Source organism: Coloeus monedula, assembly GCF_965178545.1.
Source record: "Coloeus monedula genome assembly, chromosome: 17".
Lineage (NCBI taxonomy): Eukaryota > Metazoa > Chordata > Aves > Passeriformes > Corvidae > Coloeus > Coloeus monedula.
In genome coordinates this window covers 8,366,540-8,437,668 of record NC_138797.1, presented here as the reverse complement: position 1 = coordinate 8,437,668, position 71,129 = coordinate 8,366,540, and the positions used below count along the sequence as shown (strand labels likewise).

The 71,129-nt window shown below is 47.7% G+C and overlaps 2 protein-coding genes across 2 annotated transcripts in view; both read right to left on the bottom strand.

Moving 5' to 3' along the window:
- PCMTD2 (protein-L-isoaspartate (D-aspartate) O-methyltransferase domain containing 2) overlaps positions 1-4,121 on the bottom strand; it is a 10,978-nt gene extending 6,857 nt beyond the window's left edge. The window contains exons 1-2 of the mRNA XM_082292695.1: positions 3,831-4,121; positions 1,122-1,450 (exon numbers count right to left, since the gene is read on the bottom strand). Coding sequence (XP_082148821.1) covers positions 1,122-1,428 — 307 coding nt within the window. The 5' untranslated portion in view covers positions 1,429-1,450; positions 3,831-4,121. The remainder of the gene's footprint in view (positions 1-1,121; positions 1,451-3,830) is intronic.
- Positions 4,122-17,574: 13,453 nt separating this feature from the next.
- On the bottom strand, positions 17,575-57,188 carry MYT1 (myelin transcription factor 1; the record flags this gene model as incomplete). The annotated part of the gene is made up of 22 exons (XM_082293063.1): positions 57,093-57,188; positions 49,994-50,048; positions 48,076-48,106; positions 44,817-44,879; positions 43,857-44,104; positions 42,088-42,984; positions 41,323-41,457; positions 39,858-39,948; positions 39,252-39,365; positions 37,581-37,795; positions 34,883-35,088; positions 33,702-33,971; positions 32,807-32,961; positions 30,814-30,876; positions 30,538-30,606; positions 26,429-26,491; positions 25,762-25,845; positions 21,333-21,554; positions 20,506-20,597; positions 19,549-19,652; positions 19,317-19,460; positions 17,575-17,715 (listed from the first exon to the last, which is right to left on the bottom strand). The coding sequence occupies exons 2-22, from the start codon at positions 50,046-50,048 to the stop codon at positions 17,575-17,577; spliced, it is 3,462 nt and encodes a 1,153-aa protein (XP_082149189.1). The 5' UTR covers positions 57,093-57,188.
- Positions 57,189-71,129: the final 13,941 nt, after the last annotated feature.

The window sequence follows — 71,129 nt, the reverse complement described above, 5'->3', positions numbered from 1 at the left end:
ATTGCAATCCTATACCTGCAATTTCTGGCAGCAAATGAGCCTCTTCTGCACAATTGATTCTGAATCATTTGCTCTTAACTATGCAGGAAACTTCTCTATAGGAGGGAAACACTGATGCCATTGCTGTGAAAGTGACCACCTGGAAAAAAATTCCAATGGCCTGCATGTTTTAGCACATCCACGTTATTTTTATAACCCCTTGCTGATATGCTAAAAATCTCTCCAATAAATCAGGAACAGTCATCATACATTGTACCTCAACTAACAGCAAAAACTAATTGGAAAATATAGAAGTTGTTCAATAGTCATGCTTTTTATTCAGAACTGACAGGGTAACTTTTGCAAAACAGAATATAAAAGTCCTGGAGCTACATATTGGTATCCTAAGTAATGCCAACAAACCTAGAAGAAAATCACAAATGGGAAATGAGAGTGAGACTTCACCCTGAGAATAAACATCCCAGCAGTTAAAATTCCGGACACTCCCACAAAATTGAAGAAAGGACCCTACAGCCATTTGCTGTATCTATCCTGGCAGCACAACTCTGACTGAAACACTGCAGGGGGAATTTAAATTGTCCAATTACACTTTGATGATTTGCTTTGTGCCACTGCAGATGTGGTCACAAAATCAGTTCTGCTGCACTACAGTGCTTCCCAGACAATATTCCCATCAGTGTGCTGGGCAGTTAGGAGTCAAAAGTGGATTTCAAACATGTCTCAGTCTAGACAGAAATGAACAAAAACCAGGCACAGAGCAGGTGCAGTCACAGCTTTTTGTGGACTTGCTCAGTCCCAGTTTCAACACTGTACTCCTGATCCTGACCTGAGGTCGTGCTTAAGTGGAAACAAACCCAGCTTTGTGTCCCCACCTGCAGGAATCCCCTACAGCCACCACGACATCGGTGCCTGTTCTGATCTGCCACAGAAATCTGGATCCCATCCAGTTGCCAAGAGAAGGCTGTGAGAATCCTGATAAATTGCCGAGCTGGATTAATACATTCTTTACTTTCCCAGCTACCTTTTTAGCTCCATTAGTGGAGGAATGCCTCATTCCTGATTTCAAAATCTCTTTTTAAAGCTCTAACACAAACAGTTAATGTGACTGAAAAGGTATTTACCCAGGATGAGTCCAACCATAGAACTCAGATAACCAGTGCCACTGCCAAGGTTCAGAAACGACAGCCCCGGTTGCAGGTCCAAAGCTTCCATCACCTCCGAGTAAATGCACGGTGCTGAGAGATGAATATTTCCATGCTTCCATGCCAAGTCCTTGTAAGCATTGTCTTTGAACTCTTCCAGGTAGTAATCTGCCCGATCAATGGCTCGGAATGCCTGTTCCACCAGCTCTGTCCTGATGTATTGGGCCTCCTTCAGGTTATCAATTAATTCATCGTTATCCTCTCCCGCACTCACTGCGCCTCCCATCTTCAGCAGCCTCCTATAAACACTGGAAGTGAAATAACAACAAAGCAAGGTGAGGTACAGAATATGCACTCCAACACTAGATTACACTGCTGTACATGGAGTATTTTGAGAGAGGTCTTTACATACTCCAAGGGCCACAAGCTCCAGAAAAACCTCACCCCAGCACTCCTGTCCCCCATCCCAACAATGGAAAACAAAAGGCAGCAGAGCTGGCATCCAGCACCTGACACCAGTGGGGGAAAAAAATCACAATAAGCAATTTCAATGTGCAAGGCCTGTCTTCAAACCCTCCCACCGTTTTACCAGCACATCAGCTTTTCCACTGAACCCTTTTATATAAAGGATTATTCCAGCTCCTGTGCTTATGGGTCATTTTTCACTGCAGGCCCAAACAACAGTACAAGTTTGGGCTGTCTGTCAGAATTCTTGTCACACACAGACTTTCTACCTCTAACAGCATCAATGGCAACTGAAAAGACTAAGACACAGGCAGGAAATCCAGAAAAATCTCGAATTACATTTCCTTTGAACATGCATCAGGATGTTGATTGCACAGAGGTTCAAAAAACCCAACAAAATTCTGACCTGTCAACCTTGCTTACTTTAGCCAATGCACTTTAGCAAATGCAATTTCACACAGCTCATCTCCAGAGCCTGAGCCACCACCATTAGTAAAGCACTTAATGACACAGACAGCAGCTCAGAGAGAATTCCCACTGCAGCCCACAGGTTTTAAAGGAAAATGTATAGGGGGAGAAAACCACTCAAAATTAACCTGGCTTTTTCTCCCCTTCTCATATGTTAATAAAAACAAAATCCCTTCCAGAAAGCACACCATGATTTTTCAAACGTGTTTATTTACAATGCCTTTCCCTGCTCACAGTAATAACCACAAAGCAGAAGCTTTGGAGTTCATTCCTGGGATCAGAAGATCTGCCTACAGCGAAACTGTTGGGGTTTATTTGTTACATTCAGCCAGAGCAAATTATACACTTTCATTTTCTGAGGAAACAAAGCAAAGCTACCTGACCGCAAGGAAATTTCACAGTTGTTCAAATAACACAGCATTCTGATTACCCGTAGAGGCACACAAAACAGGATATACTTAGGCAGAGAACTTGAGCCAGTTTTTAATCCATTCATGTCTCAAACACATCAATCCAGTTCAAGACCATTAAAAAACTTGAAATAAAATGCCACCCCTCCCCTTTCTACAGTTACTCCATCATTTTATCTACAAAAAATGATTGTGTTTTATTACTTCACAGTGGGAACACATCAGGTTGAAGGCTCAGGTGGGTTAATCTACCAATTATTTTTTTCCCCTTCCTCTTACACAAAACCTCATTGCATTTGCAACACAGGGTTGCCTGTATCTTTGGTCTTTATTTAACATTCCACATTAAAATACTCTCTTCACCGAGGGCCTTGATTCCTTTGACTTTCTTTTATATATTTTTCTTAAGGTTCTTAAGCCTCCTTCATTCTTCCACTCTTTTTGCTATTTAAAAAAAAAATATAAAAATCTACATTGTTAGATTTAAGGCAAGAACAAGAAGTTGTGCCTTTAACAGTGCTCCACTTTGGATCCCCAACAAATTCCTGCTGATGTATGCAAGCCCCACTGGGACAACTGGTCTGACCTGGTTTTAGCTCAGCTCCATGGACAACAAGTGCTCTTCCATGCTCTACACCATGGAAAACAACAACAAAAACTGCTGGCTGAGACATTCTGACAATGGGACCAAGGAATATCCACAGTGTAACAGCTGTCAGTCCCTTCTGAAATCATCACTTTTACTGCACGTTAACTTATTTCCAGTAAAATGCAGGCTTTACAGGCAGAACTTAAAACTCTGACATTCAAACTCCTCTCTTTATGTGATTGCACATCTGTGCTTCACTTGGTGGGAAATGGGAACCAAGTAGAGCTTATTTTTATTAAACTTTTCAAAACAAAACCCTCTCCCTCCGCAGCAAACCCAGATGCATTTTCCTCACTTCTAATGCAAAACAGCGATTTCCCTAAATGTGAGCACGGACCAAGTCCACACGCAGAAATTCGGGTCGCTGCCCACAACAGAGACATCAGAGGCGCCTTTGAGTGTTCAAACATCCCCTCGTTGCCACCTTCCCCTTCGAGAAAAACAAACCAGAACACGAACCGGCCCGGCGCGACGGCAGGAGCTGCGCTCAGACGCCTGCAACAACACCTGGAACCGGAGCGGTTCCTGCCCAGGCACACCAACGCCGCCCGACGCTCAGGGCAGGGCTCAAAACAATACACAAGGCACAAAACTGCAGCTGCTCACGGCCAGCAGACCTGCGGGGAACCCCTGCCCCGACACGGCACGAGGAGCAGCCAAGGGGAGCTCACTCAGTGATTCAGGCAACAGCGGTACCTCAGCGGATGGCTCGGCTCGGTTCGGCTCGGCGCCGTTCGGCACGGTTCGGCTCCGTTCGGCTAGGTTCGGTTCGGTTCGGTTCGGTTCGGCTCGGCTCCGTTAGGTTCGGCCCGTTTCGGTTCGGCTCCGTCTGCTCGGTTCGGTTCGGTTCGGTTCGGTTCGGTTCGGTTCGGTTCGGTTCGGTTCGGTTCGGTTCGGTTCGGTTCGGCTCAGCTCGGCTTCGCTCGGCTCGACTCGGCGCAGCCCAGGCCGGCGCGCTCGAGCTGTAAACACTGCCCAGCTGAGCGCCGGCTGCGGCACTGCGCACGCGCGGAGCGCACCACCGCCGCGGGTGGGGGGGGAAGGGAGCACACCATTGCTGCCCCCCCGGACCGTACCACGCAGAGCTGGTGCGGGGGGGAAGGACTGTACCACGGCTGGTTCCGTGAGGGGAGTCCCAGGGATGGAGCCGGCTGGAATTGACCCCAGCAGATCCAGGGAAATCTTCCAGCAGCTTCTCCCAGACAGCACTCCGCTACCACAGCCTTGCCATGCACACTCAGTGCAGCGTACCAGGGCCAGACACAGACTGTGACTCTCGTTTTTCCCCGTCTGTCCCATCGCACTGCTCCTGGGAACATCTCCCCATCTCAGCGTGGATGCCTTTCCCCATTCCCGGACCCTCTGCCCTTCCCAAAGTTCTTGTTCGCAGCACGAGGCTTCATCTCTACACCTGCTCCTCCAACTCATCGCCCAGTTGTCCCAGTTCTCCCAGTTGTCCCAGTTCTCCCAGCCTCGTGCCCTGCGATGCCGCTGTGACAGCGCATTGCCCCAGCTCCTGGTGGGATCAGGACATCCCAGGATGCGGGAGGGGTTGCAGGGAGCGAGGGGCTGGGGAGATGCCGGTGAGCAGCTGGCACAGGCAGCCCTCCTGTGTGAAGCCTGGCCAGCACCAGGCGTCCTGGTATCAGTCAGGCTTGGGAAAAAATCATCGGCAAGCAGGAAAAAAAAAATTTGGTGGGAACTGGTTAATATTCTTCATTTTGAGCCGATGAACATCCAATTTGAGTCACATGCTCGGATTACTTTTAATGCCAGATGTGAATTTACTGAGGGATAAATCAGTGAGATGCAGATTCACCTGATTCCAGGGGCTGGGGCTTGAGGGAAATATGGAATATTGTGAAACTCCACAGTATCTGACTTGCCATTTGTGTCAAGTGTGACGGATCCCTGTCCCACAGCTGAGTGTTATTTAGGACAAGGTTATATAGGCCACGAATTTAAATTTTACACTCCCGTGTGAGCTCCTTCAGTGACCTGGGGAAAAGGTGTCTCCTGTCACCTGTCTGAGAGAAATTATCCTCTAAAAGTGCATCTTTGTTTTCATATGTAAGTGGCCCACCCAGCATTGGCTGATGCTGCAGATAAAATAAAATTGTCTGGACTGGCCTTGGATCTAGGACTTCATATGCTGCAAAATGAGAAGGAAAAACTGCAACAAGACAAGAGGCCTCTTAATTCAAGTCCTCTGGAGATGAATTGTGGAAAAAAAAAGCTGTCTTGGCAGACACAACAAGCCCGCAGCGGAAAAGAAATAAGAATTACCCTGGTAAATGAGACTCAAATAGGAGAAAGTGAATCAGCATCCGAGATTTATTTATGCTTTAAGGTGATTATCTCAGCTCCCCTCATTAATGTGATAACAGCAGACTCTGCAAACAGGCGCAGGGTAATATTGTAGATGTCTGCACTTTCATTTTGCAGAAGACAGCTGCCTGGGAGAATGGGATTATTAGTGGAGAGCCAGCTCTGAAACTCCTCCTTGCTGATTCAACCAAACCAGGCCGTGGTGATTGCGCTCTCCTCATCTTTCATACGGAGAAGGCTCAGGGATAATGGCAATGCACTGGAAACTGCAAACGCAGGACACACAAACTCCTTGCACGTGTGATTCCATTCAGCATCTGCTCCCCTCGCTGCTGGAATCACTTGGAAAATAGCAGTTGGGATTTTGGTTTTTTGGTTTTTTTTTTTGTTTGTTTGCAAAAATTGTTATAATAAAAGCTGGGTAAAAAAATGTGCAATTATTGCTAAAGCAGCTGTGCTGTCAGCAGAGAGCTCGCAGGGGCAGAGGAGACCACTGCTTGTGCCTCTTTCTGGCAGCAACGAGTCCTCAGGAAGCCCAGAAAGGACTTGAAGAGTGTTTAAGGAATTTCCAAGTACCCTGTGCCCTCCCAGGTGTATTCATGATTCTTTCCAGCCTTAAACTGCCAAGATCAGTGAGACCTGCAGCCCCTGTTTCCAGCCAGAGAATTACAGGGATTAGCCAGGAGAAACACACAGGGAGGAGAAACACACAGGGAGGATATTTACCCACTGCAAATCCCCACCTCATTGCCTGCACCCCAAACACGTCAGGAGCACCACCATGGGGAGGGAGCAGCTGAAAGGACACGGTCACCCTCCAGGGACAGGTTGTTTTCTGCACCTCTAAGTCCTGCCCATCTCTGCTGCACGTGGCCCAAATCCCTCATGCCAAGCTGTGCCCAGGCAGCCACGCTGGCACTGCTCCATGGGCTCATCCCCAGCTTCCCGTTGGTTCTCCTCCCCTGGCAGCTTTTTCCCATCTCTTTTCTTTGAGAGTGTAGCTATGGCTGAAAACACCTCCATGGGTGTTAGAGCATGGGGTTCCAGCTCTGGAGGATACCAAAAACTGCCTGATAATGTTGCAAAAACCCCCACACTTAGAAAAAAAGAACAGTTGAGATTCCACGGATCTCCAGCTGCTGATTCTCTGTGTTTCTTCTTTCCCTACTCTTTACAAAGACCTTCCTTTCCTCCTTACAGCTCACTGGGGCTTTGTTAGCCAGGAGTTACAGTCAGCAATAGATCAGTGACTCTCTCCTGTCTGCGAACGCCTGTGGGCAGCTGCCCCTGGCTTGGAGAGCCCCAGCAGCCCCTGGAAGTGGAAAAAGCGGGGTAGGATTGGGAAAGCAGGGTTTGGTGGCACTTAAATCGCAGCGTTTCTCTCTCAGCCGTGCACCACAAGGTGTCCCCAGCAGTACAGGCATTGCCGCGGGGTTCGGAGGTGGCACCTCAGCATCTTCTCCCTGGCTGAGGCAGGGCAGGGACCCTCACAGGCACGAGTCCCGACTCTCAGCAACCACGGTCTTACCAGAGAGAATCAGTCTCCATCCTTCATTAGCTGAGATAATTGCTGAGAGTGAGCAATTTTCATAAGGTCAAGCTGAAGCCAAGATTTTTCTTGCTTTTCCTTGTCTTTATTTCCCCGTGTTTTACAGTTTCCACCTTCATCTTTTTTAATACAGTTTCTTTAATAAATATTTTCAAAACAGCAGTCAGCATGAATTAGCTTCTAAACTCTTAGTGATGATGAGTTAAAATGCGATGTTTTTATTTATTTGGAAGATCAAACAGTAGAAATGCATTTTAGCCCCCAAGCCAGAGCCCAGCAGACCGAGTTGACCTGCAGCCTGGCAATACAGATGGTTGGTTAAGTCGACAGGGTAATTAGTGAGTGACAGGAGGACTCACATAAAATAAGAGCTGGTGGAGCATTAAATCATAGGGGTATATTTTCACCATTTTTTTTCATTTTGTAAAATATGCAGTGTTGTCTTTTCTGGTCAGTTTGGCTCTGTACCACTTTCATATGCAAATATTCCATATATGCATATGCACACACGTGCATATATGCAAATGCATGCAGACATATGCATTTACACTAGAATTAATATTAACACACTGACAGCAAATCGCTTGAGATCCTCCTGCCCATGCAAAGGATCTATATATATTATATATGTGTGTATATATATACATATATATATATTTATCTCTGTGTGTGTGTGTGTGTGTGTGTGTGTGTGTGTGCTCTTGCTTCACTTCATCTCAGGGCTCTGTGAGTAATTGCTGAAGCAAGAGGAAAAACATATGTCTTGATTTCCACTGGATTGCACCGTGCGTAACCAATGCCACATGGAAAAAGGACTCCTAAAGCCCTGGATTCATCTCACTTAAGTGTGTCATCGAAGGAAGGCAGCCAGGAGATGGTGCAGCCTGGCTGAGAGTGGGAGAAGGTGTCACCAGACATCCCTGGCAGTGGGGACATGGAGCAGAGAGGTGTTTCATCTCTTCTTGGTACTGCCAGGAGCACCAGCAGCTCTCTGTCCTGTCCCTCTGCTGCCTTGTTGTGGCCCATCTGCCGTGATTTAGGAGGTGACTGCCAAATAAAAATCCTCAAAAACCAAGCTTTTCATATTGATGGAGGAAGAAAACCATTCCCGGATCTTTCAAGTGATTCATGGATTAAATAAAATCGATGGATTTTATGGATTTATAAATAATAAAAATGCAATCGGATGGCAGCCATGTCACACTTCCCTGCTTTGCCTTTGGCAGTCCTACGTGTCCTACCTGCAGACTCACTGGTCGGGCTGAGCTAGCCACATTTGTCCCTTCAAAGACCACAGGGGCTCATCCATCCTGCTCAGAAGGCCTTTCCAAAACCTCCCTCCTCCAGCAACAGGAAAACAAATTTCCAGTGGAAATTTATTCCTTATTTGATCTCCCACCCATATTATCCTCTAACAAAAATCATTCCCCTTCCTCCCACCCTGAATGTATTTATGAAAAGTAATCATATCCCCTCTTAACCTTTGTTTTTCTAGGCTAAACAAGCCAAGCTCTTTTAATCTCCTCTCCTAAGATAGGCTCTCAGTTCTGCTAATCACTCTGCCAGTCCTTCTCTGCACCTGTTCAGGGATAAATTAATCTTTTCTTTTTCCAAGGAGAGGTCCCAGAAATACACACAATATCCCACACGAGGTCGTACCAATACTGATATTTCTCTGCATCTGCCAAATAAATGGTTTGCTGCATGAGACTTTTTGCACAGCAAATGGAAAATAGATGCAAATCCTTAAATGAATAACCATAACACGACCTTAACCATAACAGAACCTTACTCAAGGAGATCACTGTGCTGCTTGGTCATGCATTCTACTCTTTTGCATTAGTGGGTGCAGGTCTTTAACAGGCCTTAATTGGTGGTTTTCCATATTTTATTTACCCTGGATGAACATCAGGACCTTGTATTAAAGGAGGCACAGAGGAAAGTCTTGTCTGTGTTTTCCTCAACCTTTTCTGTGGCAAAATTCTCTTTGAAATCATGGCTGAGGGTTTGAACTGCCGAGGTGCAGAGTCAAATGACGAAAAACATTTTGCATTCATCTCTTCTCTTTTCAAAATGATTTTCCAGTTTTACTTGGGGTTTAATTAAATTTCTGTGACCCAAACGGGGAGTTCAGCCTTTCTTGATCAATGCTCTTTTAGGTGGCTCTGCTGATAAGAATTTAGCATCAACAATTGAGCTAACAAGCCCCAGTGAACAGTTTATAGCAGGACACTAATTCTATTAATGCTTTGCAGTGTCAGGACTCCACTTTGAGCTCCAAGATGAGAGGAGAGATGGGGGAGAGGGAGAAAATGTAAAATTTGGCAACTAAATCACCAAGATTCAGCTTCTTTGTGGGCAGAGCTCATCTGGAAGCTATTTTAGCTGACAAAATCAGAATTTCACCTGTTCTTTTTTTTTTTTTTTCCCTCCTGACTGATGGTCTGCACTTTTTTGGCTCACTGTGATAAGGGCTGGGAAAAAGGAGTGGAACTGAATGGCAGCATTGATAAGAGAAATGAAAGGGTAATGCGATGACATGATACTGGAGTGGGGCCTCTGCAGTTAGCCCTGCCTGTGCTGGATGTACAGGATGGTCAGGACAAAGATACTTGTGCCAACAGTTCCAAATTAGTCTGCTGTGAGAGAAAAATTGAGGTGAATGCTCTGCAGAATCATTTCTGTTACTTTTGGGGTGACAATAGAAATATCTTGCAGGTCTGTTGTGATTCACGAGAATTTTCTCTCTCTCTTTCCTTCTCCTCCCTACCCTACTAAAAGTACGCCTAAAATCTCACTCTCTCTGTGCTAAAGCACAGCGTGATGTCATTAAACCTTAGTGCAAAATCTAGGCCAAGATATCTCATTTGATCCATCTGTCCAGAGCTTCTCATGTCTAGTACTTGGAGACCCAGGTTTGGACTTGTCTGTTTTGAGCTGCCCACAAACCTCATGCAAGGATCTCCTTTGTGGGAGCCTCAGAAGCCAGAGCACAATTTTACAGCTGTTGTCTTCCTTTCTCGCCTGGACAGCACAGATTCCTTTCTCCATCCCTGCCCACCTTCTCTCCTGTTGACCTTTCTGACTTCCTCAAGGCACCCACTTAGGATTCCCACTCATTCCTGCTTTGCCTGGGATCAGTCCTGTGGCTCTGCAGCTCTCCGAGACTGGAGGAAGATTGGGGATGCCCATGGACAACAGGGCTCTTCCAAGGCTGGTGGCTGAGCTCTGTCAAGACAGGAGCCCCCCAGGACCCTTCAGTACTCCCTGAGCTGTTTCCCCTGCCCTTCTCAGGAACAGGGGTGGACACTAAGAGCTGCTGGAGCTGGTCCCTCCCAAGGCAGTCAGCAGTCACAGGCCAGGCAGGGCTGGCTGGCTGCACCCCTGTGTTCATCCATGCTGTGGTTGGTGTTCACAGGCCGTGCCTGTTTTTAGTTTATTTATTTTAAAAAACAGGCTAACAATTTGATTAAATTATTTGGGGAATTGGATTACCTTTGCTGTCAGTGCAGCCATTGGGGAGGATTAGCAGTGTTTCAGCCCCTCATCAGCAGTGATGTCCCACATCACATGCTGCTCCTGCTCAAACCCCACTCCCTCAGTTGGCACCTCTTTGCTGTCCCTGGATGAAACTGATGACAAAACATGCCAAGGGAGCACAGCCGCCCTCCCTCCCTCTCCCCCCATGACTTTTGCTACAACATTGCTGCAAATCGTAGCTGTCAGCGGGGGACCACGCTCATCAGGGGACTCCAGCCATAATCACTACAAAGCAGATGCGTGGATCTAAGTCCTGGATGCTCCCCAATATCACATCACAGCAGGGACACAACTAATACCCTTGTTCCCTCTCCTGAAAACATGAAGACCCACTGAGAAATCCTTGATGAGGGAGGCTCAGACAGTGCTCCCGACATCTCAGGACAAGAGGTAGCCAAAGCTTTGGTCCCCAAAGGCACTTGCACTGGTGGTGCTGCTGGGGCCGTGCTCACCGTGGGAGCCACGTCGTGCGTGTGGTCAAAGATCCCCCTGCCTCAGTCTCTACAGCTGTTGGAAGTGGCCTTGTGCACAAAGGGCAGTGTCATCATTAAATCCCATGGAGGGTTGCCATGTGGCCAGCAGAAATTTTGTTTTGTTTTATTTTGGGAAGCGGCACAGTAATATATTCACCACCTCCAAACGTAATGGGGTGACAGATGGGAGCTGGGCCCTGGCTTTCATGGGAAAGGCTCCACTCAGCAGGGAAGCAGTAAGTTTCCCACCTAATCTTCTGCAACCTTCAGACTGCTAACAACTGTAAGAAGCAAAGCAATGGGTAGTTATTAAATTAATGACTTCATTCCCAAGCTGGTAATAAATATTTTATAGTTTTATCTCTCCACCCTGTAGACTGCTCTAGACAGACCAGACTGTTTATTAATCTAGCTTCTGGATTTATGTTATTTAATTGCTAAACAGCCTCAGCATGATTAGGCTGGATTATTAAATATTGGAGCCTGAGAAGGAGTCCTCTAACAAATGGCAAAACCTGAGGACCTTGATCCTGGACTTGTCTTAGCAAAACCAACTCCCCTGCAGTACTAAGGCCAGGTTAGCCCCTGTTTGAGTCCAAACCATTGCCTCATGCTCAGTGTAGGTGGACTTTGGGCCTTGGTGTGAGTAAGGAAGAGGCAAGGAAAAGTTTTGGCATATCCTGGTTTCAATAAGGATGTGCTGGTGTTAACCTGCTGTGGGCAGGATGCTGCGAGGGCGTCTTGGCATGGACAGGTCCTTCTGGGGAAGCTCAGGCAGAGAATATGTCCTTGTTCTGCCCCTTCATGGCTCATTTTTCCTCAGGTCATCACAGATAGTCCCTGTCACTTAAACAAAGGAGCACTGCAGTTGTAGAAATGAAGGCAGGCTTTAGAGGTTCTTATACTTCCTTGTTGACAGGGTTGAAAGTGTCTTTAAAACAGATACTACCGTTTCTACGACAGTTTCTGGTTTATTCATCCCGCTGAGAGACAGGGATGAAGGCAGCTGGAGTAACAAGAGCTGTTTGTCTGAAGAATGCATTATCCTCATGCTTTCCAAAGCCTCAATCCCACACGCCCTTCTGTACAAAGTGGGAGGTCATTTTAGGATATATCTTCTCATAAAAGTGTAGGAGAAGTGAGTGTGCTAACAAGTGCAGGCCAGAGCCTTTATATCCAACCAAGCTGTGCTGGAGCAATTTCCAGCTCAGGGCTGCTCCATTGGCTGCAGTGTCATCTCCAGCCTATCCCATTGCTTCCCAGTCTCAGCATTGTCTTTCTGAGGCCCAGAGGGGATGAATTTGATGCTAAATGGCATCTCTGAAGAGCAAAGTGGCCTTCTCTCCCCAGTAACCTGATGGGAATGAGGCAACCCCTTCCTGACCACCCAGCTGTGTGTTTTTCAGGACCCCTTGGTTGTGGGAGTGGGGTGAGGTGGTTCAAGGCTTCACTTAGAGGAGCTGTGGGGCAAGGGGAACAACAATCAGAAAAAATGCACGAGGCTGGGAAAGAACCCCCCCCTCGCTGCTTACAGCTGAAAGCCATGGCTGGAGCGCTGCTCTGGGAGAGATTAGGTCAACGCTGATAAGTGGAAGGTACCACTGGAGGAATGGGTCATTAGCAGCTTTTAACAATTAACAGTGGTATCAGCGAGGCCAAATGAGGCTCGTTGGTCAATGGTTTATCGACATGTTTAGAGACAACCATATGCTGACAAGTATCTTTTCCCTGGCATCCTTGAAGCCAAACCCCATACTGCTCTGACATTCTGCTCTCACCCTACGCCCGCTGCAGGAGGCTTAAGAGCTCTCCTAAGCACACCTATAAACTGACAGTGTACCATCTTAAACCAATTCAATTCCCTTCCCTGCGATAAAGGACGCCAGTTCCAAGAAGATAACATCTCCCAGTGATGGCTCCCCGAGCTGCAATTTAGCACAAATCTGAGCGCTCTATTATCCAGCTCAGCCAATTCGTTAAGGAAGGACAGGCGAGCACGTCTATTAGCTCGATCATCATAATCAAATATTGGCATAAGGAACTGCTCGGCACTGCAAAGTCAGGTGAAACCCCTATAAAACAATTGCGTGCCCTTCAGGAAAACAATGTGCCAGCCGGTGAAGCGAACATGAGTCCAGCTGCTTTTCCTCCTGTGAGAAAGGGACAAAATCCCATCAATTCCAAGTTATGTCCAGCAAAGCCTCAAACTTTGCCCTTGGGACTCTTGAGCAAGTGTGGCTCCATCTCCAGCAGTCCTCCTTGTGGGGGTGCTTGTTTTCAGGCATTTGGGACCACTGGCTAAGGGATCCTAAGCCTTTCTTAAGCTTCTGCCAGTTTACTGCCACAGCACACCTTGCAGACAGCAAATGAAGGCAAAAAAACTTCCAGTGAGCACCCATGGCCATGTACATGCTCAAGGAAAGGCTTTAGGAAATCTTTAGGAAACCCTAACTTTTCTCTATGCTTTTCTGACTGCAGTTCTTACCTTTTTGGCTGTATTTCACTCTGCTCCCTTTACCTTCATGCCTGTGGTAGGACCACCTCCTTCTGCTGTAACCCAGCAGTGCTTGTGCTTCCATGCAGGGACAGACAGAGAAGTTCAGTTCAGTTAATCAGACAATTGAATTTCTTGGTGATGAACCTGCCTGAAATTCCCATTTGATCCAATTCACTCAGCTCCAAATGGCCTTAACATGATTTACCCTATTTCACCTCAGCTACAGCAGAGCGAAACTGAATTTTGGCAACTTTAGAAATTATGTCTCCAACACAGTGATCAGTGAAAAATTCTCTTCATTGCCGCAGCTTCAAAACATAAACTCTTACCGGAGAAAAGGCTCCGTTCTTCCAGGAGGGCGATCTGTGAACATCACAGTTGGGTTGAGGCAACTGAGCGAATCTTGTTGACAAAAACCAGCCACTGCCCAGCATTTGAGCTAAACCTCAGAGATCAGTTTGGTGAAGCTTTTTGGAAATCCAGGAGGGAAAAGTGTCCATCTCTGTGTCGCATCCCAGGGCTGGCATCTCCCGTACCACTCCCAATGGCATCTCCTCTGCTCACACACCACCTGTGGGAGCACAAAGCCACAAGATCATGAAATCCTGGAATGGTTTGGGCTGGAATGGACCTTAAAGACCATCTCATTCCAACCTCCTGCCATGAACAGGGACACCTTCCACTATCCCAGGTTGCTCCAAGCCCCATCCAACCTGGCCTTGAACTCTTCCAGGGATGGGGCAACCACAGCTTCTCTGGGCAACCTGTGCCAGGGCATCACCACCCTCAGAGGGAAGAATTCCTTCCCCATATCCCATCTAACCCTGCCCTCTGCCAGTGTGAAGGCAATCCCCCCTGTCCTGTCCCTCCACACCCTTGCCCCAAGTCCTTCTCTATCTCTCTTGGAGGTCCTTCAGGCACTGGAAGAGGCTCTTCTCTTCTCCAGGCTGAACACCCCAGCTCTCTCAACCTGCATCCATAGCAGAGGTGTTCCTGCACTCCTGGGGATGTGGAGCACTGGGGTTGCAGGGGGCAAGTACTGCCCAGAGGAATTCTGCCTGCAGCATTCCTGGGACTTATGATTCTCCCCATCACAGCACTAGCGGGATTTTAAGCACGTGCTTGGCCGGATGGTGGCAGCTCCTTCTCCAAAGCCTTCAGAGATATCAAGCCTAAATTCCCCTTAAATCCCCCAGCTTAGGAGGTGGAAAGAGCCAGCTGGGAGGTGCACAGTCCCTGCCTGGAGCTCCAGGTCAGCAGGGACATTCTGACCACCCCCAAGTCATGGTGCAGGACGAGGACAAAGCCCAGTGGGGACACATTGGCAGCAGCTCGAAGAAAGACCATAGGAACTAAAGTCACAAACAGAACTGGGTTTTATTATGAAATAACCCTGCCAGTACATAAGGAAGTTCTGTCTGCAAAATACATTTCCTGAGGAAAGTAGATCACAGTATTCGTTTTCACAGAATAACATGTAGCCTGCTATAACTTTCAATGTGACTCTTTATTATTTAAATATTAACAGTATTCCTTCACATAAACAAGTACTCAGTCATCACATAACCAACACACAAACAACAAAATAAATATACAACAAGAGCACAGTTCATTTTTTTTCCCGACTTAAATATTAAATAAATAATAAATACAGAATTTTCATCTCCTGTTATCAGTGCCTGAAACAATATGAATGAAAAAGAAAAGAAAAACTGAAAAAGTCTCTCTTCCCCCCAGTGCCCCTGCCCCCGCAAAAAAACAAACCAAAAAATTATCAAAATGTCTCAGTTATAAAATATCTTTAAAAAAATTCCCATCATTAAAAGAATAAATAACAAAATATATAAAAAATAACTTGGTTGCATCAAAATTACAAGTAGGAGTTGTAGATAGGATTTTTTTTCTTTTTTTTCATTTTTTTTTGGAATATCATTTTTTATGGTCAAAGGTTATAATTTTTAACTTTTTTTTTGCTTCTTTTATCTTCATTTCTATGGTGCAGTGTCCAGTTTAAAATAAGTATAAAATTAATAAATAAAAAAGTTAAATAAATAGCAAAAAGTTAACATAAGGTGTTGTAAATATAAATTACATACATCTTGCCAAAATTAAATAATTTACAGGATAATTAAACTAACTACTTTTTTTTTTCTTCTCTTTCTTCCAGTAAGTGCAATTTCTCTACTTTTAAATACTAACTGAATTGCAGTCACAATCAATTTGGACTCTATTTACATGTTAAGAATGTTGTGTTTTTAACACCTCAAATTTTATACCTTTTTTTTTTACCTTTTTTTTTTTTCTATTTTTGCACTTGGAATGGGTTCTAAAGTAAGTGAACTCGTGGAGCCTGATCCTGCAAACACTTAATTATGGGAGCAAACCCACGCAGGCCAACTGCCCTATGGAACTCAACACGGGGGACGACTCCAATCAAGCCACTCATGGGCTTCCAGGCCAGATCCAGTGGCCATGGTAGTCACTAGGACTTTCCACTGACTTCTCCAAATTGTGAATTACACCCTAAATATCTACAGGATTTGGCTCGAAATGACACCACAGTCTTGCCTTTAGCTGGGGTCAACAAGATCCTCCCCAGTTCTGCCCACCTCATGGCTGGGAGGGATGCAGGGTATGGGATGTGGGATGCCCCCACACTAGGACCCCTCAGGGGGTTTTGCCTCACTGAAGTGTTTGGAGAAGGAAGCGAGCTCCGGATGGGAGCAAAGGTGAGGAGCAGCCCCGTGGGGTGACAGCTGGCCCTGGCCATGGAGTGGCTGCTGCAGAGCAGCGTTGCAAAGACATTCATAGAGTTGTTCTCTAAGTGCACAGAGGGCTGCATGTACCCAGCTGCTTACAACTGCTTCTTTGGAAGAATTCCCAATACCTGAATCCTCTTTTTCTTTTCCATTTTTCCCTTTTTTTTTTTTGTTGCAGAATGGCGCTCGCGCTGTGATTTCACGCAAATCCTAGAACACCAAACCAAACCGTCCTCATTGCCCTGTGGATACGTGTAAGAAATCAACTCCTGGTTCACGGTACATAAGCACTTTTCTGGCCATCAATTAACATCTCTCTTTTTGTTGGTTTTTGCTTCTTTTTGATTTGTTTTGTTTTGTTCATTGCAATCTCAACCGTTCTCTGGCATTGATGTATGATCTCTGGACTGGCAGTACTGCGCCACTGTAGGGATGATAACAATAATGAAAAGAACCAGAACTGTCATCAAACAGATTTCCAAAAAATCATATACACCAGACCATGACACATTAAAGAAATTCTTCTGTTTGAAATATCTGGAATTGGCCTATTCATAACAGCTACTCTCATATTTAAGACAGACAAAGGAATACTGTAGTTGCAAACTCCAAAAGCTTCCCTGAGAACCTTTTTTCCATTGCGCTTTCCACTGGAGATCCAGAACTGCTCTTCAGATTTCTTTCAGAAAATAAAAATAAGCTACTTTATAATACTTCAGAGTTCCCATGCCCAGTGGATATCTGAACACTTCACGGTTGGGAGGCCCAGCACAGGTTCAGATTTACAGGTAGCTTGCAGCTCCAGCACTTGTAGCAACATAGAACATAACTCATGTGTGAGTAGGTGATCTGGACATACGACCATAGACAACATGAGGGTTTAAGCCAGTCATACACTAGTCTTGGATTGGACAAGACCCTGTTTTTGTAACATTTTAACCCTTGGATCAACTCTGCAAGAGCACAGCAACTCATGAAAGATGCCTGCTCTTCACCTGCTACCAAGCCCCACAGCCTACTGGAGAATTTAACCTTCCATCCTGATCTACCTTGTGGTCCAGGTAGAAAAAAATCCCACTTTTCTCAAGAAGGTCCAAAGTTAAGTAAACGAGAACATTGAGTTCGATCAGTTCCATGTCTCAGAAATGGCCTCTTGGTTACATTTTGGTCCTTTTTTTTTTTTTTTTTCTTTTTTTTCGTTCATTAAACAAGTTTTCTAACTTGTAAACCTGAATACTTGGAGGGAAAGTTCCATCTTACAGTCTGTTTGCTTGCTGCTCTCCATCCCACGGCACTACACCTGGATGCCTTTGACGGCTTGCTTGATGCTCTCCAGCAGGTCCTTGTTCTCCGGGTTCTGGTAGCACTCCTGGTTAGTGTACATGTCTGTCAGTGTGTTCACATAGGCATCAAAGTTCTGCTCACTAATTGGTTCCTGCAGCCAAAAAAAAAAAAAGCCAAATAAAAGTGTTAGTAGAAGAGCAGGAAGCGAATGAGAGTCTTTGCAATAAACCTTCTGTGTATTTTAGTGCCCAGAGAAGTTGTGGACTCTTGAAAGTGCTCAACGCCAGGCTTGGAGAAACCTGGTCTGGTGGAAGCTATCCCTACCCATGGCAGGGGGCTGGAACAGGGTGAGGTTTAAGGTCCCTTCTGACCCAAACCATTCCATGATTCTCTGTATGTACAGACAGATAAAGGTCTCCCCATCGGAGCTTTATTGTGTACAGTGCTGCATCTACGGCAATCTCATCATCTCCCTGATCCCACTGGATCTTAACCAGGTCCTTAATTTTATGCACTGGCCTTGTGGAACTATTAACAGCATCAGGTTAAGTGTGTACAGGCAGCCTGACAGGCTGGAGGCTGAATTAAGGCATGGAAATGAAGGGCTGGAGGACAACAGGACTGCTGAAACATCATGGAGAGAACCAAAGTCAAGGTCAGGTCACCTTGGGCTCACAGCTGCCCAGCCCAGCTCTCTGCTGCAGTACAGCTTCTGCTTTTGAGGGGCATTGCAAATATCTAACTTGGGCTTAGTGGGGGAAAAAAGAGAGAGAGCAGGAAGAAAAAGACTGGGAATAAAATGAGCATACAAGTCTCATGGGCATCATTTAATTGGAGTTGCCCGAAACCTTGAAAAAATATTTGCTGAACAGTTTATTTGACCTTTATGTGTCAAATATTTTACACAAAAGCTCTCAGCGAGTGGTTTTCTGCCAGTTAGGCAGCTGGGTGAATACTATCCAAAACTGCTCTGCTGGAGGATGGCTTCTCTCCAGCCAGCCTGAGTTTAAATACAAACCCCAGTGAAAAAGATTCCCAAAAAAAAAAAAAAAAAAAAGGGTGGAAGAAAAAATAAATCAAAAGCTCATTTCTCTGATCATTGCAATGGTCTTTATGAGTTGTAAGAGGACAGCTTTCTCAACAACATGAGCCCCACCTCCACACACCTGGTTTTGACAACAGTAATTACATTCCTGGGAATAGAGAGAAGGTAATTAATAGCCTTTTGTGGTTTTACTATTTTAATGCAGTCTTTTCATTTCTCAGTAACTCTATGGTAACATGCTGTGGGCTGTTAGACCTTGTTAAATTAAACAAAATGCACTCTCTTTAAGAATGCTATTCTTTAGCTGCCAGCTATTCAAAACTGAATTGAAACTACCTGCATTATAATAGGAGCACTAAGATCTTTCTGACGTTGAAATCCAATCCCTCCTGATCTCTGCTTGTGCTGTCTTAGCCTAAAAGGCACTGGGTGCCCTTGATAAAGTTTCCTATTTTGTGATAGTGCTTCCAGATGTAATGAGACAGAACAATAGATACAAAGGGAGATCAGCAGAAAATGACAACAAAAGGGAGATAAAATGCAAGCTTCAGAGATAAGGGAAAAGTACTGATCTTATAAAGGACACATAGGTGTATGGAAAGAAATTCTCCCACTCTTTAATTGTGAATAAGCCTTATCATGAATTGGGTTTGGCACAGCTCCCTCGGTGACGCCATCTTGGGCCGAGCACTGTCGAAGTCTCTTACCATGTGCGGAAGGCGGATATTGGCAAGACTTTGGATGAGAGCCTGGCTCAACCCTGAGAGCTCCAGGAACAGGGCTTCATTTTGCTCCTCTATGATTTTGTTTTCCTCCTCAATGTTCTTCAGGTTCTTCTCCATGGTGGAGATCTGTGGAGCAAGGAGCATGGCAGGGTTACCAACCCTCACCAGTGGCACCCAACACCCTGCACCCCTGGGCTTGAATGCATGGACAAACCTGGGACTGGAGTTTCACCATGGCCGCTTCCATCTCTGAGTTGGACTCGTTCAGCTCACTGATCTCCTTGTTCAGCTGCTTGATCTCCTCATCGTTCTCCAGAACTGCGGGAAGGAAGGTCACGGGCAGTCAGCTAATGCTCTTGGGTAAAACAAAAGTGTTGGGCTTTCTGCTGAGCCCATCCTGCTGCACCATCCTCTCTAAACAGGACATACGTCTCACCTGCCTTTTTTCTTCTATTTTTTTTTTTATAACTAATGTTTTTATCATCACAGTTCAATGATACTTGAACAGGTCAATATGCAAATGCAAAAGCAAAGGACAGCAGAGCAGTTGGAGTCCAACACATCCCCATACCCAGCAAGGTTGATTGTCCTTAACAACCAGGTCACTTTCTCCAATCCTGAGTTTGGAATGATGCCACTTAAAAAACTAATGCATGTCTTGATGAGAAATTACAAGGTCCATAAAATAAAGCAATAATTCTAGAGGAGGGCAGGTATTTATAGGTTCCAAACTATCTAAGTATTCAAGTTCAATGCCTGAAACTTGTCAAATACCACAGAAAGCTCAGTAATAGCACTGGAAATGCAAAGTGCCATTGCTAATAAAATTCCAGATCCAGAAATATCTCAGTATTAAAAGCCCTGAATAGGTGAAAATTGCTGAATGACTGCAAGGGATTTATAAAAATGCCAGTGAATATATGAAGGGAAAAAAAAATCTGAATTTCAGCATTACTTCTTTTGCCTTCTTTATTGTTGCTCCCTTAAAATATGTGACTCGAGGAGTGAGACTGGTACCATGCCACCACAAGCACCCAGAAAACCCAAGGAATGGGTGTCCTTGAAATCTGTGTCTAGATTTCAGCTGAAATCTCCCTAAGTCTATTAAGAAAAAGATCCACGGGCTCAATACCCTGACACGCCTGCAAGGCAAAGGAGTGAAAAACCTTACCATCGCTGGTCTTGAACTTTGTGTTGAGAATTTCATCCCCTGAGAGTTTTCCTTTCTTCCCAGCAAAAGTAGCTCTTGGACACCCTGACAAACTGAAAAACAAGTAAAAATGGGTTTCATAAACTCTCAGTATTTATAGGTGCTTATGTTCCAACATAAGAGCATGTGCCATTTGGTGGAATTCAAGCTGTGAGACAGTTCTTCTAAAAGCTTTTTATGGTACAGAGGAAATTGCTTTATGAATAATGCCACAAAACTCCCCATTTATAAAGCGAGAGCAATTTTCTTTAAGCAAAGATTAAAAACACATTGTTTCCTAAGAGAGTTGTGCCAGGTGAGGAGGGGGAGATGAGTCTGGTTCTCTTGGGCACCAAACTCCTATTTGTGGTGCTCAAGTTCTGTTCCAGCATGCAAATAGAGATTTAGATTAGAGGTTAGGAAGAAATTCTTCCCTGTGAGGGTGGTGAGGCCAGAGTTCCCCAGAGAAGCTGTGGCTGCCCCATCCCTGGAAGTGTCCAAGGCCAGGTTGGACAGGGCTTAGAACAACCTGGGACAGAGCAAGGTGTCCCTGCCCATGGCAGGAGGTTGGAGTGAGGTGATCTTTAAGGTCCCTTCCAACCCAAACCATTCTGTGATTCTGTGAATATCAAAATAACCACACATTTTCTCTGTTCAGTAAACTTCAACCTGACTGAACTCAGCATCAAAAGCACCAGTTCTTGAGCCTTGCCTGAGGAGCTGAACGCTGCTCAAGCAGCATCTTGGGGCAGGTAATCAGTCCACAGCAACATCATCACACTCACACTGATTTGAACCCTGGGATTTACCTTCTGTGAGTGAGGAAGCTCCCATTGGCATGGCCAGAACCGTCACAGCCTGGGGTGGGGCAGGTTGGGCCTTCGTTCTTCAAGGACTTCCAGGAAAATGAGGAGCCGTTGAGGGATCCTTCCTTCTGCCTGCGGGCTGCCAGAGGGCACCCGGAGGCGCTCCGGTGAGACGCATATTTGCCGCTGATGTGTCCCAGCCCAACACAGCCCGGAACCGGACACCTGGGCACAGGGAATCACCCCAAGTTACAGCACAGTAATCAAGAGGAAGGAACAAAAGGAAGGAATAAAGGTGTAAGGAAATTATTGAGGAGCAGGAATGAGGAAGCCTGGGAAGAGAGCATTTGCATTTGGGTCTCGTCTGGAGTTTACAGGGGAGGTACTTGGTTGATGGAAATAGCAGATGGGAAATTAAGAGCTATGAACTGCTCCTTCAAAAGAGAACTGCTCCTCTTCAAAGAGAATCAAGGAGAGTTCTGCAGGAGGGAAGTCTGTGGAGGTCACATCACGTGAAGCAAAAGTAGGTCCCAATGGTGTCAGAAACCAGGTATTTGGTGCCTCACTGGGGACAAAAATGGCAGGTTGGGCTGCCTGACATGGGATCCTGATGTACCCCGAGGCTGACACTCACACTGAACCATCACACACGTACTGCTGGCTCTTCCCGGTGTCGCTGCTGATGAACCCAGACTCATCGCTTATCACCTTCCACTAGCACAGTCAACACAATGTAGGAGCACTGTCTGTGTCCTTGGGGACACAGCCCGCCCCAGGAGCCAGTTCCTGAGCCAGGAGCTGTTCAGGCAGTGCACAAAGAACTGCAGCCCTGTTCCTGCCAGGAGGGCGTCCGAGGGGTTTCTGAGCCTGCACCCTGTCAGACAGGACAAGTCACTGGGCCATCACTCAGCCTGCAGCCACGGCATGGCCTCGCTTGCCTCCTCCTCCTCCTCCTGGCTCACATCCTGCCTCTGGGGAGATCAACCCATGCTCAAAGGGGATAAAGTGGGAATTATCATCGAGGCAGCACACGAGCCCTGCCACTGCCAGACTTCTGCCTCCTTATTGCCAGTTGAAACACACAGGAACTGTGAGGAGCCTCGTGGAAGCACCAACACAACTTGTGCTGCTGCCAAGCACACGAGTGGCTCTCTAAAAGGCACCTCTTTCCTCCCTCCTCACCTAATGGCATTCTCCCTAAATCCAGCCATCCCACAAGCCCCATTTATCTATCAGGGTTTCTGCTGGGGTTTGCATTTGTTTTAAAAATGCTTGTCAATTATAAATACAGTTAAAATTTATTACTCAAGGGAGGTTACTCAAAAATAGGGGAGGTGGAAGGAGGTAAGAAATGACAAAAACAATCTCCATATCCTCAGTTTGGGAGTAATTAGGGACTTTGAGGCTCCCCAGCAAAAACATTCGCGGAGCTGCTCCTGAAAATCGCAAGCTGCGTTTCACCGCAGAAATTATTGCCCTGATTGTTTACATTCCACACAAAAGGGAGATGACAGCAAAGGGGGGGGGGCCTACACCCAGCCTTTTCCCAAGATAATTTGAAAAATGCTGATCTCGATTTTAATCAGCTGCAAATGCAGCACAATTCACTTATAATATCCCTGCCAGCAGGATCCTCAGTAAATTCATAACATCATTGCTTTTATATGATCACGAGCAAATTACTGAATCCTCAGGAGGAAAAGGAGAAGGGGGAGAGGGGGGAAGAGCAAGAGAGAAAGAGACAAACCCCAGCATTTCGTATGCAGCCGTTACGGCCCAGCCATTACATATTTTACACCGTTAATTTAACTTTTATTACACTTTCATTGTTAAAAAATAAACCAGAGCCTTATTCTGCAAAACATCTGTCTTGGACATCTTTTAAATTATTTTTTTTTACAATATTATTATTTAGTGGGAGCACCAGTAGCATCTGATCAATTGGACACCTGTGGGTGCTTCCGCTCTGTGGGCTTGCTGAAGGTTGAGGTGATCTGTTCAATCGCGTCTGCAGCAAATTACTTGAAGGATGAACAGCAGAAACAACAGGCACTAAATGACTTTCTCCTCGGTGACGATGTGCAAAACTCGGCCGGGTTCCAAGCGGAGCTCAGTGCAGACGGAGGAAGGATTTAGAGCCAAAGCTCCTTAACATAAACCCACACCGGGCGCACCTTGCCGTGGGTGGTGGAACAAACACTTCCACAGGCTGGGGGAAGGCACCAGCCAGGGATTGTTGTGCCACGTTGTCTTGCACATCTCAGAGGAGCTTCTGTTCCTCCTGGGTGTACTGGAAGAGGGGGGGTTGGTGCCTGGGCCATGGGATGTTAGGGAATGCCTTCACCTCCTGTTGCCACAGAGACCCTCACAGCCCATCCCACACTTCCTGCACCCATGTCCATGGTCCCACGAGGCCTCTCTGGGGGTGGATGACATCAGGTTTCTAGGAGTCAGAAAATCCTCCAACGCCATTTGGAGCCTGGAATCTAGAGAATCTACGGATGCCCCCCCTCCCCGAAGTGTCTAAGGCCAGACTGGATGGGCCTTTGAGAAATCTGCTCTAGTGGAAGGTGTCCCACCCCATGGCAGGGGGTTGGAATGAGGTGAGATTTAAGATCCCTTCCAAGCCAAACAATTATATGATTCCTTGCCATTTTATCTTCCCAGTGTTTGCATCTTTAGGGTGGGCTAGGAGAAACCCAACCCCTGGTGAGGATGCTGGTGGGGACCCTCACTCTGCTGTGGCTGTCCTGCCAGCCGATCCCATGCTCCTACACAAGGCCCAGCTGAACCATAACAAAACAGCCACATAAAAACCCGTTTTCTCCTTGCACTGGGAAGTGATTTCTGTGCAGAGAAACCACACTGGGGAAACTGCTTGGCACATTCCTGCCCTGTCCTGCCCTGAATGGGGAAGGCACAAATGAGCAAAACCACAGCTTCCCCAGCTCCACAGGGCACGTGTCCCTGGGGAAACCATGCAGAGGGGTGACCTCCCAGCTGGGGGCTCCAACCATGGTGAGAGCAAAGGTACAACAGCCAGCACTTGCACAACACCAGTCTGCTCCTTGTCCTTTCCTTCCCTGTGTCACTGGTTAATGGCACAGCATTGCAACACCACCAGCAATTCAGTGTATTTGAGCCAAAAGAGGCTTTTTTCCCACAAATTCACAAGTAGGTTGCTTAATTTTTAATAAAGTCTCCTAAATCCTGCTAATTATCACATGGCTCATTTAACTGGGAGGCTTTCCTTCCTGTAGACTGAGGAGGAAGAACCGAGCAGATGGCTCAAATATCATCTTTTTCTGAAAGGTTCTTCCCCCCCAGTGGGCACATCCCGGCTTCCCACCGACCCCATAGGGTTCTTCCACACCCACTGGGTCCTGCTTTGGCTCCGCCTCTGCTCCAGGCCAAAACCTGAGCACATGGAGATATCCACCTCTGATCCTCTGTGAGGGCAAGACCTGCCCTGGGGCTAAAATAAGTAAAAAAAAGATCCATTTGGAGACAGTGTGCTGAGCCAATGGGGTTTGAACAGACATGCCAGCACTCAGGGGCAACCAGAAACTCTTGGAGGAGGTTGATAATTTTTTCCATGTTTCTTTTTACCCCCTTCCACCTGCACTTGCTGGCTGAGTGGACAGGCTCCAGAAAGGCTGGAAATGCTCTGAGGTAACAATAAAAAATAGGGTCCTGGAGTCAGTGTTGCCTTTGATGCCGTATAGGTGTGTAAGGAGATATAGATCCAGACCCCACGTGCTGAGCCTGCGATGCTCAGACTTGCTAAAAGTCAGGACAAATGGATTTCACAGCTCGTGAAAACTCCTGAGGTGGACTAAGCGATTTCAAATCTCTATTCCCCGCAGGAATAAACCCCCTGGGATGCTTTGAAAACTTCAGCCTGAGGCAGCAGAGAAAGGTTTTTCCAGTTCACTTCAAATATTCTGCCCTGGCAAAGACTCTACAAAACAGTTTATTCAGGGTTACCAGGTCCTGACCCAGCTCAGAGCTGGGTAGTTTCTGCTTCTGTGTTCCTGGCACTGGAGCCAGTCCATCAGCCCTTGCCTGCCCATTGCTTCCCCAAAACCTGCAATGTTTGGCTTGATGTGGGGTTTTACCCTCATTTACAACACTGGTGTGATTTTTCTGGAATTATATAAAGTACAGCTAGCAGAGAGGGCCCTACCAGCCTACCTTTCACATCTGCAGGAACAAATAAGAAAAAATAGAGCATTACCCCACCACCACCCAATTTTTCCATCAAATCTCAGAACTGCAACACCAAAACACAGCAAAGAGCTTCAGTAGAGGATGCTCAAAGCAGCGTGACTGAGGAGGGATGTGGGGTGGGTGCTGATCCCCCACGTAAATCTGTGTGAGGCAAAGGGCATGGAGTGACAAGCTTTGTTCAGGAGTTATTTTCCAGACTTACTTCATCAGCTCTGGGTCTTCTTTATCATCCTTTGTCGGGGTAATCTTGATCCCACTTTTCTTGGCACGAGGGCAGCCTGACAGACTGTGGTTAAAAAGAGAAGAAAGGCCTGTCTCACTGGCAGAATCCCTGCATTTGCTATTCCCCCGCTTCAGTCATCTTTCCCTTGAATTTGGCACAGTGTTTTTGATCTCTCTCGTTTTGCAGCTTCACATCACGAGGAGAAGTCAGAAGGAAAAAAAAATAGTAAAAAATTGAGGGAGATGGACAGTAATTAATGGTGTCTAGATAAGAAGATATCTGCTAACAGCCTGCAATGTTTAATGGAATTGTTGGAACAGAAGGCTCAGATCTCTGCTATTAATGTTCTAAAGCGATAATAGAAGTCATAAATAGGTAGCAATATTAACAGGAACATTGCATCAGCTAAAATCTGACCCCTTGTCTTTTATTCTGTTGAAAGGAGCTTCTAATCAGATGCTGGAAACATCAGAAAAAAAAAGGGAAGTCAGATTAAAGAGATGAAAATAGGCTTCAGTTGTCAGTAACATTAATGTTTTATTCAGAACTTTACAACTCTGCCCACTGCAGGGAAAAAAAAAAAAAAAAAAGGAGAGAAAGCAACACAGAAAGAGGGAGAGAGAAAATAATTTAAGAGAGATCTTACCTTCTATGCGATGCATAATTTCCTGTTATGTGACCAGAGCCATCACAACCAGGAGTAGGGCACCTGCAGAGGCAAGGGAGGCTCGGATTAGCCTGGGGATGTGAGCAGGGGATTGACACTCTGTGACAGCTCTTTTCAAAGAGAAATCTGGGCACTGTCAACACAGGAGCAGGCTTTTCCTTCCTGCGCCTTCTGCCTCTGTAAGGACAAGATTTGGTCTGTAATATCCATGGTACGGAAGTCAGTGCATCACTGCGTGATGTGGTGTTGGAGAGGAATATCTTTGGAATGTTGGGAGCACAGTGAGTGGCTGCTCTCCCATGAAGGACTCAGGTCCCAGCCTGTGTCCCCAGTCTTGTGAAGGGGACAGCTCAGGAGCAGATAATGAGCTAAAAAAATCCCTCCAGGACAATGTTTGTCATCTTGAGGAAGCCATAAGGAGACAGCAGGGGCCATCCAGGGCCAGCAGGATGGACCCAAGCAGAGACAAGAAACCAGAAAAACACCCTACAGATCTGGACAGCAGGGCCCCATGGCCACCACCAAGAAGAAGCCCAGCAGAAGGTCTTGGCTCAGTTCCAGATGACTTTGGGGGCATAATCTCAGTGAGGGCAAATGGGCAGCCCATGGCAGAAGGGTCCTCAGAGTGCAAAACTGGCTGGTGCTTTTGAGGGAAAATGATGAAGGAAGAGGTGGGAAAAGGTTAGGTTATCCCTGGGTCCTGTCCTTCCACAACACCATGGGCAGGCGACAGGGGGTCAGCAGGGGGACAGCCTGTGAGGGGCCTCAGGCTGGGGATCACTGGGTCACCACACAGGTGCACCAGCAGCTTTTGGTGCAGAATCTGCCCCTCAGTCCTCAGCCACTGCGTTACAAAGTGACCTTTGAAGGTGCGTCCGTGGCCGTGGGGTTCCAGGTGAGCATCCAGCAAAGGCTCGAGAACGCTTCTGTGATCACCCAAACCTGCACAAAGGCCGGTGGGGGCTGCGAGCCCACCCAGCGGCACGAAGATAATGGCCCGAGTTATGCACCACATCATTAAGGGCTCAGAGAGGGAACGGTGAAGGGATGTGAAGTACCACGAGCACAAAGATCTGTTCCCAATGCTGTAGGTGACGCAGCGGACATAAAAGTTGTCATGGGGACAAGGAAGAGAGGAGAGGAGTGTTTGCAGAGGATGTGCACGCCAGCCTGCCAATTAGCCAGGGCTTTTTGAGTCAAGTGATTAGGGCCGGGGGAGGGGGTGTGGGGAGGAAATCCACGATGCTCAGCTGCTCCTTCCGAGCAGAGCGAGCAAGGCTCAGGGCACATCCACGAGCTTGCAGAGCACCTGGTCTCCTCTTCCTCCATCCCTGTTTTTAAAGCTACCGGTGCCTGGTTGGGATGACTGGTTGGTACCTGCAGCAGGGCAGGGGTCAGTGTCTCTCGGACAACGTGGTGGTGCACGGGCAGCCCCTGATGTCAGTGCCCTTGGAAAGGCAAGATGCTTTCCCAAAGGTTGGACAGGGCTCTGAGCAGCCTGAGGTAGCTGAAGGTGTCCTTGCTCACTTGCAGGGGATCGGACTCTATGGCCTTTAAGGTCCCTTCCAACCCAAACTATTCTGTGATTCTGTGCTGGTGCTCTGGCCCCGAGAGTCAGTGGAGCAATGGTTTCCAGAGGTGTCTTTAGTTTGCCAGCTTGGAAAACAGCTTTTTTTAAAGTCTTCTTTTTTTGTTCAGAAAATATCAAAACTCTCCTCTTTGCAGCATCTCTGAGGGAGACTTTGGCATTTGCAGGTCACTGAATAATCTCCACTGGTAAAAAAAAATTGGTACCTCACCTCGGGTAGGAGAGCAGGGACATATCCTGGACTCACAGGGGTAACAGGGAGGCTCAGAGCCAGGAAAACATAAGTGCACATAGGTCTGATGCAGTAAGAGCAGGGACACATCCAGCAGGACCTCAATGAGGGTGCAAATTCTTCAACTCATTCAGAAATTACAGGTTTGGGAGATGACTGTGGTATTTCCCAGCTCTACACTGTTACAGTAGAAAGCAAAACTATTTCTCTGTTGTTCTAGCTTCAGGGTGGGAGGAAATTATGAAAACATTAACACCGAACACTTTCTTCCTTTCAGGACTTTTAAAGAGGAGAGAGAAGTAATTTGATTTTTATTTTTAATTATCTGGAGACAAATCATACCAACAGAGACCTTTTATTGCATGTTCCAGCCTGGAGCTATTTTTTTTGTATCAGCGATATTAACCCCTGAAATAGAATTTATAATAGAAACACTGACATGGTCTTATCTGGAGTTGTGAAAAGCTATGACTGTGCAATCAATAATATCTCAAAATCCCTTCCTTCTTTCTCTGCTCCCATCCTCACCAGGACATAGAAAAAAGTAGTATTTGAGGAAATAATATTAACAAGCCTTTTTGGGGCCAGAAGTCTCCCATTTTCCACAGTATTTTGATAAAAACCACTGACATTGTATGCCAGAGGGGAACAGGGGATGCTGCACAGCAAGGCTGGACATGATGCTTGGTCTCAGGGATGAGCCTGTTTGCTTTTTGTCTGGCCCTTGCTGGAAGTGGCCACTGCTCCTGAGAGCTTTTGATATCTTTAACACTAATTGTTTGATCACTTGGCTATTCTTTCAAGCTGTTGGAGAAACACCAGTTCAGCAAAGCTCTCTTAAGAGGTCCTTTCAAAACGTGTATCATCTATGGTGTGTGATTAAGTGTACTTAGCGCTAATCACAGCAGTCCTTGCCATCCACCAGCATATTCTATTAATATCAACTAATCCTGCCACCTCTTCCACCTCTGTGATAAGGAGCAGGTTAACAAACACTTTTCCTGGCACCAGCTCCACCTTTGGTGGTGGGGCACAGAGGAGTCCAGGCGCCACCACAGAGGGATTTGGGACTTTTCCAATGACCTTAGTGACCAGTTGAGATCCCACTGACTCACCTACGACTCCAGAAATCCCTGGTTGCACACAGGACACAGCACATTTGGATTTTTTAAGCCTGTGCAATGTGAAGCCCTTCATGAGGTTTAACCCTCAGTGGAGGCTCCTCAGCTGTAGTTATGGTATCTAATTCGTAACGAATGTGTCTAAATGATCCAAAACCTGGATTCAGCTGGATTCAGTGGGGAACTCAGAGGAGACTCAGCCTGCAAGGATAGTCTGGGCCCACGAAAGTGATGATGAAAAAAAATCACAATGAGCTTTACCCCAGAGATGCAGATTGGGTAGAGAGGGTTGAGGTCTCCTCAGTGTCCCAAGTAAATACAATTTCACCTTTCTTTAGGGAAGGCACCCTAAGAGAGCATTTGGGAGAGCCACCTGTGAAGAATAAGCTCCTACTGAAAAGGAGGAGTTTGGAGGAGACAGCAGCAAAGCTGAATACGGGATTTAGAGGAAGATTCCTGAATGAAAATGTCAAAACCAGGTTCCTCCCTTCAGGAGCAGCAATGGAAATAGGGAGGTTTGAATTTCCATGAGCCCTTGCCCACTGGCTCAGGATCTGGCCTCACCATGCTTTTGCTTTTCATTCCCCCACAAACCATGGAAATGAAGAGGAACCTCTCTCACTGCATCACGAACAGCCCTTAAAATGTAGCATAAAAATAGCACCCCAGGTTCTCCAAAAGAGTTGGCTTGGCTGTGTGCTGGTGGTGACTTCCCAGCTGTGTCTCTAGCCAAAAATAAATCCAGGCTTTGGATTATTTGAGATGGACAAAAATGTTAAATGAAAAGGGTTATGGCCCAAACTAGGCAACAAGAGCTTGGGAAAAGATGCCAAGTGACAAAGAAAATAACATGTCTACAGTGCCCAGAGGAAAGCTGCCAGGTGTCCAGGTTATTTCCAATCATTGCCATCAGCCCCCTCCCCAAAATTATCCTTCCTCTATGCCATTGCCTCTTCAATGCAGCATCTGGAAGCTGGACTCCACCAGAGCTCCTCGGAGGCAGGTTTTGATCAGCTCTTTGAAAGGAGGAGGGAGGGGATGGAAAAGCAAAAGCAGAGCAAGAAGTGTGGGGGTAGGAAGGGAGAAGAGAGAAAAAAAGGGTGGAAATAAAGAAAAAAAAGGAGTTCCAAGTTGAGCGCAAACATACTTGAGGTCAGCAGAGTGGGCAGCCATGAGGTTTCTGAGGCTCTTGTCAGCAAGAGGACAACCAGAAAGGCTGAAAGAGAAGAGATGGAATATCTGGATAAGCAAAAAAAAAAAAAAAAAAAAAAAGGGAAAAAGAAAAAGGTCTGGGACATGGGGAGGGAGAGGGGCAACAGAAGGGGAGGAAACGGAACCAAACTATCCACATGGTCACAAACTATACCAAAAGAAAAAAAAAGTTGTCTTTAGAGTTCAAACCATGAAAAGAATGTCTACCCACCTGCGGTGAGAGGCATAGTTCCCCGTTATGTGTCCGCTGCCATCACAGCCTGGGGTTGGGCAACTGGGCAACAACAAAAACAAAGAGCGTAAGTGTGGGAAAGGAATTGATTCCCCAAGACCCACGGGTGGGCAAAACCAGCAGAGCCCCCTCAGGGTCTGTCTGGGGGGGTCTTAGTCCAGCCCTGCTGCCTGACTCCTTACACCAGTCCCATCCATCAGACCTTGTTGTGTGTTTCTGTTTGCATGAATATAAACCATCTGTTTCCCTTTCAGCTCCCCTTCCTCCCCTTTTACTTCTAAAAGACCATAAGGATCCTAAAAACACATTTTGAAAAAAAAAAATTGAGAAAAATGGTGTCAAAGGCAAAGAAAGTGTTTAAAAGCCGTAGTTGCTGGGAGGGCTGGGTGGCAGTGGGGGACTGGCAGCAGCCTGCTGGGTGGCATGGCCTGACAGAAGTGGCCACCCCTGGTGGCTGCTGCCAGGTTGGATGATTCCTGCAATACTGAAGCTCTGGCCACAGGAATCATCTTGTTCAGATTTCATATCTGAATGAGGTCCTTCAGATTTCAGCTTCCTGAAATGATTTTTTTTTTTGTTCCTCCCAACCCTTACACCTGCAAAGAAAAGCTTGCAAACACTGTTTGCTGCAGAAAGGGAATGACAGCAACCTCTGGCTGTGCCTGGGGGTGATGGGAAGATACAGGTGAGGAGCACCTGCCTGGAAGTGGCCCAAGAACTGCACCCAGACACAGAGCATCAGACACAGCAGGCGAGTCTGCTCCTGAGTTAACTACAGCTAATTCATTACAGCCCTTGGGCCAGAGAGGAACAAGGATATTAAATGGGGAGGGAAGGCTCAGGGCTGCCCACGACACCATTTATTTATTCCAGGGCTGTTTCTATTTAGGAAATTTCTCTACCATCACAATAAAATTAAAGCACAGGAGGACTTCAGGGCTCTACCTCAGAAATTGCTGTTCATATCACTGGTGGGTTTTAAAAAACCCTTTACAGCTTTGTGTAGGGCAGCTGGTCTGAGCTTTGCTCATTTAGGGAAGATGCTGCTGCTGCTCTGCCCTCACAGATCTCCTCCCTGCCTGGCTGCTCCCTCAGCCTCCTGCCTGCAGATGAGGGGTGATTTGGATGAGATCAGCAAAACGGTGCCCACCGGCTCTCCCTGCATAATGTGTGGGAGGGTCAGATGCACAGGAAAGGAGCCAGGAACAGCTGGGATGCCTGGAAACCTCCCCATCACAACCTCCAGGCTGATCCCAACGTGCTGTTAGACCAGAGCCAGGCCCAAGCTGCCGTGTTTGGCTCAAACTCTTAAACATGAACCATTCCTGTGGGAATCAGTGTGGATGCAGAGCCATACTCCATCTGATAGGGCAGATGTGGGTCTGTACTTCCAGCCACACAACGGACAGACAGATGTGAGCTGGGTCAAGGTCTCTCTCCAGTGCAAAATGCAACACAACAGCAAACTTGCTGCAGCCTCAGGTCCCACTTTGTGACCCTACAGTATCACAATGCTGGGACCCATTGCTCTAAGCCAACAAATCCTGTCTTCTTGTGTTCAACACCCCGTTCAAGAAGGTGCTGAGGTCCCTTGGGTGCTCTTGGCTGCGCAGCACCAGCCAGTGTCCCAAACAATCAGGACATTGGGTAGGCACCATCACTGTGCCAGAAACACTCTTGCTGGAAAACACCAGGAAAAACTGGCCCTGAAAGGAGTTTCTCACAACCCTGTCCATGAATCCCAAGAACACCAAGCTCTCAGGTTGCCTTCATCACTGCAAACTAAGGCCACATAGGAACATACTTTGCCTCATTGATCAGCAGTTGTAGGAGGATGAGTAAGATCAATCACAGTAAGAAGGGGAATTACAGTTCTTATTTTTAAAATGCATTTACTAATTTTGTTTCCTAGCATCCTGGCTAAGTACATATTAATAGATTTTGGAGGAAGAGACTAGAAGGCAGGACTCACGTGAGCAGCTCTTTCTTGATGTCCTTTGAGAGGAATTTCAGCTTGAAGTTGGTTAAAGTAACTTCACCTGGGTATTTCCTCTCTTCAAAGTTCTCCTCTGACACTTCTTGCTCATCAGCTTCCGAGGAGGCAAAAGAGTGAGCAGCAGGCTCTGACTGCAAGGAAAGGGCCAGAGTTGTGGTGGGGTCACTGCTGCTGAGCTGTGGTGGGAAAGGATCCCAAGTTCATCCCAGCTAAGGGTTAGTGCACCATTGCCAACATTCCTGAGCCCCCTGCAAGCACCTCACAATACCCAACCCAGAGATCCAACAGCCTGTAATTTCCTGGGGTTTTAATAAAAATGGGTAAAACATGTCCGTACAGGGATTTACACGTGGCTTTCCCGAGGTCTTGAAGGGATGAAGCTCTGTGCAATCCCCTCACACTATTCCTCAACAGCCTCCCCATGGGCAGAGGCAGGTGATGCTCCCAGAGCCGGGCACCTCAGGCCAGCTGGGGGGTCATGGCTGGGTTCCTCACCTGCAGGATTAATGTCAGTGCCATGCAGGGCTGTAGCGCTAATGGCAGATATAAATCATCCCAGGAAACACCACCAGGAGCAGCACTGCTGCAAGAGAGCTGACAGGATTTACAACAAAGAAAGCCTTGCAGACACAGGGCAAGGAAAGTGGTGGGTTCTTCCTTTGCAAGGGCACCCCAACAGATCCAAGAGCAATTGCTTCCTGCCTGGTTTGCCCTGGCTGATACCTGATAGCACTAACAAAGCTAGGAATATTTCTTTCCTTGTCTCAAAGGACAAACTGGGGGTTCTGTGGGAAATCGGACAACTCTGCAGGCAAACATGGCATTCAACATCCCATGAGTCGTTATTCAAGCATCAAAAGCCACTGCTCACCTCCTCTGGCTCCTCTTCCCGCTGACGGTTTGGTTTAGTGTAGTCAATGGGCCCATCCCATTCATCCTGGCGGGAGGTCTGGCTGGACTGGGGGGAGGTCATGGTGCTGCTCGTGGCACTGGTGCTGTTTTGGCGCTGGGACACATCTGGGGACTTCATGCTGGGACTACTGCTGCAGCTGCTGCTGCTGGGGAAGGTGCTCTCCCGTTTGCGGTGTTTGTTCATACTCAAGTCCAGAGTCCCGTTTTCATCCACCTCAATGTCCATGGACTGAAAAGTTGGAAACAAACCCAATGTTAGCAGCTGCCAGAAATTCCCCATGGAAGTCTTGCCCCTGTTTGTCTTCTGCAGTGCAGCAGGCAGGTTTTCATGTTGCATCCTCTCCACAGTCAGGTAGGAGGAACTGAATAACAAGGGTTGCTCTTCCTAAATATTTCAGGAACATATCATGCAAAGGCACGCCTCTACTACCAGCAGTGTGGCATTTTGACTCAGTTGATTGAACACAGGCATCTAGTGCCACTTAGGATGCCTCATGGCATCCAAAACATCTGCCCAAGGTTGGGAGTGCTCCATGGGACTTCTGGAGAACCTGTGTTCCTCTGAAAAATAGGTGGAGGTCAGAATGGACAAAACTGGGGAATCTCAAATGGCATCAGACACAGATCAGGGAACAACTGAAACCAGCTCTGAGAATCATGGAATTACAGAATTGTTTGGGTTGGAAAAGCCCTCTGAGATCATGAAGTCTAAACATTCACCCACAGCATTGCCAAGCCTGTCACTAAACCATGTCCCCAGGTGCCACATACACATGTCCTTCAAATCCCTCCAGGGATGGTGACTCCACCACTGCCCTGAAGAGCCAGTTCCAGGGCTTGACCATCATCAGAAATCATAAACTTTTCCTAATATCCAGTCTCAGCCCGAGACTTGGCTTGGGATTGATACTCATCTCACATGGCTAATTTGAACCACGAGGCACCTCCACATCACTCTAAGAGCCGAGATTCTCTCCTCCAAACCCAAAGCGGGAAGCCAAAGGGGGATTTTGTATGAGTGCCTGCATTCCTTCTATATTTACAAAAACAAAATGAAAGGAAGGGTAAACCAAGGTACTTCTCCCATCCCAAACTTCAAGTCTGGCCCCTGGGCAGTGGTGCCTGGGCACATTCACCCACCTTGCTGGGGGCCTCTTGCTGCTTGGTGCTGAGATTCTCGGGCATCTCCCAGCAGCGGGTGGAGAGGTTGAGGATGGCGGTGGCCGCCATGTGCGCAGCCTCAGCGTCATGGGAGTAGTCAAAGCCTGTGGAGGAAGATGAAGTGCTCTTCACGTAACTGCTGGAGGGGCTGTGGCTGGGGGAAGAGGCCTTTGGAAAAGGTTTGGCTGGAATAAAAAGAGAAGGAACAACACAAGGCTAATGTATAAGCGGCATGAGCAGCAGGGAAAGGTTAAGTCAGTGTCACACGGTTAATGTATGCACAGTTCCTGGGGTTATTCCCGATCCAAGGGCTGGTTTGTTGCCTGGGACGTGCAACAGGAGCAGTGCTGGCTGCAGCTTGTGCTTGGTGTGAAAGGTTAATTCATTAACTGGCTCTGCCATCAATACCCAAAACACAAGTGCTTCTCTTCATTAGAGCTGCTCCTTCAGTGGAAGCAGTTAAAGGAGAAAGCTTAGAGAAGCTTGCTGGCTCTTTTTTTATTCTTCTCTTTCTTTCCATAATTTATCTGCAGGGCTGCCTTACAGGGAGATTTCTAGTCGCATGTTTGGAAACTTAAAATTTATAAAATTACATTAATAGAAAAAACGTGGTCATAAAATATGAGCTTCCAAGGATGACACTGGTGAAATATGGATTTTCTGACAGCTGACATATCATTTAAATATGTCAGAGTAACAGGATTTATTACACAGCTGCACACTGCTCCCGTATGTCACAGCAGCAGCAGTGCCAGCCTGGAAATGCAATTTTTCTTCATACCCTGTGAAATGAAAGGATTTCTCAGGGTGGATGCACAATAAAACTTTCCCTAATAATAACTAATAATTCCCTGTTAATAAAACTTGAAGCTGGTCCCATTTAGAGGCCCTCAGTATTTTCAGTGAGTGCAAACAGGACATCATTTGATTTAGAACAGCCCCAGGATTGTATTCTGAATGAATTATCGAAACCTTCAAATTCTTAATTCATTCCACCGTGCTCTTTCTGGGGGAAACCATCTCCCCTTTAGTGGGAGGCTCACCCAGGGAAACTCATAAGCTTCAGCCTGATCATGGCAAAGCAAAGCCAACCTCAGCTGATGCAGCTGCAAAGTGATTTCATTATTCCCATTACAAACTTGTAATATAAGACACTATAAAATACTAATCTTCCCCAGCACTGCTTTCTTCCTCGTTGCGTGTGTGTATAATGCATATTGACATTAATGGGAGTTATGCACACACATGCGGGGGAATATAAATCCCTCTGGATGAAGATCTCTTCAAAATAAGTTCTCAGCGAAAGGAGCAGATTTCGCTGCTATGATTGGCAATCATATTCATCTTGTCACTTTGATTAACTCATTGGAGGTTTGGTCACATGGTTATTCTTGTGTCTGGCTGCTTGTTTTCCTGTCCAGTTTAATCCATGTCTCCGAGGCGGGGTGCAAGTATCCGCCAACCCAACCTGACAATATCCAGGATCGGGAGATGCCAATTTCAATTTCACACCGTAGGCTCAGCGATGCTTTTCCATTTCATAAGTATTTCTATCACTAATAGACTCGCAATCAGCAAATTAGTGAAATAAGTGATGAGAAAAAATAGAAAGGATTATCCTAGTGGGTCTGCTGGAATTATTTTTGTCAGTACAATTACCCTGAAAATTCTTTGCTAATATTGCAAATAACACAATCTATTCAGTGAGAGAATCACTTGTACTGGAAACAAATTACTTTTCCATCAGCCCTAACCCAGGATGACAGTGGCAGTTGTGCTCTCTGGCCTCCATCCAATTTCATTGTCTGATCCTGTACAGATTTAGTACTGTAATAAAGGGCGCTCCCATTGTAGTGCAACAACCGGGATGCTTTCAAGTACGAGCACTTTTTTAGAGAGCAGCTGCATCAGGATTAAACAGGATTGTGGAAGTGGGATTAGCCAGACAGAAAGCCCTCTTGAGGCTGCTGACTTCTACAGTCTGGGCTCCTAAATAATTTTTTTACCCCCTCAGAAAAATGTCTTGAGGTGCACAGTTGGCATCAAATAACACGTTTGCATGGGCTGTGTCCCCATGCAGTGTCCCTCTTGCCCCTGGTAGCCTGGCCCCTCAGAGTTTATTCATTTTCACCCAGAGTTATAACCAGTGCAAGGTCCTCAGAACAGAGCAGAGATGGGTGGCTACAACAGGAAAGAGCTGGAAGATAGAGGTGGGTGATCGATAGGTAGAGCTGGAGAGCAGAGCACAGCAGGGAAGACAAATCGGGGGAGTGGGTCATATATAAGATGGAAGAGAAGAAAACTGTAATCCATTTAGCCAGATGAGGAAAGCCAGATCAATAGATATGAGCTGCAAAGCAACGGGGACCAACTGAGGACAGCTGTGTAACTTATCCCACCTCGAGACATCACTCAGATTAGTGTTCCCACCACAGTTCTTCCCAAAGCTGAAGTCAAGGAGACTCTCCTCCAAACAAAGCTTTCCCAGCAGCCACGGACTCCCCTCACCATCAAAGGTGCCCACCTTGGGACCCATCTCCCCCTCCCCATCCCAGGAGGGTCCAGCAGCTCAGACCCAAGACTCTCCCATCACCCCAAAGCCACGATCCCAAGAGCCTCACAACACAGAGAAAGGCAGAAAATGCAAAAACCGAGTCCATCTCTGCTCCCAACTTACATTTAAAGGCTTTAGGTGAGGTTTCGCTAGTCTGAATCTTTGGGGCAAGCATGCGTTTGCCAAAAACCTGAGCATCAAAACTTGCATAATCGAAGGTGACCTTGGAGTACTTCTCCAGCTCCTTGGCCAGGTTGGCCCGGGGGGTTGCTGGGACCATGTTGGGCCGGTAGCTTCCATACTGAGGGATCTCCAGTTGCTTCACAAAGCACATAGGCCTGAGGATGAAACAATGAACAGCAATTATTTCTCTTTTCCTTGACAAGGTGACTGTTGAGAGGGGACCAGACACGATGGGGGTGCAGCTCCACCTTGTTCCTGAGGGCTTACTGGGGACGAGGAGGCAGTGACAGCCCTTTTGCTCTCCCTCAGTGAGTCTGCATCTGGTTTGGATCTCTCAGACTCCAGTTTTATTTTTTCTATCATTTTTTACCTTCTTTTCTTTTTTCCTCTTTTTAAGCAAAACACCGAGGTGTCAGCCTCATCCAACACAATGTTCTTGCAGGCTGTCATGGTGTGGCAGCATTTTCCAGAAGAGAACAAGCTTGGGCATCATTCCCTCACGGGACCCATGACACAGGGTGGCACACAAAGGCCTGAGGACCCCAGTTCAGCTCAGCCCCTGCTGCAGGTTCATTGCAGGGGTGCCAGGGCCTCTCCCCTGCCTGCAGCCCCTCCTAGAGACTGGCTGCTGTGAGGCTGCCTATCATGAATCAATTTGTCTTGCATATAAATTGTATATAAATGGCCTATTGTTATTCTCCTTCCCGTGACCTCTTTCCACCAGAGAGTCCTCGGAGCGGGAGCTCCTTGGAGCATGGACCGTCCTCGTGACGCGCTCAGAGCGCTCTGTGCCGGGCGCGAGCTCTGCTGCAAATAAATAAGTAATCACCCTAAATGGCCTTTCCAAAGTAGCAAGAGCTGGAGCACCAGGGTGCTCAGCAGTCCTGGTGGGCAAATAAATAAATGAATCAGAGCTCGATGCCTTTGTGGGAGGGCTGCTCGGGGCTCGTACTGTGGCTTTTATCTTGCTCCCATTGCAAAATAACCAACCATATTCCAATCCATCTGTAGCCTCATGAATCACATCAGCTACGGAAGCCAGCATCTATCAGGGACATCCTTAATGGGAGACAGCCCTTTCTCCCAGGAAGAGAGAGACAGGCAAAGTATCAAAATTAATGTGACTGGTTTGGAAACAAGAGGCAGGTTCCTCTCCTCTGAAACATGCAGGCTAAGGAAGAAAAGCAGGTGGACTTTAATGCACAGCTGCCATGGAGTGATCTGTGGGTAGCCTAAATCTCCTCCTCCTCCTCATCTCCCTCCTTGAGCCCACCCTATTTATAATGCTGATATAATAACCAGCCTTTGCTGGCAGTTTGTGCTGTGGAGCAATCGGCACAAGTGCCTTCTGCTGCACTGCTAAAACCCTTTGGCCTGTAGCCTTAGCATTAATTGATGCTACAGAAGCAATTCATTGTCCTCAATGCTCTCCCTGGGATCATCAATTAAATACCTCCCCACCTTGGCGAGACCTATGATCATAACAACAGGGCTCAGCAGTACCAAGATACAGCTGGAGGGAGCCGTGGCAGCTGTTCCTGTGAGTGTGGTGGGGTGGGAAGGGCTGGGGCAGTGTGGGGACGTAGAGTTGAGCCTTCCTGTCCCCCTTACCTGAGTATCCGGTCAGAATTGGAGCTGGTCTTCGCAGGATCACCAGATTGGGTCTGTTGCTTTTCATGTGATTTGGCTAATTTTTCAGCAGCAGCAATGGGGCACCCAGATAAACTGTGGGAGTTGGTTGGGGGTTTTTTTGAAGGAGAAAAAAAGAGAGAGGGAAACCAAGCATGAGGAATGAGCACAGAAGCCTTCATTTCAGGGACCCAAACTGCACCAAGCCCGTGAGAAAAGTGTTTGCTTCCTCCACACTGAACGAGTAATAAGACAAACTCACCTTGCACCTCATCAAGATAGAATCACAGAGCCATGGATTAGGGAATGGTTTGGGTTGGAAAGGACCTTAAAGCTCATCTCGTTCCAACCCCCCTGCCATGAACAGGGACACCTTCCCCTATCCCAGGTTGCTCCAAGCCCCATCCAACCTGGCCTTGAACACTTTTAGGGATGGGGCAGCCACAGCTTCTCTGGGCACCCTGTGCCAGAGCCTCCCCACCCTCAGAGGGAAGAATTTCTTCCAATCTAGCCCTGTCCTCTGCCAATTTGAAGCCATTCCCCCTGTCCTGTCCCTGTGCTTGTGTAAGAAGAAGCCAAAGGTGGTACCTCCTGTGCGTGTTGCGGTTGCTGTTGACATGACCCTGTCCTGTGCACCCGGGCGTGGGGCATTTCAAAACGTTCTCGTGCATTGCCAAGACTTCAGAGCGAGAAGGGGAAGAGGAGAAGGGAAGGGAAAGAAAAACAACTTAATAAAAATCAAAGAGAAAGAAAAAAGAGAAAATCATCAAGCCTTGTACGCTGGTTTCCTAGAAATCAGGAAACGTGAAATGCTGTAATTAGAATTTGCAGAGAAAAAATAAAAGATTTACAATGCAGCAGTGCCCAGGTCAGCACTAGATTAGCATCTCTGCACACAGCCTGGGCTTTCTCCTCATTTTCTGATTGCAATCCAGTTTCCCTCATCCAGCCCCTCCTCCCCACCCCTGTTTTGGAACAGGTCTCCCAGTTTCAGGTAGTTTTAAGTGATTGAAGTTGTAGCTCTGCTTTTATCCTTAGGACTGATCTTTGTTTGATTTTTTTTTTTTTATTTTTAATCTTCAGGATTATTGCTTCCTGCAGTGCTGACCTTAAAAGTAAAGCAAATAATTTGATCTGCAAGCTTTTGTTAAGCCCGCAGCTTGTGTTATTTATTTATTAATATTTTTGCTTGCATTCCAGCCTGTGAAGATAGTTGTATTTTCTCCTTGTTTCTTCCGGTTCTGTGTTTATGTCAGGTCTGCAACCTTTGAAATTACTGATAAGGAAGGGCTCCTCTTTTTTTTTCATCTATTATGCCATTATCATAAACATACAACATTGATATTTATGTATCTGTACAGGGAAAGCTATTTAGGGTGCTGGTAGAGAGGTAGAAATAAAATCTCTCTCTGTGCATATGTATATACAAAAACCTGTTATTCTACAGAAAATATTTTTTGTTTGTTTTTCTGTATTTTATTTTCTGTAGAATAGGTGAATCTTGGCATAGCACCTTGGGAATTTTGCAGTGATGAGAGCAGAGGAGACTCAGCAATCCTGCACAATCCTAAATGACTCCTCTCCTTTCCTGCATGGCAACACATCTGGACAGCAAGGAAGAACAATATTCCCTTTTCCCCTACGTAATATCCCAAGTAGGGAAAAATATGCAACTTCTAGTGTAAAGATGGGCACTTCTTAACACACCTCTGGAGGTGGGCAGGCATGATTTTTAAAGCCCCTCTTTGATTTTCAGAGAAGGGATCTAATTCTCCACAGGATGGTGCTAAAAGTCCTTTAAGAAGGACAGGACTTCCAAGTAAATCCCCATCACATTTCCTGTGAGTAGCAATAACACTTTGGTGGATAGCAGCACCCAGGATCAACTCAGAAAAGGACCATCCCATGCCAAAAACAACGTTATACTCCAAGGAATAACATCAGACTTTTCCTAGGCACTCAGTCATCAAATTCATATCATTTGAGAAATTCCCCCAAGAAAATTAGGCTCCAGCCTAATTGAAGCAGCCCTTGGTATCCACCATGTACTCACTCTCGGGGGGGATCCTGTCTTTGTGCGGACAACCGGAGAGGCTGCGATGGTGAGGGTAAAGTCCCGTGACGTGGCCGGTCCCATCACAACCAGGAGTTGGACATTTGATTTCTCGCTTCTCGGGTCGTGAAGGATCTAAGGATTGTGGGGAAAGGCAGAGGGAAGCAGGTTAGTGGATTTGGAGGTGAAGAAGTGGAAAGAAGACAAGTGCTGAGGATGCTTCTCACCACTTTTCCAGTCAAGCAGCGAGAAATCTTTGGGTTTGGAGGTTTGTTTTTTTTTTCTGGAGGTGGAAGTGTAATACTGAAAGTTTCAAAAATTGAAACAAAGTGATTTGAGGAACATGGCTCGGAGTATGGAGCCACTCAGAGCAACCGAGCAGGCAGCCCAGCTCAGAGCCAGGGGATGCTGGAGCCCCTGCCCTCATGTTTCTGTGGCCAGACTCCTACCACTATTTTAAAAACCACTTGGATTTCAAACCACCCCTTTTGCTCAGGCTGAGATTTTCAAGGTTAACTGACAATTTAGCCAAGCAAATCCTCTTTTCAGAGGGAGAAACCCTTGTGACAGTGTAGAGGACACCATCATTTTGTGCATTCACTGTTGACCTCTAGGATGTCCCCATCCCTCTGGGCATTGAGGATTTGTGGTTAAATTCCACCTGTGGCCTGTGAGCTCCCCCCCATCATCCATTGCTGAGCAGATAAGTTCAGCTCTTCCACCAGGGATGTGAAGGAGGGAGATACACAAATGTTTGTCCCATACCTTTGCCATAGTAGCTCTTCCGGATGCTGTCCAGCGGTTTGTTCTGTTTGTCCTCCACCTGGAAGTGCTTCACGTGCTCTCCTGGCAGCCGGCTTGGCTCCCGCACGATTTTCACCTGCTCAGCTTTCAGGGCAATGGCTTGTTCCAGCAGCCCCAGGTTCCCCCTGGTCATCATGTCGTACATCTCCGACTCATCGGTCACGGCTGATTTCTGGGAGCGGGCATCGTCGTCCTTGTCATCATCCGACCGGACCTCCACAATGACCGAGTACTCAGGCTTGGGGCTGAACTGCCCTTCACAGTGGCTTTTCTGGGTGTCCTGAGAAGTGTGAGGAGCTTCCTCGCAGATCACTTCAGGAGCCATCTCCTCCTCCTCTTCATCCTCCTCTTCTTCCTCTTCCTCCTCTTCCTCCTCATCCTCTTCCTCCTCTTCCTCCTCATCCTCCTCCTCCTCCTCCTCCTCATCCTCTTCTTCCACTTCAGCCTTTTCCAGTTTGCAGGACTCCTCTCCGTTGGCGTCATCTCGGGGCTCTGGACACAACTCGCTGCTGCGCTCGCTGGTGACCTCAATGACCTCCTCCGCGTCCTCCGTCTGGATGATGATCTCCTTGTCGCACTCCTCCTCCATGATGATCTCCTTGTCGCACTCCTCCTCCACCAACTCCTCTCCCGCATCCTCATGGACCAAATGCACAACGCTGGATGCCGGCTTGGAGCTCTGCAGCTCCGCTTCGGGCAGCTGCCCTTCGATGGCGAGGGTTTCCTCTGCTATTTGGCCTAAGTTTAGGAGAGAGTTGGCGATTATTTCTTGGTAGCTGCTGTAGTTGGCCTTGCTGGGCCCAGATGTAGTTGTTGCTGTGTTTTGTCCATAGTGGGTTGATTTTGCTGGGCTTCTCTCTGAAGCAGGGAAAGAATGAATAGAAAGAAAAAGGGAAAAAGAAAGAAAATGTGGAAAAGAACAAAAGAAAAGTGAGGAAATGAGAAAAGGAGGAAAAGAAGAAAGGAGTAAAAGAGAAAAAGAGGGGGAAGAGAAAAGGAAGGGGAAGGGAAAAGGAGGGCGAAGAGAAAAGGAGGGCGAAGAGAAAAGGAGGGGGAAGAGAAAAGGAGGCAAAGAAAGTAATTACATAAACTCATAAAATACAACTTTGTTGCACTTAATTTAATTGAAACTAGAGCCTGGCAGTTCCACCCCGGGAGCTGCCTAATTTATTGAATTTGGGGATGGCAGGTAGAAAGGGGATTTCCACATGGGACTGATCAGATGCACCATCTTCCACTGCCTGCCCCATCAGCAGATATCTTACACCCCTGCTCCCAGTGCTCCCCCGGCCAGGGCTCCAAACCAGTGAGCAAGGCAGTGTCAGGACCCCAGATGAACATCCACGTCCTTGGCCATGTCCTTTTCCTATCACTCCTCTGCTCTTGGATAGTGGCCAGATCTGTCCAGGGAGAAGGCTCCTGCTGAGCCCCTCACCGCACCGGTGAGGGACCCTGGCCTCGTTCCCTGCCACACAGCAGGCTCCTCTGTGCTTTCCATGGGTCTTTCCCTAGGGAGCATCCCTAATGGAAAAGCTGTCATTTTTGAGACACTGGAGGCACTGCGCCCTCTCAGCTTAACCAGAGCATTGCCATTGTGCTTCTACCCCACGTAATAGTTGAGGGACCCATCCTGTACATAATTCAGAGGAGCTATAACTCCTGGCTGTCAACACTTCCTGCCCTTTCTTCATCTGCAGAACACAGCTCTGCAGTCAATAATGATAAAGCACCTTCTGCTGCCTCGGGGCTGCGGGTCTCCTCCTGCTCCATGGCCTCCGCCTCGTCCTCCTCCAGCATCCCCTCCGACTCATCGGAGCCGGACTCCTCCTTGGCCTCGGCCTCCTCGCTGCCATCACTGTCGACGTTGTAGCCTTCATCCAAGGCCAGTTTGAGTGGATGGGATTTCCTCTTTGACACCAGGAGTTCTGCCTCCGCATCCTGAAGTTTCCTCTTCTTGGCTAGAGGGCAGCTTTGTAAACTGCAGATGGGATCAAGGCGCAGAGAGGAGGCATTGCCCAGTGAGAAAGGCCTGGCTACCTCATCCCAACTGGTTAGGTAAAGGCAAGTGGGACAAATACACAAATACCACCAAAAAAATCATCCAGCACCCCAGATTTTTAGCTAGTTTAACCCCTTGTGACCAGATGTGCTCTTAGACCTTGACTTTGTGCAACTACATCAACTATTTCCTGGAAATCAGCACATGGATGTTGGGATGTGGCATCCCAGGACTAATGTTTGTGACAGGCACCAAGAAACCAGGCATGGGATGCAGAACCAGCCCCTGGAACACATCCACCAACTGCTCCAATTTCACCATCATGGCGTGATGAAAACCCTCAGTTAAGGCTGGCATGGCCTCCAAAGCAGCCAATGTGTTCTCATTTGCCTTCCCCATCCATAGAGACACCAGGCAGACCAAAATCTGCGCCCATCAGCAGCTCCCACCAACCCCAGACAGCCGAGTCAGGTACTTCTGGCCAAGTGTGGGGTCAGTAGGAAGGCTACTATGAGCCTGGAAAAGCAGATCCCCTCAGGATCCCTTAGGGATGGATGGAGAGCCAGAAACAGGAAGATTTGGGGCAGACAAGTTGGGGTGCTGCTCTGAACCAGACTTTCTCCAGTGAATGCCTGTCTTTGGGTATGTTGCTCACATTTTTCCATCCCCACTACCTCCAACCCCGCCTCACCTTCTGTGTCTCGCATACTTCCCACGGATATGTCCTGAGCCGTTACAGCCTGGGGTTGGACAGCTTGGGAGGGAAACAAACAACCATCAGGAACTGCAAGAGGACTCAGAGAATTCATTTTTAATTAGAATTGTATTAACTATGGTCAGTTAGACAGGTCCTGTGCCCAAGGAACAAGCCAACTGCATACAGGAAGGTAATTTCCTTCAAACGGTTCAGTTTGTCTCTTTGAATTCCAAGGGAGGAGGGCAGGAGAACAGCCTTGCAGTTTGATAAAAATTAATGAAATTACTCACCCCATTTAATTAGATGAACGGTTCACTATAGTTTTATGAGTATGTTTAATTAAAGATTTGCATGTGTAAGAGCAAGCTTTTAAAGGCAGACTGCTACTGCACTCTGCCTCCCTGCTGCTACTCTCCAGTTTTCTTTTTCTCAGGAGGAAAACATGGGTTTTTCCCTTATCTGGTGGCTTGTCAGGGACCTGGGGCTCCTTACAGTAAGAAATGTGTGGGTTTTTGGGAAGAGTAGACTGGGACTCTATCAAGGAGGTTTTAGCCAGACACATTAGATGGAGATCACCAGGACTAAAATCCTCAAAACCTCACTTTTGGGGGAATGGATGGGATTTAATTGACTAGATCTCCCAAATCCCTGCAATTTTTTCCTGCTGCTCTGCAGAAGAGGATGAGTTAAAGGCTTGCAGGGAGCTCAGAGCCCGCTCACAGCCACTGCCGCCTTCACTTGAGCATCCCTCGCACGGGACCGCGCACCTCCCCTACAGGGGTAATTAGTCCCAGCTTCAGGAGCTGTAAGGGCTCCAGATAAGAAGCATTAAAGCAAACATTTTCTGGCAAAACCAGATTATGGCATTGATTGTAGGATGCCCAAGTGACTTGCCTGATGTCTGAGGAATTCTGGAGTCGTGTAGGATTAATAACCTCATTTAGCACTGTATTACCCTCAGCCTAGGAAGTTGGAAGTGCTAATGAAATCTCTTGATGACAGTGCAAAGAGAGAAGGCACCGCCAGCTCAGAGGGGATCTGGCCAGCCTGTTATTCTTGGAGTAAAAGACATGGGACAACATTAAACAGTACCAAGTGCCAAGTAAGGCTTTAGGGACTCAGAATTTCTGCTCTCAGCAGAGCTCAGCCCTTGCAGAAAGCTGAGGACATGGAGAGTCTGGCTTCACTAATGGGTGCTGGAGCTTGGGAGCACCAGCGGGTTATTAATGGTTCACCTCCCCAGAATACAAGTCAGATCTTTGTGTTCAAAGAATATAATTCAATCCAGAACCCGGGTAGGACAGGGCTGCTGAGCTGTCAGGAGAGCTGGAATCCTTCCTTCAGGGAGACCAGCTTGCTTTAAGTTAGCAAAGCAAATGCTGAGAGGGCAAATGGTGGCAGCGCATCCCCTAAGGGGACACAGTGCTCTGGGGAGGTGGAAGCTGCACCTCATGGCTCCTCCAGATAAGTCCCCCCTTCCTGCTGTCCCCTTTGCTCCTGACCTGGCTTGAACCCGTGATGCTGAACACCTTCCAACATCATCTCTTGTGGGATGGCTCCCAGCTCTTCTGGCATTCACACACAGCCCCAGACCCACCATGCCTGGGGTCTGGCCTGGCAGCGCGGTGTCCCTTCTCCAGCAGGACACTCCAGATCACAGAGAACAAGATATCATCCCACTAATGTGTAATGGGAAGAAGGAGCTTCCTTCTTCGCTGCTTATGATCTAAAAGTCTTTAATTTTAATTGCCCTCAGTCCTGACTGAGGCTGCTCTGTCCCGAGCAGCCCCAGCCACGCTTTCAGTGACTGCACACCAAAAGACAGAGTGGTGTTTATGTCACCAGTGACTTGCCTGAAAAAGGCCTTATTCAATGGCAAACAAGAGCAGCTCTGATGAAGACGTTACAGGCTTTTATAAGTTTTCCTGTATTGATTAAAGCTGATTACCCATCACCCCATTTTTGATGTGGTTAAATGAAGCCTGCAGTAAAAAGTATGGAGGAAAGAGCCAAGCGGTTCAGCATCGAGGTTTGCAAAGCAGGTGTCGATTTGGAATGTTTCTGGCTTCAGTGTGTTGATTTAACGCCTTTAAAAAGCACCAGCACAAAGGTGATGCCCTACATGCTCTGGGCCAGGCTTTCCCTCCCCACTCTCCGTTGGGGAGGTTTCGTGTATTTTGGCAGGAGTCCCAAAATGGGGAACGGGCTTCGAGGTCTATTAAAGCTGCTCTCCATCCCTCAAGAGCCACCACACCGACCAGCTCTCCCCCTCTCCGCAGCCTTCATCTGCTTGACAAAAGGGCTTCTTATTGTTATGCAGACGATGCCCTGCTTCCAATTAGTCGATTAATCGTCCAGTTATTCAGGCAATTAGGTGACAGCTGCAGAGATGGCTTTGTGGAGCACTCTGTCCTGCCCCTTAGATATGTCACCTGCTCCAATTACCACCTCCACTCAAGTGTTCAGCAATAAAAGTTGGAGAAGGGGCATGCCCAGCGCTGGCTCCTCCCGGCTCTCCAGAGTAATAGGAGAGTGGAGGAGCAAAATGCTCTGAAATTGGGTTGGTTTAGGTCCAATTACTCTTTGACACACGTGGCTTTTTAAGGGAGGCTGCAAGGAGAAGCGGCCCGTGCTCTCAACTGCCTGTCCAGGTTAAAGGCTCCTGCCTCTGGCATAAGCCCCTGTGCAAGGTTTAGTGGGAGCTTAGAGGTGAGGGAGGCTGTTACATCTAATGAGAAGCTCTGGAGAGCTGCAAAGGCTCAGCTCCTGCTCTTTTGGCTGCTGCTGTTGGCATTCCAGCACTGCTAAATGAGTGACAACAGGACACCAGTGAGTGAACAGGGGACAGGGGGCCCAAGGAGCATCTGGCACCAGAAGTGATGTGACAAATACGTGGAAAAAACCTCTGGTTAGTAGGATGTTGACCCTAATGATCCTGAAACACAAACTATGGGCATTAAGTTTGACTGGGGTTTAGATCTGGGGTGGGACAGCGGATGCCTGGAGGGTCTCCAGTCTTATGTGATTCATCCAGAGCTCCTGTTTTAATTTCTTTAACTGTTGTGATTCCTCTGATGTGTTGTCAAGTGGTACCCTGAGGGCTTGGACACAACCACCAATACAAGCCCCCCAGCAAGACCCCATTAGTCCCACGGGCTTGCTCTCCTCACCCAGGTTTCCAAGCTGAGGGGCTTATCTCAAGCCATGTGTCCCACCCATCCCTCCCATGGCCAAGGAGGAGCAGGGTCCTTACCTCACCTCCTGGCCGATGAGCTCCGTGGGCACTGGGAGAAGGGCAGGATGCAGCAATGGAAACAAACACAAGATCAGAAACACACCGAGGGTGCCTGCCCCCCCCCCCCCCCCCCCCCCCCCCCCAAGACTGAAACTCTCCCGCCTGTGGCTGGGTTTCTATTGCTTCTCTGGGCATCCCATTTGGAAAAGAAAGGGCCAATCTACCCTGCTGCCATTTGCTGCATGCCAGCCTGTAGTAAATTATAATCCTGCCTTGTAAATCCTCACGCCTGTGCTTATTTTCAAGCAGGTGAGTGCATGTTGGCAGCATCAGGGACTACCTCTCTTCTTTGAATCTGTGATGACTTTGAAGTCAATTGAGCTGTTCTGACATGCATGCATGTAACTCAAACACTTCTAAATAAAGACCGAGTTTTCTCATGCCCTCGTGTCTCTTTTTGCCCTTTAAAACTGCTCATCAATTTCTTCTTTCACAGTTCACGACTGTTTTCCTGCAATGGCCGCATTCACCTCTATAACACCAGCATTTTTCTCCTTTCCTTGTCACATCAGACTGATGCAGGAGCCACTGCCAATGCTCAGACATATGGTGGGGATTTGTTACTTGGGGTTTAGGGTAAACAGGAGTTTGTAGGATTTTCAGGGAGTATTCCCCACTTGTGAATAAGAGGGTTTCTCACTGCTCACAATAAGAACATACAACAACTTCACATCACAGCTGAAACCTTACATCCAGCCAGAAATCCAAATAATCAACAGGAAAAAAAAATCCCTCAGCACAAGTCTAAATTTGCCCAGGCTAAAAACCATAACACGTTTGCTCGATTTGTTTGAGCTAATTGGGTTTCCTGGGATCCAGCTCATGGTGGGATGACTCACAAGCTTCAACAAACTGGAGGCAGTGACGAGTCCCAGGGTGCAGGCAGTAAATTACCTTTTCATATCAAGAACCCGGATTCAAGCACGGGGAAGGCAGGGTGCGAGAAAATAAATAGAATCAGGGCGCTCTCATTTGCAACCTGAATGAGCACCTTTGTGTGTGTGCAACAAAGCAACGAAATCCAAATATTCAAGCTCAGTTCAACACAGCTGGCAACGTCTGGGTTTGGTTTTTTTTTAAAAGGTGCAGGGTGCTGTGAAGAGCAAGAAGGAAGGAAGGTGAGGACGAAAGGAAGGTGATCCAGCCCAGCTGTAGGACGAAGCTGCAGTCCCTGCAGCCATCACACCTTTCCAACCTTGTTGGTGTCTCACTTCCAGCCTTCTTTGTCACTTGTCACATCTACAGCCACAAAAATGAACCAAAAAGTAGAGGGGCAGGTCTGTAACCATCACACATGGCTATGGGACCACCTGAGGTGACACTCTGGGCTCTATCAGAGCCTCTCACCTTCTCCCAGAGAGAAAGCATGAAAAGAATTTCAGTTCTCCTTTTTTTTTTTTTTTAATCAGGAAATAAATTGCAATCAATCTTTGCATTAACCAGTTGTTTGTCCTCCCATCCCTGCCAGGGGATGGCCCATTTGCTTCTCCAGTGTGAGCTACTTCTGCCAGGCGCTCTCAGATGTGCGACTTCAAAGCCGCTGGCAGAGTGAGCGTGATGAAAGCCCCGGGAGTTGATCTGAAGCTCCAGTGATTGCCATCCCCTACAGCAAAGCAGGCACAGGGGCTTTTTTTCCTTATTTGCTTGTTATTTTCCTTCAGCTGGATGTAGAGGATGAGGGTTAAGTATCATAAGGACCTGTAAAGTTTTGTCATTGGGACTTTTGGAGGTTTGTTTAGAGAAATTTCGGTGGGGTTGGGGCAGGGGAAATGAGCATAACTTGACGAGTCAAGACTGGACTTGAAAAATCAAAGCCTATTTGGGACAAGGAAAGGGCAGGGAGCTGAGGTCTGTACAGCCCAGTGCTCCCGCTCACCTCGGATAGACTTGGATCGCGTGCGTGCTCTCTTATCGTCATTTTCTAAACTCATCTGCAACAGAAGGAAAGAAATCATTACTGAAAGATAACCAGAAAATGATCATTAAGGGACAAGCTCGTATGTGGTTGTGGCTTTGTGTAAACACTTGGGCGGCTGGGAAAGCTTTCCCGTGTTTTTGAGATGGAGGCTTCTTGCCTCAATGCTGTTGTTCAACCCACAGTGCACAGATTTAGCAATTTAAAATTAATTTTCACATCCTGAGACACAGGAAGGACTTCTTCTGTCAAGTAGCACAGAGGGACAAACACCCAGATGTGTTGGCTGTGCCTGAGATAGGGCAGAACTGATTTCTCTGGATTTACAGCACAGAACTGCTGTGAGCACCTGGGTGGAATGCCAACACAGAATCAGAAACCTCTGAATATGTGCCTGAGCTGATCTCCTGCCTGAAAAGGGCAATTTTGCACAAGTGCCCTAAAGAACAACCTCTCCTCTCTGCTTAAATTTGCCACAAAGAGGTCTGCATCTAAATAACCCACAACGTGGACATCAAACATGAGGTCTGCAGGGAACACGGGCATGAATAAGTAACATCGGGGACTTCAAAGTTCTGGATATTAATTAAACATCACCACATGCCACAAGGTAGCAGAAGGATGAAGTGCAGCCACCTCTGGAGTGCAGCACCTTTGAAACCAGGCAGTGCCTGGAGGTGGGAGCAGGAAAGCACGGACCTCCATGGCACAGCACAGAAGTGTGGCTGGAATAATATAAATGGGATTTCATTAAAGTTGTCAAAGGAGCTGCTGAAGTGGTCAAAGAGCTGTTTTACATCTCCCCCTCAACACAGATGCTCTCTCTGCAGGCAGGAGTGTTTGGCAGTAAATGCCAAGGGGGAATGGCAAGATCAGGGTGTGAGCAGGGAGGGGGATCAGAGCCTGGTAGGTTGGGAAGACAGTTTAGGTTTTACTGCAGTGTTACCGTGTGGGACAGTTCCTCCAGAGATTACAAGGAGAGAGAAAAGGAGACAAAAGAACCATTTACAAGTGGGATTTGACATAATAAAAACAAACTCTCTCTGGAATATCCTCTACAGGCCCAGTTAGAGAAGGAACAAACCAGCTCCTGTATAATTCCTAAAGAAGGAGATTCCATGGCTCCAGCACTCCTGACAGAGCAGGGACATCATCAGCTGCTCTCCCCAGTCCAGATGCAGGAAGGGACATGCAGCAGAGCACGTGCTGCTCCACTGGCAGTTGGGATGGTGCAGGTAGGGTATGTGCTACTGCATCCCCACATGCACCCTACAAACCTTTCTCGATGAATGCAAGTCCCAGTTCCCAGCAGAAGGGCCAGGGCTCCCCATCCTCAAAGGAGGCCCTGCTTGGCTCTTTCCCTGAGGTTTGGGAGCAGCAAGGAGGGAGGGAGGCTGTTGGGGCAGGCAGGGAGAGGGGACCAAGGTCCCCAGCCCTCGGGGCACCACAGCTAAAATCCCCAAGCACCTCTCTCCTTCACTCTGCCACCTTCCAGAAATTCAGTGTTAACATGCCGTGATTTGTTAGACAGGAAAGCTGGAGAAGAAAGAAGAAGAAAAAAAAATAGTGGGGCTGGGGGGAATCAAAACCTGGAGCAATTTATGCACCCTGTCAGCATTCTGCTCATGGCACGGCGGTGTTGTGCTCCACGTTTATTACAATCTTCCCAATAACACAGCGGACAATTACTATAATTTGTATTTTTAAAGCTGCGGCTCCCTGCGGACCAATGGCTCCCGTTTAAAGTGTGGAGAGGAGCAGGTGTCACAGGGACTTCATTACGTTTATGAGCCTTTCAGCGCCGGCGTGCGCTGAGCTTGCTCCCTAATGCCGCCGCACGCTGCCAGTACAACGGCACCTCGGATTGCTGGGAGCCTCCAACCGACAGGAATTTCAGAGAGGGCTTTTTCTTTCTTTTTTCTCTCTCTTTTTTTTTCTTTTTTGACAATTCTCTCAGGGAACTGGCATGTGCTGGGGTGGTGAGCCGGCAATGTGGCTTTTCTGCAGATCAAAGTGGCAGAGGAGGTCAGGCTGTGGGAAGGACAATGGGCATTGCCTGCAAGGGGCCAGCTCTGGCCAAAAAAGAGGGACTGGGACCCACATGGACAGCATGGAAAAGCAAAGCACAATTTCATTTTTCTTAGCCAGGGAGGTGGGATGGGCTCGAGCTGCTTTTCTATAAATGGGGGAGATCCCATTTCAGGTCACATTTGCCTTCAGGAGTTAAAGATCACATCTCAGCTGGCATCCAGGCCCCTCACTACTCCACAGCACCTCAGAGCAATTCCTCCCATTGCCTCCCCTTCCTCTTTCAAGCCAGGATCAAATGCCCTGGGAAGACAGGAACCGATTCAGTCACCACATGAGGAAAGGGGATAGGAGCTACCTAAGGCAGGGACAGACCCACAGAATCACAGACTTCTCAGGGTTGGAAGGGACATCTGGTGACCCAACCTTGCTGAGGACCAAAGAATGGAAAAGCCAAATAGGCTGCCTTGCTTGGCCTATTATGCAAGAAAAAAAAAACCCAACTCCAAACTTCTAAATTATTGGGAGTTTTCCCCATAGGCAAGACCCCGTTACTTGTTTAGAGAACTTGGCACAGCCTCACTGCTGTGTACTTATAATGTTTCACTTACATCACCATGGGGATGGGGTGGGTTCTGTGCTCCCAGATTCTGTTTTCTACAATCAAGTTCCTTTTTCCAGCTTAAACCAACAGCAGGATCATCCTCAAAAAATCCTCGTTTCCCTCCAAAGTGCAGAAACATCAGGAATAAGATCCATTTCATAGCTCAGCCCCTGCTCCTCCCAGGCAACTTAAACAACTGGCAGAGCCATGACTGCATTTCTGGAGCCTCCATGATATCAGGCTCAGATGCAGGAAGGTTACATGAAACCATTGTCCTTTATTGTTGCCGTCTCAGCCAGAAGCCCTCTAGACAGATCATTTTAATGTGAAATTTCAGGTCACACAGTGCATGTTTGCAGTCCTGGAGACCAACAGGGTATTTTCATTAGGTCTCTCTCTTGTTCACATAACAGCCAGGCTGAGGAGCTGTCTGGATTTCACTCTTATTGCTTTAACTCTGAATGAAAACAAAGCAATCCAAAAGGAAACCTGCAAATAAATTATTGCTGCCAGATGCCAGCCACAAGCACATTAGCCTGGCTAGAAAAGACAGAGGTTTATTCCACACCTCCTCACCTTATCGATGGGTTATCTCTCAGATTAAATCAAAATAAGTATCCAGCAAATTTCCTAACCCAACACTACAGGAAAGGACCCTGTGCTGCATCTCAGAGTACTCCTCCAGGATTCAGCTCAGTGCTCTGCCTGTGGTAGTCAGGGCAACCTTGGGAACATCACTTTTTCTCTACATGCCCCTTTTCCCTCTCTTCTCTAAAAGTAAGAAATTTTGCCTCATGTGTTTACCCTGCACTAAGAAGCTCCCTGACATGAGCAGAATACAAGTTAGAATGATAATTTGTCAATACTGCAGACCTAAATCAATGATGTTCAGACAGATAAATTTGAAAAAGAGTTTAACCCGAGCACAATGTGAATTTTAACAGCCAGATTCTACAGTAAAGGTCTTGTTCGGCTGCCAAGGCAGCAATACAGCACGGATCTGAAGTTCCATTTTATGGAGTACCTACAGGCTTGACATTTTCTTCTTCCTTCTTGTCTTAATACAAATTTCCTTTCCAATGGAAGCCCAAGGAACATAACAGAACACAAAACCCACTGGGAGCCCAGCACATGCTGATGCCCAGGTGTGCCTGGGCTTCGACAGCTCTATGCAAATCTGCCATTAAAGGCCCTGCCGAAATTCCCCCTGGTCAGCAGTAATACTTTATATGTATTCAAGAGCACCACAGAGCTCAGAGAAAATAAACACCCTGCAAAAGCCTTCAGCTGGACAAAGGGAGGTAAGGATTCAGCAGGAATATTTATTTTACACTGAAAGCAGCAGAACTTCCATCGGTGCTTATTTGTGGATGTAGCAAAATGCCAATTGCAAGTGCCTGAGCTTTAGAGGGACAGACAGATACACACTGCCTCTATTTTTAGTTTTTTAAACCCCCAAACTTATATTTGCCTAGCAGCAGAAGGAAAATGCCGGAAGAAATGGTATTTTTTCCTACAGAACTGTTGAAAAGGGGTTTTCTGTTTGGTCCTCCCCCTTTTGCAGATCCAAAGAGTCCCTTCTTTAGTTCCTCAAGGGAAAAGGCAGCAAAATTGCCTCTCAGTGAGGATGGGTTTGAACGGCCTGTCCTGATTTCTCTTCCCTTGTTTTGTTTTCCTGTGAGGAATTCCTCCTTGGCTGTTTGAAGGCTGAACACATTTGGAAAGACCTGGATCTGGGTCTCCAAATTTCTCCCCTTTCCTTTTTGCAAAATGTCACGGTTCCTTTCGTCACTGCAGAAAATGAGGAGGACTTTGTCCTGCTGGACCTTCTCTAACTGGGAATTTTTTAAATAAATAAATAAGGGGTGATGGAAGAAAAAATACCCTTGATCAACAGTGTGCCTCTACTCTTAAAAAAAAGCTCAAGAGTAGCTCCCAGATGCTGTTTTATAAACACGCTCTGAGATTAGGAGGATTTTTTTCCCTCTGCTTCCTTTAGGATCTTCCTAGCTGCTTGATTTAAGTCCTCCTGACGTTCCACCTATTGTGAGTCCTGTTCTCGGCTGAATAAGCTCCCGTCTGCCTTTTCCTCTGACTGCTTCCAGGAAAGGACACCCTGCACGGTGTTCCTGGGCTCGGAGTTGGCAGGGGGAGGATTTTGCCTTGACATGTTGAGATGCAAACCCACAGCTTGTACCCACCTCGAATCCGACACTCCAGCTGTGTCACAAACATCCTCCTGAAGCCGTGCTGTCACTTTGCATTTGCAGAAAGGTCCAGCCCCCCCCTCAAAAGCACTCAGTGCTGCGAGTGAAGTGCTTCCCAAGCGCTGCTGCTCCGCAGCGATGGCAGCAGCATCCGCCACACTCGAGGGAAGCGGAGCAGAAGAGCTGCTCCTGAGCATCACGTCTGACACAGGCGCAGCTGCACCGTTGCCTCCGCAGCGCTGACAGCCCAGCATTAGGCTGGGTGATTTCAGAGGCCGTGGTTGAAGTTGACACACACTTTCCTCTCGACTCTTGGGAAGTGCTACAGCGCTCATTCCCAATGCCAGCGAGACCTAAGTGGCTCTGTATGTGCCGACAGCTCCCATGCCAGAAGAGGAGGGGTAGGGAAGAGGGGGGGAAAAAATTGTAGTTCTTCAATCTCATTGTTTTCCAGCTCGGTGATAAGACAGCTGCCTTTTCCATGAGATTATCTTTGAGTGGTACAGTGTGAGGGGATTGCCAAGGTGCATCTCTGCGAAGGGGACAGCGGGGGTGGGCTCTGCTGGCCCCACCACCATCCGCCCTACCTGTCCTGACAGCAATCAGCCCTCACCAACAACCTGCCTGCTATTCAGCTGCCTCCCAGGAAAATAGAGAAGATTTGAGAGACAAAGGTTCATTTTGCCAGCAGACACCGTGGTCCAAGATGAGCCCTGGCAGCAGTAGCCAGGCTCAGCTGGCTCTTGTGCAGAGATCAGCTCTCCCCAGCACTGCAGAGATCTCATTTCAAACCTGTCATGGGAAATTTTATCCCATGCCTGGACTTCTTTAGAGACAAAAATAAATAAGTAAACGTGCCCCACATCCCATTGTCCTTCACCGCTGCACATCCTGTGGATTACGAGCTGTGACTGGCATGAAAAACTGCATTTAAATACAATATATATTTATGAGCACACAGAGAAGTGCAAGCATGTGCACACAATGCAGGCCCAAAGGTTGGAGAGTGATCGAGACCTCTCCCCCCGTGAGGTAAGAGGGCTGCACACTCTCATAATATCCACACTCCCTTCAGACTCCCCCTCCCCATCCCCTCTTCTCACCCCGAGCCAGGCACTCAGATAAAACACAGATAAGCAGAGCTGAGGATTGCAGGAAATCGTTAATGTTCCTGATGTGCTTGTTAGAGGCAGAGCACCAGATGAGCGCCAGGTACTGGGAATGTTACCTTTTGTAATCATTACTTTATTAACATACGACAATCTTATTAAATCTAACCTAAGTGCTTATTTGGCAGGTTCAATAGAAAAGCCTTAATTGAGCTCATTTTAAATATAGCAACAACTGCTTACTCTGCTTTCTAAGAAGGTGTGAGCTTTCCTGGTGACACCTGCGTGCAGCTGACAGCTTGTTAGTGAAGAAGGATGTTTTTAAGAGTGGTTTTTTGCTGGTTTGTGGTTTTCCCAGGGTTTGGTTTATCTGGGGATACAGGAAGAGTTGATAACATCAGTCACCTAAGGAAGCTTCCTCATCACCCAGGTGGGTCCATCCAGTCATTGGAGACAGTGCTTCACTACTGAGAGGCCAAAATAGGACAGGAAGTGCCATTTGTGTAGTGAACAGCCCAGTTCTCTGCTTAATTAAAGCTTCCTAATCTGCTGGGAGTGAATCTGCCAGGAGGTTTGACAGCCTTGGCTGTACCTCTTTCATCAGCCACAGCTGCAGCAGTAAATGAGTGGCTCTGTTGAGCCCCAGGAGCTGTCCAGGGTCCCGGTGGGGATGAATGACTCGCTTGTCCCCTCCAAAGGCACCACAGCTTCACCTGGTGTTCAAGGGGCTCCTTCCGACCAGCCGGAGCCTTGGAGAAAGGGCCTATTTTAACAAGCCTGGGAGTGACCTAAATACCCAGATCTGAGCCACCCTTGAAGGATGGCACCGGAGAGGAAGGCAGGGATTTAAATATCTGGACTCCAAGCCAAATTTTGACAGCTGGAAGCCCTCGCTGCCCGGATTCACTATACAGGAGGTTTGGCTGTCGCAAGGGGACAGAGATTTCCAAGTTCTGCCCATCACTTTGTGGGTACCAGAAAGGCCCCATTCCCCCAGGAGCAGCTGGTCCATAAGGAGCTGGAGCACATGTGGCCCTCATCCCATGGCCAACACATGGGGTGGGGGGGGGGGGGGTGTCACTGTCCTAAAAAGTCCCTGCTTGTGTGCTCACCTTGATGTGTGCGCCGTGCAGGCCGGCGGCTCCTTCGCAGCTGCTGATCTTCTCTCCACAGGTCCACCTCTGATTCAGCAGCTCACCCCGAAACTCATTTTCTGAGGAGGGAAAGAGGAGCATGGGGTCAGGACCCAGAGTCAGCCCAGCATCCCATCAGCAGCATCAACCAGAGGTGGCAATGCAGTATTTATTCCCTGCCTGCTTTCTTTAATGGCCGTACAAATCCTGAGGGCCTCCATGTCCCAAGCAGGACCCCAGGGTTCTGTGCCAAGGCCAAGAGCCCCAACCATAAAGAATTTCCACCCTTAGCCTACCCCAAGCTCTGCAACTCTGCTCAGCTTGGTCCTCAGCTGGAAAACATGCTGTTAACAGCTGAAAATTAACATTGGAAGACTGGGATAATTCAATTTTAGGGTGATGTACATCCAAGATGGTTCCTAAGATAGGTGACTGTCAAAGTCACCTTTATGTATTTGTCCTAAAACAGCTGTTCTCAAGCCAGGAGGGCAGCCAGGGGGACTTTTCAAAGTGTCACAGGAGAATCATTTGTGTTAGAGACTCCAAATCCTGTTTGAAGCACTGTGTTCTAGCCTGGACCTTCAGAAAAGGCTCAGGGCTTCGAGACAAAATCCAAGACTTGATGAAACATTATTCTGCTTTGGAGAAACTCTGAGGAAAGGGAGTGGGGAGGCACAGATGGCCAAGCAGATGATGAAAACCAAGCAAAATGAGGGAAAGAAGCTAGAAATGGACAGAAGAAAGGAGAACAGAGGGAGAAAATATCAAAAAATAAAAAATAAAGATGTTTCAATAGCACATTCATAGGCCAGCACTGCCTGCCTGCTTATCTAAAGCATTTCTCTCAGCATCCTTCTCCCAACAGCACGTTCTAAAGCAGGAGCATCCTCTATGGGATGCGGTGGGGGCAGGAGCAGAGAGAGGGTTAAACTGTGGAAACAATGGATCCTGGATAGCCCCAAAGATAGCTCAGAAGATTTTTCAAAGGTTGAGAGGTCACAAGATTCAACCACGAGGAGGAAAAACTAGCAACACACATGCAGACTCGTCCTCTCTGGGCCTGTTTTCTCACGTGTGCCCAAGTCACAGGCAAAGGGTGAATCCTGGAAGCTGCTGTGCATAAATCTGGCTCAAGGTGCCAGCTTGTCCTTGCCAGAGGCCCTATCCCAAAGTCCCGTGCTTTCATCCCTTTAAGCAAGAGGAGAGGAAGGGACTGAGTGTTGGGGCACGGAGCCTTGCCCAGGCTGAAGGTGTGCTGGCCACACCAGCTCAGAGCCTTCCAGCCTGCTCCAGTCACTCTGCCCAGCCCAGCTGGAATGGCCAAAGCAGCTCTGTCAACACTGGAATCAGGTTTCCTCTATTCCATGCTGCTTAAATGCATCTGGTCTCCAGGGAGGATCAGCTTGCACTGCTGGCTCTACCCTTTCCACCTCCCTCTGGATCCTGGCTTCAGCAGAAATGAAGCTCACTGGTTATGTGAAGGACACATCTGTTAACCCCTGCATGGGCCACCCACGAGGAGGTGGGGGATATTGCCTTAAATACATTTTCTAGCCCATGGGAAGCAGATCCCAGAGGGAATGGCATATTCTGGGGTCCCCCTCCTGGCCCTGAGGTGGGACAGTGATAGCTCAGAGCCTGGAGCACTTGCATCCACACCCCTTGGAAAATTACCTAGATGCTCAGCTGGTCTGATGGATCACTGCCTGGCATTCACATCCCAAGGGAAACCACCAGCTTTCCCCCAACAACTCCCTCCTCAGTACCATCCACCCACTCAGGACTGGAGCACACACTGGAGTCTCAGACAGGCTGCTTTTCCCCATCAACATTTATGACAAGCCACCACCATCCTCTGCCAAACTGTGTTCTTTCCCAGACCTTGAATCTATCTGTCCCCTTCTGGGATATCTACAGCTGTGAACCAAAGCACTGCAAGTTGTGCGGAATCCTGGCACTAAAGAACCAGTTCCTTGAAATGTTTGGGTTGCCCTCATCCACCCCAAACAAGATGATGTGGAAACTTGGGAGGGAGACCATAGCAATTTGGAGCATTAATCAGACTCACATGTGTTTTACTTTACATTTCCAATGAGAGAAGAAAGCAATAATTTGCCAGAAAAAAAAAATTAACCCTCCAAAGAATCACAAAAAAGTCCCCCAAAAATAAACCTCATAGGAAGCTTTGGGGTGAGGATGACTAGAAAATGAGGAAGGGGCTTCCTGGTGACAATCAGCTCTCACACATGTCCTCACAGTGCCAGGGGACCCCCCACTGCAGCCCCGCCCTGTCCCCAAATCTCTGCAGAGGTTACACCTGCTATAGCAAAGTGATGGGGTGAGGGGAAGGTTCTGTAGAGAAAACATGGGGGGTGCAGGCTTCCTTTCCTCATAAGATGCATCACTGCATATTTAAACTGAAAGACTAGGAGGAAAACATATCAATCTTCATTTGTTCCTCCAAGTGTAAGAAAAGGAAGAGGAAGGGAGGAAAATTTTTCTTCATTTTTCTTCAGGCGCATTTTTCATGGGAAAGGTGAATCCTGAGTTAACGAGGCAGCAGCGTGCTGGGAACAGCCTGGGTCCTTCAGAATCCCACCAGACAATGTGGGCTCACTTCTCAGAGCAGACACTGCAGCCGTGCAAGGGATCAGAGGGAGAATTTTGTGGGCCCAACTTTTATGTGAATGAAAAAAAAAAAATCTCAAAACCAAATTTTACACCTTCTCTAATCTGGAGAAGCCACTCCTGGGCTGCTGCACCCCTCTGCACTGCTGGCTGCCTGACACCCCTGGATTTTATAGAAAACAGGGAGAACAACTTTTTACATGGGCAAATAGTGATGGGATAAGGAGGAACAGCTTAAAACTAAACCAAGATTTAGATTTGCTGTTAGGAAGAAGTTCTTTATTCAGAGGGTGGTGAGGCCCTGGCACAGGGTGCCCAGAGAAGCTGTGGCTGCCCCATCCCTGGAAGTGTCCAAAGCCAGGTTGGATGGGGCTTGGAGCAACCTGCAATCATGGAAGGTGTCCCTGACTGGAAAGAACTGGAACAAGATGATCTTTTAGGTCACTTCCAACCCAAACCATTCTGTGATTCTGTGATTTTGCAGTTCATTGCCCACACATGCAGCTCTGTGGCCCCTGCCTGGAGAACACCAAGAAGTGAATTTACTTCCTTGCATGGCCCCCAGCCCTTGGTGCAATGAGAGCATTCCTGCTGGCAGGTAACATGAGCCTTTTCTTTGATTTAAGGCCTCAGTCTCAGCTCCAAACTGCAGCACTGAATGCCCTCACACAGCTCCCAGGACTCAGCACAATTCATTTCCCCGCGCTCCTGCCCAACCTTTGCCAAGAAAAGACCCCTGTGAGCCAGCACTCCACGCAGCTCAACGTTCCCACTTGCAGGAACACAGTAGGTCTGCATCAGGGTGCTTTTTTCCAAAGGAAAGGAATTAAAACCTCTGTAGGAATCAAAATATACTGAAAAAGTAGAACCCAGCTTCTTCAGCAATTCTCCTGCATTCATCCCCGATTCCAGGAGTGTTGGTTTAGCCCCCTCTCAGGGCACAGGAATGCTGCTGGTTCCAGGCAATTATCTCTGTTTACTGCAGCAGGGCTGTGTTCAGTGCTGCAAATTTAGCTTCCCAAACACGCATTTAATTTAAGATCTAATACCGGATGTTAATTGTATATTGCACAGTAAACGACTGATCATTAAAACATATTAATTGAGGTTTAACAGCTGTGTAATAGATATTACATCTCATACTTATCAGCAAATATGATTTAATAATTAGTTAAGATGGGATGCATGGATGGGAGGTGTAGCATGGCTGGCTGGATTGTGGTTCTACTTTGTTCATTTGCTGGCCTAAAGATACTTTTCCTTATCACATTTAGAGAGGAGCTGGGCAATCACCAGGGAGATCATTGAATGGTTTGGGTTGGAAAAGACAAAGATAATCTCATTCCAACCCCTTGCCATGGGCAGGGACACCTTCCACTAGACCAGGTGGCTCCAAGCCCCATCCAACCTGGCCTTGAACACTTCCAGGGATGGGGATGTTGAGCTTTGTTGTTCACCCCTAAGACAAGTCCCAAAGAGTTTGTAATCTCTGTAAAAAGAAAATGGAGGGGTCATGAGCAGTTTCCTCCTAAAAGCTGGGGCTGAGCTGTGGGGACCTGACCCCATGGCTGTGTTTGCACAGCTCACAACGTTTGCTCATGAGCTCTCTGCTCCTTATCCCCACGTCATTCCCAGCCGTGGCTCCTCTCACAGCAGCACAGAGCCAGAGAGTGCCTTGCAGCACTACATGGCTGTCCAGAGACTCAACAACTCATTGCACCAGTGAACTGCATTTGTGATTCCACTGCCCCAACAAATACAGTGCTGGCTTAACCCACCCTGCTCCCAAACCACACGCTGTGATGTCGGGAAATCTGTGATGTGCACTCTGACCTTTTATTTTCCCCTTACCCAAAGGAAAGGAAGGGTTTGATTTCACTAGGAACAAGCCTTTCTAGTGCTTTCCCTGCCAAATGGCCCCCTGTAGTACATCATGCCTTGCTGAGCCACTGGCTCAGCACCAGCACAGCTCTGAGGTGTTTGGTGCTGACAGCAAAGTACAGCCTGCTCAGCTCTGCGGGTCCTGGGGCACAGGACACCGGAGGGGAGCACCACACCATGCCAAAGGAAAGAGGACAGGGCACTGCCAGCACCGTGCTGCTGCTTCCCCATTTCCAGCCACAAGAACCTGCCCCTCTCCTTCCAGCCATTCCTGCAGCCCAGGGAGCATCCCCTGCCTCAGCTCCCTCCTCCAGCACTGCCTGAAGCACAGTGACTCACACTCCTCTTCCCAGCCCCTGCCACCTCACCTCTTGGCTCATCCTGCTTCTGGTGCTGTCAGCTGCCCAGGCAGCTGTGTCAGCCCCTGTGGTCACCTCAGCCGTGCCAGCTCATGCTTTGTCCTGTCATACCTGGCACTTTCGCATGCTCTTGAACTCTTTGTCAGGCCCTTGATGGGAACAGGGAATCATCCCTTCCCCACAGCCCTAGGACAGGACAGTGAGCAACTGGCTGAATCACAAAAAGATTCAAATTTCCCAAGCACAAAAACACGTTGCAATGGGAAGAAGCATGGAAAACTGGTCCTTGGAGAGGGAGCAAAACCCTCAGTGGTGGGGTTCATTAACAAGCTCAAAATCCACCAAGAGCAGGGTACAGACACCACCCTGCTGTGGGACCTGGCATCCCCAGACTCTGGTGATGGCTGTGCTGCCATCTGGGGTCCTCCTTGCACCCCTGCCCAGCACCTCTGCACACCAAATTGTGCTCTAGGGAAGGACCAACATTCTATCCTGACCCTCTGTATCACCCAGGGCTGCAGGAGCCAAAGCCCTGTGCACCTACAATGCCAGGGAAGCAAATGAGGCTGCGGCGTCTCCTCATTAAGAGCAATATTCATGCTCCAGTGTTCATGGCCAGTTAATAAGAGTTTTTATTAGAGCTTTTTTTCTTTTCCTACCGAGTGGCAGCAGCACAGTGCACAGCAGCAGGACACAGCAGAAGGTATAAAACGAGGTGGTTTTCACCCTCCACCCTTGTACCACTTGTGTACTCTTCGAGAGAGGAACAAAAGCTGCGTGCCCACAGCACCGCTGCTGTCTGCACGGTGTTCTTAAGTATTGATCAAAAAGATTAAAGAGTGAACATTGTTCAACATCCCATTTTCCCCCAGCTCCGTGAGGGAGCTGTCAAAGCACAAAGCTGCTCTGAGTGTGGTGAGCGAGGCCACCAACAAGAGGGGAAACAAAGACAGGGGTTCTCCACCAGAGAATCCTTTTGGTGTTTCCAAAGCCCAGGGCAGCAGCAGGGCCTGGAAAATCTCTTGGCCAATGTAGACCCCTCCAAGGTAAGAGCAGGACCTGAGTTGTGGATTTCTCTGCCTCCTGCCTTGGCCCTGCCAGCCACTAAGTGTGAATGTTCCTACTGCAATTGGAGGAACCTCACTGAGATGGCTGATAATTCCTCTCCAAACATACCTGAGCCTGAATTAAAAGAAAAAATAACAATATTAAAAAATAAAAAAGTAAAAAATCAAGCAAGCCCCAGCATATCACTTCCAAATGATGAGCACCATCATCCTCCTTTCTGCCAGGCTTATTCACAGCAGGGACCACTCCTGCCACTGGCACCCTCTCCAGCATCCATCCTTTTGTACATGCAAAGGGAGCCATTCCCAGCCACGCTCATCCACGCGTGCCCAGCGCATGTACAAGCAGGCGTGGGAGGTGTCAGGCATGCAGGAGAGCATCTCCCAGAAACAGGATGTTGCTTCTTTCTTCTTGCACATTTCCCTCATTATTTTGTTCTAATTTGCCTTTCCTGGTACCTTCTCTATTCAACAAAAGCCAAATGCAAACGGCGTCCCTTAATCTCCAGAACAGCAGCTCACTGCTGAGAAAATAATATAGATGTAACTTCCAGCATCACACACTTTCTTTTCCATTTATATGCAAATGCCGACCTTTCACCCAAGCTGTCTCAAAGAAGTATTTCCTTAAAAATGCAAATAGCATGTTGCAGGCGGTTACTCTGGCTGAGTCTTTCTTGTATTATTATTATTATTTCTTTTAACCTTACCAGCACTGTAAAACACAACAGCTAAACTGCACCCTGGCAATAATTACTTTTCATACCAAATTGAAAGCCTCTGTGGAGCTGACGTGTCGAAACACCAGCAGGAGAATTCAGTGCAGATAAATTCTTGGAGATGCTTTTGGAGAAGCATGTCTTGGACCAGTGGGAAGGAAGCAGCCCAGAGACGCGTTGCTGCTGAAGGAAACCACCTGATGGCTCAGGGTAAGGTTGCAAGAGTCTTGTAAAACCCTTCCCATGGTGCTGCTGATGCACAGGAGCCCTCGGGAGTGGGAAAACAACCTGTGTAAGCCAGGGTGAGAACAGGAACAAGGAGTGTGTCCACTGGCAGTGCCAGTGTTGGGCACGGATGTCCTTCCCCACCTGAGAAGGTCTGGGAAGACCTTTAGGGCTGTGTGTGCTCTTTGCTGTACCAAGGGGCTCCAGGGCAATATTAGGACTCCTGGGCCTGAAGAGGAACAGGGAGAAGGGTGGCTGAAGAAGGGGCTGGTGAGGAGGAAGGAGCCACGATGATTCAGAGGAACAAATGAGAGTTGAGGATTTCAGCTCCAAGACTCCCCCGATTCGCCTCTCTTTCTCCCAGCTGTTGGGACAACCTCTGGGGAGAGCAGCACAGCGCTGCTTCCACCTCCACCATGGCAGCAGCAGTCACGGCACCAGCACTCTGTGCATCTCCTCAAACGTGGGCATGGGGACAGGGCTGTCCCCCCAAACTGCTGACACAAGCCCACCCCAACAAGTTGAGGGGTGAAAGGAGGCATCAGCAAGTGCTGAAACCAAAGTCCCCTTCCCCACAGCTGCTGTAAGCCTGCACAGGGCAGGACTCCCAGCATGGATGGATGTAAACAGACTGAGCTGGAGGCATTGATTCCAGCTTGAGTATCTGACACACTGCATCCAAACCTCTCTATCATCAGCTTGGAAACTAAGGGATAAGGGAAGAGAGAGCCTGAGCACGGTGCTTGCACAGGGAGGTACAAGGCTGAGCGCTGAGGGGAAGCCAAATGTAAAAGGGCCACTACAGACAACCTTCCTGGGATGGAGCAGCACAGTGTTCAGTATCTGCTTCTGAGAAGCACATACAGATTTCCCCAGCGTGCAGGGAAAGAGTAGAAGAAATGGGAAATATGAACTGGTCTTTCCTCTACCACTTTAGCTATCCATAGATTTAGCTGTCAATGATTCTTGAGTTCCTTCTGAGCTCCAAACCTCCTGAGATGCCCCAGTGCTGACTGTCACAGCCCAAGTTATTTTGAATCTGCTGTGGCACCTCACCCTCAGCCCTGTAAGTTCTGGGTAAAAACAACTGCAAAACCCCAAAAGCTAAAACAAAACTCCACATTGTTTCTGCCCAAATTTGGCCCAAGCTGGGCATGCAGATGTGTTTGTGGAACACAAACCTCCTTGCCCCCAGCACAGGACTGGGGTCCATCAACAGTGTCTGCTCAAGGAGGTGTTTTCCTGACACGGATTTCTACCACATGTGACACCAGGTCGGGCAGAGGAGGGAGAAGCTGCCTGGAAGAGCCAGGGAAGGGGCTGGCAGTGCCTCTGACGCAAAGTTAGATGACTAAATGGACTACTTCCCAGCTGCCAGCTTGTCTTTATGATATTAAGCCTTTTCTCTCTGCTGCCATATAAGAAGTGAAAAGTTGACACGTAAGCGTGTGTCATATGGAGTCAGGGAGACAGAAGCAATAAGGCATAAAAGGAGGTGAGATCATCGTGCAGCAACAACTCCCCAGGGGTATGAGGCAGCTCTGCTCAGTGCCCGCTGGCTCTCAGCCCCCACCAGCATCCCCCTCCCAGGCTTGGCACACTCAAACCAAGCCAGAACCCCCAGACCAGGGCCAGGCTGCCCACCACGAAATGAGGCAATTAATGCCTTCTGAAGGGTCAGCTCATTAAACAGGAGTCACCACTGCAGCACGAGTGTCACAGCCCCCCAGGATTATTGCTGTTGAATGGGCCGGCTGCTGTGCACCATTTGCCTGAAAAAAAGGAGAATCATCAAATACGTTGAGTTTATAGCCCTGCTGGCACCGCTCTGAGCACTCCTGCGGGCTCTGTGTAATTGAAATTAAATAGAGGAGAGTGATACCTTTCTGTCCTTCCTGCAGCCTTCACTTGCTTGGGAGTGCAGTGCAGGGACAACAAGGGGGAGGGTGAGGCAGCAGCTGGATGCCCATGGGCACTGCTTTTGGAGCAGCTTTCATCCCCACTTCCAGCTCCTTTCATGGGCTGAGCCCTCTGTGCTGCATTGGTTTTGTCCCAAAACTGAGCCAGGAGCAGGGAAAGCCCACACAGTCCCACAGGTACCCTCAGACCCCACAGCCAAGGATCAGCTTCTACCCATCAAGCTGGAAGTTTCTCTCTCCTCCAAATAATTTTCTCCCAATCCTCCCGTTTCTGGCAGGGTGTCCTTGCTCGGTGGGTGAGTGCAGAGGGAGCAGCCAACCTGCCAGAGCCACCTGCCTCCCTGGGAGCCAGGAAAGCTGCTCCATGATGAGAGGGAGTTGGAAGTTTCTAGGGAATGTGGGACAGGAGCTGACAACTCTGTGCTCTGCTGAGACACCGCAGGCAGAGTTAACCGTTTCGAATGTCATTTTTTTTAAAGCAACAACATTGCTCACAGGCACTCTTTCTTTTTTTTTCCCCCTCCACTTTCTTTTTTTTTTTTATTGAATAAAAAATGGAGCAGCTCTCTCCAGAAGGCTATTAATCCTCTCCTGTCACTTGTGTTCTTGGAGAGCGCGTTTCTCTGGGCAAAAGCAGCGAGTTGCTCACTGACTAATTACATCAAAATATTGAGGGCAACAAACAAACCTTTAACTCCACTTGCCAGAAGCTCACTAGATGCAAAGCTTCAGAATTATGGAAGAGAAACGGATGCACAAGCAGGAGAAGCTGGGACTCCAGATGTGCTCATGGCCACATCAGCATTTAGAGGGATGAACTCTTTCCTCTCTGCAAAGCCACTCAAGTTTGGCTAACTTTGCCCAACATAACTTCACCCAGAATCTCATCCACCCAAGGACTCTGATTTCCTACAAATAAAGATTTTTTTTTTCCTTTGCCATGGAAGTGAATTCATTTATTTTCCTCTCATTCCCACACAGGCACTGGGGCTTTGTGTGCAGAGCAAGGACTGGACACATGTTCCCCAGAAAGGCTGAGTTTAGGCTTTAGGCCCCACTAGAAGGCAGTTTTCGGCTGAAATCAGACAACTTTTCTCAAAGCCCACCTGACACCTTCACTTATCCTAGCAGCTCACCAGAGCAGCCTTTCTTTGGGACACAGTATTGCAGATTTGACCCTTCCCTGCCCCAAAACTTTTGCCAGACATTCAGCCAGCAAGGTTTTGGCATAAACAATTCCCATCCCATCACCCTGTATCGCCCACACAGCCACAGTGGGAAGAGCCAGTGCTAAAAAGAAAGCCTAATTCTGCATTTAGGTGCTAAACCTGATGTGCTTCCAAGACAGTTTGGATAGCCAAGAGCTGAAACAGGTGACTTGAATGCAAACTTTGGCCCCAGACCCACAGCTGCCACAGAGCCACTGCCTGCCACCCCCCAGAGCTGCATCCCCCAGGCTGGAGAGCATGAGGAGCAGGGAAAGGCTCCAGCTCTGAAATGTGGGTTAACCAAAGGCAGCTGCTGGGGATGTTTCTCTGCATTCTGGAGGTGTTTCTGTGCTCAGAGAATGGGGTGCTCACCACACATCTTAACCAGCCACACTCAGTGACAAGCACGAGTTGTTCAACGTCAAATTGCTGGTTTCAAGGGATTGTTTGAAAAAAGAGAAAAGATTTTCAAAAGTGCTCAGACTGTCACCTATAGATTTTGCCAGCAATAACTTGGGTTTTAAATACCACGTGCATGAAAGCTCCCCCAGAGCCATCTCTTGTACCTTATAATAATATTCACCAGGGGATCCTCCTAATGCTGTGTTTGAATCCTTTGCTGCTGAATGCACCCAACCCTGGACTTGCAGAGAGGGCTCAGATAAACGTGCCTGGGAGCTGTTGCTCAGAGAGACGATTACAGCCCTCAGCATCGATCAGAAAGGTTCTGATTGCACCCACAAGGAGCGAGAGGTTTCCCCAAAACTGGCACCAACCTCGCTTGCAGATGCTGTCCTAGGGAGAGACACACGCTTGCCAAACAATTTCAAGCAGAGTAACGAAGAAAGCTGAGTCTCTACTGCAGTTTATATTTAATTAGAGGGAAGGCAGCTTACGCAGCAGTTTCGGAAACATATTGTCTTACAGCATATTGGATATTTGTATCTTAACAGCTCAACATCGATTTCTTTTATGTAAAGGAAGAGGGGGGAAGAGCACGGCGTGCCCTAAGTTGTGTAAGCTCCAAAGAGACGCCCGCACTGCTTGGACTAATGTTTGGAGTAATCAAAGGCGTGAACTCATGTATTATGGATGGGAACGAGAGTTTTCAGGCTTCTGCAAAAAGGAATCTCCAGCGTTTGGTATTTTGTTAGCAGCCTGGCACCATATGGCTCTCCCCTGCTGATATTCTTTCACACCAGAACTTTATGTTCAGATGCTTTAGTTAATATTTTACCCAGCAAGCATAAACAAGATGCAAAGATTGCAGTCGACAGCAACCTTCTCTTAAACCATATATGCACGTTAATAGGGAAGGCTTCTTTCAGCAAGTACTTTACCCAGCACATGCCTGGCTTTATTTTTTCCTTAGGGGTCCAAGCTGGGCCATTTACTTTAACAGCCTTCCCATCAAGCAAAAAGCAAGCAGCAGACCCATGAAGGACATTTTCACTCACTCCCTACTCTGTTTCCTGGCTGGTCCAAAGCAGCGCTGGATGAGGGCAGGTGACACACACATGGCAGTTGTGCTGTATCTCTGCTTCTGCACCATTTCAGCCTACATTTTATCTTGGAAAGGCAGAGTTTCCCCTTCTCCACTCCCTAAGCAGGGATGGAACCCTAGGCAAAGCTCCCAGCCCAAAGGGAAGCCTCACACAAGCACCAACAGCCTAAACTGACCACGAACAACAACATGGAGCATCTAACTTGAGGTCCAAGATTTATGTTTTCCCCTTCCACACACGAAGTTAGACCCAAAATCACTTTGGAAAACTGCAGCTCTGAGACACACCCCCCCCCCCCCCACCCCCACCCTCCAATATTCTTATTAGCCTTTAATATTCTTAAAACAAATAGGACCTAACAGATGTCTTTTCAGCCTGCGCTCTTATTAATGAGAATATTGTAAGAATGGAAATCAGGTCACAAATGTTTAATACTTTGTTTAAAAAGTCTTCAGCTTCTTTAAAGAGTTCCACTAATCCCAACATGACAGATGTACAAGGCAGTTTTGCTTGGGGCAGATTAAAATTCTCGCTCTGATTTGCTCTTTCATTTGGTCTGATTAAAATAACATTGCGATTTTTTTTTTTTTAACATGCTGACTTCAAAATAAAAAAGGAAAGAATAAAAAGTGACCAGTAAAGGCCAGCATGATCACAATAAAAGCAAAGTATTGTTGTTAAGATAAAAAAAAAAGCGAGGGAAAAGGAATGGGGGAACAGCCAACTCATACCCAGGTTAGCATTAAAGCTCTGTGTTAAAGATGAAAGGGGAACCTTTCCAAACTATGTTTTTCAATTTGAAAGTGTTTATTAATCTATTCTCTCTGAAGCAAAGAGTTCAATGAAAGACAAAGATCAAAAGTATTTTAATTTAGGTGAAATTTTTTTTCCCTTTTTTTTCCTTTTCCCTAAACCGAACCAAACTGAAAATCAGAGGATTGCAGAGCATGGCACTTCACCATTCTGCTCTAAGACTGACATTGCTGGCAACAGCCCAGATGGCAGAACAAGGTGATCCCAGCCACTTCTTCCTCAACTAAACTACGCCTGGGAATTCCCTATTTCCCTTTCCTGACATCCTTTCACACCAGACCACCCCACCCTGGGCAAGATTTCCCAGCTGCTGCAAAACACTCCTGGCATCTGAGTCAGACCTGAACGTGTGTGTGGCAGTGGGTACTCCAGGATGCTCTGATGGGAGCAGCAGAGGAGCAGGGCAGTGGGATGGAGCCCCAGCTCACCTCCTGTCCCTCCACTCATCCATAAACAAGCCACAGCCACATCTGCCTTTTCCCACTTGGGTCTGCCCAAAACCAGCCACAATTCCCAGTGCTGGATCCATCCAAGGCACTGCTGGATCAGTTTCCTACAGGCATTGCCTCACCAAAGGCTCCTGTAGCATGGGGGGTCCATGGATTTAGAAAGGAGCTGGAGCTGTTCACCGTACAGCTGCTCAAAGGGCAAACTCCTGCTTCAAGAGAACATTTCACAGAAAGTGGTCAGTGTTATTTGTCTGGACTTCTCCCACCCAGAAAGCTTCTCTGCCTCCCCACCCACTCCTGCAAACCCTCAGCAAGGCCTCACAGGAGCACTGTGGGGATGAGTAACCTCAACAATAGAAAACCACTCGTTTTGGGGTGTATATTTGCCATTTTTCCTAAAAACTCCAGCTTGTGCCTTCTATGAAAGAGTCCATAGAAAATCCACAGTGTTTCAAGTTTTTGAGGATCTGCTCCACTCTGGTGATTTTTAATATTTACAGTCTTTAAGCATAATTGTTCAATACACGTTCCTGCCCCTGAGATGTCCTCACCTCAATGCCCAACTTGAGCCATTTCCAGGGCAGAAACAACCTCCCTTCCAGGCAAGGTGGTGTGGGAAAGCAGCTCAGGGGAGCCAAGGGACACCCTCCCATGCTGCTGCTCCCAGGGAAGCTGCATGGGGAGGAGATGCTTGGAAAGCTCTCTTTACCTTCTGTGCGTCAGCCCTGTCCCAAAGGGCAAAGCCACCACGCAGCTGCTCCCAGTGTAGCAGCTCCTGAGCTCGGCAAGGGCAAATGCTGCACTTTCAGAAATCCCCTTTGACAGATTAACCTGACAAGAGGGGAGACTCCAAATATAAACCCATAAAGCCCTTCTCTCCTTGGTGAAAATATTTGTGGGGAGTGGGAGGGGACAGATTCCCCCCCCCCCCCATCTCTGAAGAGAGCTGAAGGGATGTCCTAACCCTGCTCTTTGCCATTACTCATTACCTGGATCCCAGATCCCAGAGAAGAAACTCTCACATAAATTCATTTCATTCTAGGAACAAGGTATTTTGGGGCCTTTCTCCACTCCAGAAACTTTTCACAGCCTGTGCTTATCACCCCACTTCTCTATTCACACTGTGATTCTCCTTTCTAAGGCCTGGGCTATGGATCGAACTTCTACTTTGCAAAGGTAAACAGCCTCAGAACTGATACAAAATATTTGAAGATGGGAAGTATCTCACAATCCAGCTTTAAGG